At 36.0% G+C, this 57,717-nt stretch overlaps 3 protein-coding genes across 3 annotated transcripts in view; 1 reads left to right on the forward strand and 2 right to left on the reverse strand.

Annotated features, from left to right (window-relative positions):
- The window catches only part of LOC146145223 (tyrosine-protein kinase HTK16-like), a 17,172-nt gene extending 16,529 nt beyond the window's left edge, over positions 1-643 (reverse strand). Inside the window, exons 1-3 of the mRNA XM_083389478.1 lie at positions 518-643; positions 266-337; positions 1-20 (exon numbers count right to left, since the gene is read on the reverse strand). The exon at positions 1-20 is cut by the window's left edge and continues 153 nt beyond it. Of these exons, the coding sequence (XP_083245604.1) occupies positions 1-20; positions 266-337; positions 518-637 (212 nt within the window). The 5' untranslated portion in view covers positions 638-643. The remainder of the gene's footprint in view (positions 21-265; positions 338-517) is intronic.
- A 22,799-nt stretch (positions 644-23,442) lies between these two features.
- Positions 23,443-27,292, forward strand: LOC146145224 (uncharacterized). The gene is made up of 5 exons (XM_083389864.1): positions 23,443-23,618; positions 23,931-24,043; positions 24,494-24,602; positions 24,957-25,026; positions 26,002-27,292. Exons 1-5 carry the CDS (start codon positions 23,505-23,507, stop codon positions 26,082-26,084), a joined length of 489 nt encoding a protein of 162 aa, XP_083245990.1. The 5' UTR covers positions 23,443-23,504; the 3' UTR covers positions 26,085-27,292.
- A 3,662-nt stretch (positions 27,293-30,954) lies between these two features.
- LOC146145225 (uncharacterized) lies at positions 30,955-42,611 on the reverse strand. Its single transcript, XM_083390511.1, has 8 exons — positions 42,415-42,611; positions 38,170-38,297; positions 36,230-36,398; positions 35,089-35,317; positions 33,993-34,036; positions 33,629-33,672; positions 32,060-32,124; positions 30,955-31,416 (listed from the first exon to the last, which is right to left on the reverse strand). Exons 1-8 carry the CDS (start codon positions 42,609-42,611, stop codon positions 30,955-30,957), a joined length of 1,338 nt encoding a protein of 445 aa, XP_083246637.1.
- Between the last annotated feature and the right edge of the window lie 15,106 nt (positions 42,612-57,717).

Consider the following 57,717-nt stretch of genomic DNA (forward strand, 5'->3'; position numbering starts at 1 on the left):
TCTCGCACCAAAAAAGCTCCCTAAAAAGAAGTGAAACATGACACAAAAACATTTTATAGCCATAAAACACGTGATCAGTGTTAAAACATTTATGTCTTAATCAAACAGCTATCTTAGCAACTTTAAACATTTTATCAGATTTAAATGAAATATATTTTGCAATATTTTATGTACATGAGGATGTGAGCCTCCCTTGAAAAGTTCCATTTTTGTATGAAATGAATAGCACTAATATTATAAAAAAAATAAAAAGTAGGTAAAATACCTGTGTGTGACCACACTTTTTTAAATTGTGTACAGCATTGCCTCGGGTCAACCGCTGGTGGAACCACAAATCCTAACATATAAAAAACACTTTTTTTCAAATACAGGTAGTTATATGTCAGCATTTAAGATACCCAATTTGGATTGTACAATATTCCAATTTAAAAAATTTTAAATCAATTTGAACTCAAACAAACAGTTAAAACGTAAATAGATTTTAAACAATAAACAACATTTAGCAATATGTATTTACATCTTGCTTTTGGCTGGCATTTTTAGAATTGTTGTCGTCATAGTCTTTAATAATTGCTCCAAGACTCTGGCCGCTTTTTAACCGCTGGGCAATCGTCCTTCCACCCAATGGCTTGCTCATCTTAAAATTTAACTGTTTTGCTATTTTTAGTTTTTTAATTAAAACTGGTAAAAAAGCTAAATATCAAGCTGTAAATAAATATAATTGCATTGCATTGAATACATAGGGAAAAAGATGAGCTATGCAGCAGTTAAAGTAGCTTAACCTGACTAACAAACTCCGATTGCATATTTAAATACTTGGTTAAGGAACAAAAAACTATAGGTTGATCGATTCTGTCTGGTTTGAGTTCAATTTTGCAACAAAGCAGAATACACAGTCCAGTATAAACTTCCTAATTTATTGATGAAAATCTTTCTGAATAATAAGTTGGATAGTGCCAATGTTTTAGAGTTAACCTAATTTTTGGCAGAATGGAAAAGAAAAGTATCATAGTTTTACACAAATGACAATCTTAAATTTCTTCACTGCTGAAAGATCTTCACAGCTACAATGTAGCAGGCTTGCAGAATCTTTCTAGCTTTCAGGTAACAAGTTTTTTTGCCTAAATTCTTGATTTTTTTGGTTGTGTCCCGTACTCGCCCAAGGAAATGTATCAACCTTGCCATGTTTAGTTGATAGGCTATTACCAAGAAAATTCGTTAACAAAAAGTTGCCCAGAAGGCGGAAACTTTTGTGACATAAACAAATACATATTTGGGAATTCTAGAGTACAGCCTGGGGGTGCCTATGTCTGTTTTTTTACTTTAACACTGTTACATAGATAAGCTGTTTTGGGGCGAACTTCTGTGCAAACATGCAGCCTAAAATCAGACTGAAAAGCGCGAAAAACAATTCTTTGGTTAAAATGTAACAAATTTTAAATTATATTGCTTGAAATAAGCATATTTACATTCCAATTTAATATAAATTGTTTGCCGAGGTTAGAGCAACATGCCATCATATGCATAGTTCCTTTGGGCTGAATATATTTGCTTGAAACAAAGACACATTCATAGCAAAACTAGGACAAAGTTGGCGTAAATCGCAGAAAAATTTTGTGTCTTAGCAACTAAAACGTAGCAAAAAAAATGGCACAACAAATTAATTCCTGTCAATTGAAGTGTGTTATTTTTAAACATATTCTGCTTTTCAAAAATATATGTGATTGAATATGTGTGTAAATAACCACAAGTTTTTTTTTGATAAAAAAATTTTTTGCATCAATTTCTTTGTTTTTTCTTGGTCATTCTTCATAACCGACAAAGCCACCAAGTCGCCAGTATTCTTCCATACTACAATGCAGATCTCTGAAAGAACATTAAATTGTTCCCATTTTAAATATATTATAGTTATTGTGTCCACAAAACCAACTGTCAAACATACTTACAAGCATTTTGGCATAAAATACTGTTTATAAAACAGTAATAAGAATGTTTAAATAAACATCAACTTGTTATGTTTAAATATTTTTCGGAGAACAGTCAGTCAAATATGGAAGGACAATAGACCACAGTTATATATATATAGCCATAGTTTTAACCATAGAGTGCAATAAAAGGACACAACGCAGTAAAACCACAACCAACTTAATGAGGTTTCACACAAACTGCAATTGAGTATAAAAAAGAAGGAACATAATGGTTCCCTGGTGTTACAAAAAGGTTAAAAGTAGTTTGTCAGCCAGTTGCCACAGCCAATACAAGAATACAACCTAAAAGTTATTTAGTCTAATTTAAATTTTTTTTTTGTATTTTTGATTTGTTGAACATGTACCCCCCTGTTGGGTACAATTACTAAGAAATTTAGTTTTAGTTATAATCATAACATGTAAAAAAAACAGTACCTGTTTACCATTGTCCTACCATAATGTGATACTGCAACTTTAAAAGGGCACAATATCTACTGTTTGTGCTGTTCTACAAATAAGGTACTGTCACAAATTTAATTATTGTAACCCTTTGAAGCATAACTAATGTGTTAGGCTACAGGAATCGCTGTTCGGGTCGGCTACCCGCCACGGTTTCCCTCAGGGATAGAACTTTGTGTGAGTGTCGCAGCCTCTGTTTTCTCGTCACTGCATGATATCTTTGTGTCGATTTTGTTTGCTATTGCGTGGTGTCGTTTTTAGTATTGTTCGTCGAGTGGATACCAAGAGAATCGGATGCATTTTGAGCACAGTTTGCAATCTCGTTGGTTATGTAGCCTTATGCGAGCACTTGGTGTGCAATGGTTATTTGCCGTATACTGATTATCGTTCTGTCCAATAACGTCTTGCTCGAGAAAGTAAAGTCATTCCTATCCTTAGCAGCTACTTTGGGGATTGTGTCCCGATCTAGTCTGCGACAGGTACCTCAATTTGACACCTATATGTAGATCACGGTTGGTTGCAAATTATTTTGTGGTGATCAAACTGTATTTGTAGTAACTGAAAAAATAAAATCATAATATACATATATGCTTGCACCAAAATCTGAAATAAATACTTTCTAAAAAAAACTTTGAGATGCCAAAACCATTTTGCATAAAATTTAGGTTGGCAAAATTGTAGTCTTAGTGATACATGAACTGTCTTAGTAAAACTCAACACCTCATATAAACAGTAATAATGTGTGTTGACTTAATAGTGGAAGAATTATACAACTAATATGTAATTTGCCTTAAGGTGCAATCTCTGGGTTCAGTTTGTAATTGTTTTTTGTAGACCGGACCAGAAAACCATATACACACATATTGGCTTATTTAGAACATAATACATATGCTAAAAAACACAAAATTGAGGCCTATAAAATGTTCTAAAATTTTTTTTTCAGTTAAAACCAGTTTTTAAACTAAATAAATATGACTAAACATAAAGATAAATATATGAATGGCGAATAAAGATATTAGTGCCCAGAAAGTACACTACTAACATTACAACCCATTCACATAAAGAAAAAAAATACAAGAAAAAAACGGATCTACATTCTATAAATAAGATTGATATTATTCCTTGTAAACACACATACTATGAAGAAAATAAACCAGCAATTTTATTCATTATTGTTCAAAAGAAAGTTTTATATTTTTAAAGAGAAAAATCATGAAAACCTATGTGAAACCAAATAACCCAAAAAGCCAGAAGTATTTTATATTTTGTAGCCGCCAAAGGTTACCTTTAAATTTTTTTGGGCTAAAATGTTTTCACAATATTCTGCCACATATACACCATGGAGGCTGATTTTTATTGTAAAAATCAATGCGCCTGTAACGAATATCGTTGGGCAAGCATTTTCCATGAAAGAACTTTGGCAGCGGAAATGCAGTAATCACAAAACAAAACATATTCTTAATCAGAGTTTTATACCCTTGTATATTTATAGGAAGTTTGTGCTGGTGGAGATATTTGGGTTATCTTATGGGTAAAGCAGAAAAGTCTAAAACGTCAATTCTTTTCTGAAAAAATATCACGTTTAGTTATTAGATATTACAATTGCTTTTTTGTAAGCTGACACCACAATACAATAAACCAAACGAGTGCTGAATGTTCCATGCAAGTAAACTACATAAAATGACTTTGTTTGAACCTGTCTTGAGTATAGGCCTTGGCTAGACATGTTAACCAACAGTACGGGTTTGTAATTTGCCTATTATCGCTGTATTTTTATAACGGATATAATACGCATTCTAGAAAAAAACACACCTTCCCTAAGATGCACTCTTTAAAACATGCCTCGTAATTCATAATAAAAAAACACAAATCCCGTCATAAACTCGACAGTTAAACTCCTTCCCTGTTCTAGGTTGTAAATAAATCAAAGCATTTCCTCAGTCTTTGCGGAAGTTTAGCGAAGCGTAACGCCGAGATTTCCGGGAGGCAGATATATACTGTAGTTTGAATTAAATGAAGCTATGCTCTAGCGCCATAAAAAAGACTATAGGCCTACAGTACCAATTTCACTCAAAACATACCAGACAGCATTTTGAGGATTTCTTTTTTTATAGCTTTAAAATAATGTACTGTTATTGACGACGACTACTGTGCAGTGTAGTGGAAAAATAATTCATTTGCACACCTTACAACACAACAAGATGCTTGCTTTGCACTTATTTCACCTGACAGCTGACACTATCTGTTTCTTTAGTGAATACTAATAGTAATATGTGGCAAGTGGATTAATAAATATATTAATCATATATGTTTTGCTAGTAAAATCGGGATAAATTGTATTTAACGTTTGTTTGTGTGTAAAGTAGAAAAGCAAGGATGCCGAATTAAACAACGTCCGGATTTAGTTTTAGGGTTAATATGCCGCTTACGGACCTGCACCAGGGACGTTTCCAGCAATTTTGTTTGGGGATGCATGAAAAACATCAGAGATGACGTCATAAAGTTACGTCAAAACGTAATGAAGCTTCGTAAAAATGGCGTGTTTTTATTTAAAATATATAGAAAGCACTATCGCGTAGCGTAAAAAAATCCTTAATATAGTTTAAGTTGTCACAACCTTCATTTTAGGGGATAGGATGAGACGCACGGCGCCTTTTGGCGGAAGCGATTTCATCTAAACATCCTTAAAAATATTAGCTTACACAGTGGTTCTCAAAAGGAGCCACTTGGCTCCCTTAAAGAGAAAAACGTTTAAAAAAGAAGTTATTTAATCGGATATATGAAAGGAAAAGTTTATTTAACTGTAATGAAAATACACCAAATACTGTCCTTGGCCCAAGTTAAAATCGTTTGACTTGTTTTTGTCCTTTTGGAAGTTTATTTAAAATTTAAATTAGTAACTAAAACTGCTTAGCCTATTTAAAACATGGCATTAATTTGTTAATTGTTGCGTTATTGTACATTATACATTATACTAACTTAGTCAATTATTCTTATTTGGTCAGGTAAAAAATATAATTTTAATTAAAATGGCATCAGGTGAAGTACGTTAACACTTTACTGCTCAAATGAGTAGCTGGACATAATGGACAATAGTAGGCTAGACCTATAAGGCTCTAGCTATAGGCCAGGGGCGGGCAACATACGCGACCCGCGGGCCGGGTCCGGCAAAAAAAAACGTCGAGTTATACGCAGTATGCTCCTCGCTGTTCGGTCTCTGCGCTAATATCCGATGTTGGTGTAACATCGACATTTGTTTAACTGAAGCAGATTCTTAAAAGGAGGTATAATGGTGACTGTCGTGCCCGTTCCAAAGTCTCCATTTTTAAGTAATGATGGTCAACGCAAAATTATGCTCTTTAAGCATACTCTAAGACAGGGATGTCCAACATTTTATTATAGTGGGCCGCATTGACACTTGAAATATTTTAATGGGCTGCAGAACCTATTAAGTTTCAAGATTAAGTATTGCTCTTTAGAGTTATAAAGGGCCTTTATAACTGTATATATATATATATTTTTACCCATATTATACTATTAGTGCACCCCTAAAAGCTGACAGGTACATTTTAATTGGGCTAATATTGAACGTTTAAAATACTACTTGGGAGTGAAAATGACTAGCGGGCCGCAGGTTGGACAACCCTGCTCCAAGACAACGTGCTAAGTATGCAATGGACACAACTTATTTCCCCTAAACCGCAGCTTGTAATTTAGCTGACTTGGCACACTGCTCGGCGCAGATGTTGCGCTAATCGTGGCATAATAACACCCGGAAAAAACGATCTTCGTTTAGTATAACAGGTGGTGAAAGACGTGCTTGTAATTTGGCGCTCGTTCCGTTCATGGAACTTGAAAACTGCGCTGCAATTATGTGTGAATCTACCACAATTAATCACACATATTTCACGGTCTTGGTTTGTTTTTTTTGCCTGAAGTTAACGATTGCACACCGTGATTTCGCAGCTGCATGGCGCTTGACAGGATTGTCGACGACGAACGTGGTCGCTTTTGCTGGACGCCATCGGCTGTTTCTGATGAATTTTTTTATCACGTCTTGCAATCACCATGCTATGACGTCATACTGTCACTGTTTTATGACGTCATTATTCATTAACGTCAGACGATAGGGGAATTCCCTAAGTTGAAAATTTAGGACCCCCCTGTTTTATTTTCTGGTTACGCCCCTGATTTTCCCCCCCTGGAAAATTTTCTGCGGGCGCCCCTGTACCAGACCCATGGCCCCCGATCGTCCGATAACCTCTTTCTACAGTTTCATGTGTTATTTTGACCATTTAGGCCCGATTCCGAACAATTCAGGACTTATTCCCACAGATGTATGTCTTATTTAGACGATAAGTTCTTATTCTGTCGTGGGTATAACTGCATATTTTGGTTTATTATGTCGTTGGTGGTAATACTAAGCTGTTATTTATTTTCTGCTTTAGGTATTGTTGCTTTTTAGGTCTTATTGTTTGTTCCCAAATCAGATTTAAAATTTACAATTAATATTTTCCCTTGGATTTTGTCAAGAAAAGTAAAGTTGCAAATTTAACAAGGATTGGATGCCGAAGTAGCCTACTTTTTCATTTAAGTCGGCAAGAAAGCAATATGTTTGCTGTGCAATGAAAGCAGTGTTTAAAAACTACAACATTACCCGCCATTATGCGACAAAACATATAGGCTATGGCAGTACAATTAATATATCGATCAGAAATCCGACCCGTACTTCATTTACCATATCAGGCCCGCAGACTGGAGAAGTTGCCCGCCCTTGCTATAAGCTATTTTTCCCAGGGTGGTCCAAACCCAGGCCCGTGGGCCACATGCAGGGGCGCCCGCAGAAAATTTTCCAGGGGGGGGGCAATCAAGGGCGTAACCAGAAAATCAAAAAGGGGGATCCTGAATTTTCAACAGGGAATTCCCCTATTTTTCGTCTGACGTTAATGAATAATGACGTCATAAAACAGTGACAGTATAACGTCATAGAATGGTGATTGCAAGACGTGATAAAAAAACTAATCAGAAACAGCCAAATACGACCAGCAAAAGCGACCACGTGCGTCGTCGACAATCCTGTCAGGCGCCAGCTGCGACATCACGGTGTACAATCGTTAACTTCAGGCAATAAAACAACCAAAACCGTGAAATATGTGTGATAATTGTGGTAGAATCACACATAATTCGACTATCAGCAGCGAAGGTTTCAAGTTCCATGAACGGAACGAGCGCTAAATTACAAGCACGTCTTTCACCACATGCAATACTAAACGAAGATCGTTTTTTCCGGGTGTTATTATGCCACGTTTAGCGCAACATCTGCGCCGAGCTGTGTGCCAAGTCAGCTAAATTACAAGCTGCGGTTTAGGGGAAATAAGTTGTGTCCATTGCACAGTTAGCACGTGGTCTATTAGAGTATGCTTAAAGAGCATAATTTTGCGTTAACCATCATTACTTAAAAATGGAGACTTTGAAACGCGCACGACAGTCACCATTATACCTTCTTTTAAGAATCTGCTTCAGTTAAACAAATGTCGATGTTACACCAACATCGGATATTAGCGCAGAGACCGAACAGCGAGTGCCCCCCCTTGCCCCCTCGTGCGGGCGCCCATGGCCACATGTGACATTACTGTTCGTGCCGCGAAGCAATGTTAAATTATTGTATGCGTATCGTTGAGAGTTGAAAGAACTCTTAGTGACCAATGAACAGTAAGCATACTGCAATTGTTTGGGTATGATTACATTTTTCCGGTTATACCATTAAATAAACCAGGTTTTGCGCGATTACATCTTTGTAATTTAGCGATTGTGTAGTTTGCAACATCTTTGCGCGCAACATATTTCCCAGTCTTACAACACTCGATTTCATTTGCGCACAAGTTCGACGATAGTAGCAAGTTTCTGGAGCTTATATGTATTTGACGTTGATCCGCTTCGGGTACGCATTTAGCCTAGGGCTACTATATTTTCAGCACCCAAAAAGAGGACATTTGTATAGCTTATTTTGCTTTATTGTTGTCTAAATTTAAGGAATAATAAAAAAATAAGCATCTGCTGAGAACCACCTGTTAGACCAGTGGTTCTTAACCTTTCTAAATTAGGTTTAATTGGCGCTAAACTGTAAATTCAGGAGGCTTTTAGCATTGGACACACAATAAAATGCTCGTGCACGAGTTGATTTTGACAAACGTCTTGTGAGGGCATTTACTGCACAGTTTTAAGGCTGCTATGTCGAGCGCAATTAAAAACGTAAGCGCAAATATTAAACTTTGCGTTATCGTGTTTCAAAAGATGTGATGACACACAATACAACGACAATATTGCAAAAACATTATCGATTCTCGCAAAAAGTTTGAGTCCCCCTATTGCTAGCCTGTTATCTAATTATATAAAACATGGATAAAAAATAGTTCGAACGTTGGATGAATTTTATCGTTTATCTATAACAGGGGTAGGCAAAAGTATTTTAGGATTGCAAAACTAGAATGGCATACGAAAATATTGTAGTTGTAAGATTAAATTACTTGTCCCAACGTCTTGTCCCTAATTATTGTAAACTTCAAAAGCAGTAATTTTCGCTGGAGGCAACTGTCTTCGTGCCTTGATAGAGTGCTGTCACAAACACAATAATGTGCCCGCTTCTTTGGAAATACTTCGACGCTTTTCAGTCTGCATACCCAGAAGTGTTAACTATTAGTTTCGGTTTCAACTTGGTTTCCCAGTCTTACAAAAAAGCACTCATGTTTACCTGGCAACTTTTTTCTATCGAACGCTCTGCTTTTAGTCGTCATTATTCCAATTTATGCTGCACTCAAATTTTTGGGCGGAACACGTTCTGCAGAGGTTTAACAACTGGTGCATGTTAACGACGTGTTTGTCTAAATCTGTAAATGGTTGGACTACATATAACTTATACCTAATGTTGGTTTGACCCACTACTTGAGTTGTTCTGGTTCACGCGAACTAAAATAATACCAACAACACGCCACTTTTGAGGCATTGTGACGTAATACGAACGGTTAGTCCACGTTTCCTAACATTGACAATTTGTTACGCATTTGTCTACGTATGATATTGCAACTAATTGTAGTTAAGAGAGATCATTTTTTAAATTGAAGTTGATTAAAAACTATCTGTGAAACACAAATGGGGAAGGACCAGTGGTTTCAACCTTTGTTATCATCTAAAATTTGAACAGTGGACTTCAAAAAGAGCCGCAAAGATATCAAGCAGTTTAATAAAAACCAAATTTTATTTATAGCAACCAACTACACAAAAGATGACAATGCGTCTTTTATTCTATTTTATTTTGGAAATGTTTCTCTTCCCATAAACTCTGAAATGTCCTATTTTCGTGCTAAAAAAGGCTTTCTTCGAGGGTTGTTTTGGCATCGCGTTATGTTAGGAGCAGGGGCTGATCCACTATTTTTGTTTAGGGCTTATGAGAAGTTTTAGGGTTGGCCTTACAAAGTTACGTCATCAAACAATTAATCTTAAAACACCCCCTGTTGTTGAGCGAACTCGTGTGCAAATATGCTTCTGATAAAATATTTTATTTTGTTAAACCGCCGCGGTTGAGAACCACTGGGCTACACTATTTAACTCTCTTGAATATTGAAAATGACTCTCTGAAGTCACTGAACTTATCTGAAATAATTGCAAAGTCGAAAAGAATGAATAATATTGCTGAAGTTTCAATTTGTCCTTGCAAATAAAACATTAATTAGACTTGTGTTTTTGGAGTAGATCACATCTATAAACTATTAAATTAGCTTACTTTCCGGTCATGAGTTGTAAATCAAATCAATCTGCTACAGGCCCGGCACTTAGTTAATCTGGCACTGGATGTACAACCCAGCGAAACCATTGGAATCATTGCAAAAAAATTAAATATATTAACTTAGAGCTAGCCCCCCCACCCCCCCCCCCCACCCCCCACAATTGCTTGGAGACCCCGTAGGGCGCGCCCCCAGTTAAGAACGGCTGCTATAGACTAACTAGACAAGCTTCTGCAAGAAATAAGAAGATAGCCTACCATACAGTAACACTTATAGTACGCTAGGCCAACAAAACTCACACATTTGCTTTATTAATCGGTCTTTTTTAAATGTGAGGTTCTGTTGCCATTTTTCGGGCGCAATGTTTGCTGTAACAATCAAGGAGGTAGGGCTGCTAGAGCAATTTGTTGGAAAACCTGTTTTAAAACATCAATTCAGCATGTTTCGATGCTACAGTATTTTTTGGAAATAAATACTACGTCTACGTCTCGCCTAGAAGTCCTGTTAAAGGTATAAGCAACTAACACGGAATGCGAAAAAAGAGGACATTTGGACATTTTTGAGCGTCCTCGGAGGACCAATCTTTTTTCTTGAGAAAAGAAGACAAATCCTCCAAAAAGAGGACATATGGTAGGCCTAATTTAGCCTAAAATATATTCAAGAAATATTGTGGCCCGCGATGCTGTCAACCGTTGTCCACCCTGGGCTACACAATGCAAAAATTTCCACAGCACGCTTTTAGCATGTAAACAAAGGTAATTCGTTTGTCATTTTAATACATATATGTACCCCTACTAGCCATCTTTGAGGTAATTTATAGTTTAGGGATTTTTCATGCCATCTAGGGATTTTTTGACATAGCTTTAAGGATTTTCTGGTTTTCATTTGTGAAAGCCCTGGGTTTAAGTCAACTTTAGGACCAGTTGTATGTAAAAAGAACTTCATCAAAAAAACACGTATATTATAAAAAAGACAGCAGCAAATTTCTCATTAAATTAAGTTTCAAGTCTTTGCTTTTAAGTTGCATATTTTTGTCGTAATTACATTTTGGGTTGATTTTAATTTTTGAAGGTCCACCGGTCCGCAAAATTTGTTTTGAAATTTTACCGGTCCGTGATAGCTAAAAAGGTTGAGAACCACTGGTTTAGAGCTTTTTTTTTGGCTCGCGAAAGTGGGTTTCGCAGGCCACAACAGAAGTTTTGAGAACATGGTAACAAATATAAAATATTGGATATTTTTAGCAGACTGTAATTTTTAAATTCGTTGTAACAGCCGAAAATCATTTTGAATTGATTTTTTGCAGCAGCACAAGGCAACTTACTGATTTGCGCGTTTCGAAGAAAAAATATTTCTGTTTTGTCACAATGAACTACGTTAATAAGTTTAATTGTGGTACACTGTTGGGCATGAGTTTAATAGTTGAACTCCTGACTCAATTTTAAGTTGACCTGAAGGTTGCGTGCGTATAACTCGTTAGCCAACCACAATGCTTCTGGTGATTAATAATTGTGTTATCTGATAAGCGAACACCCAGATGAAACTATAAGGCGGACAAGTAAGCATATAGGAGATGCTACTTGCAAATATCAAAGTTGCAAACAGCAAGTCGTTAACAAAGAAGAAGTTCGTTTACAAGCGGAAAGCGGGCTTAAATGCACAAAACCCTGCCTTGACCGCATGAGAAAATGCAAGCCATTAAGCACTTTACACTTTAGTGCGAGTAGACAATAAATCTGAGGCACGAGCCGATACAGCGTAAATTGCACCGTAAACACCAAAAGCTCTTAGTCGGTAATTATAGTCGTGCGCTCTACAACACCACCGCTTTAAGTCATTGACATAGGTCATTACAACACTGGTAGTATAGTTAGTATTATTGGCCACACTGTCTTCAACTTTCCCCGATTGTTGCACGTAGCAATTTCATTTAGCAGCTAAATGCTAAATTTTAGCTCTTTGTGGTGATATCAGCCATATTTTGATAGCCTACTTACAAATTTGAAGCTGGTAGCTATACCTGGGTAAAATGTAAAACGGGTTTGAATATAAATTGTCTTCATGCAACGTGCGATACCTGCATATTTCGCAAGCTATTTCTATTATTATACATTGTTTTTGTACTGAAGGGTGAGTGTCACAAAATACGCGAAAAGGCGTTTTACAAATATTTGTGTGTTACTCAACAAAAATAGAGATATATTGGGTAGGGGAAAGCGGGGCAAAACAGACCCCCGGGGAAAAACGGATCCCTCACTTTTCTCCCCAACGAAAATCGCCTGCTTCAATATTTGTTTGCTGAACAGTGACTACCGTCGAAAAAACTTTTGTGGCCAAAAATTAGGCAGATTCGATTTTGCACGAACCAGGGAAGGGAGAAAATGTGTTTGGATATTGATATAGCGCAGTAAAATTATGCGTTTGTTACTAAAGTTCAAGTAAAAGCGACGTTACTTTTTTGCTAAATACTTTGTAGGTAGGGGTCTGTTAATTAATCCGAAACAGTTGGCTTTTTACGTTGAAAGATTTTAAAGAAATCAGGTTTTCATGCGATAGATGAGTTTTGGGGCAAAACAGACCCCTAAGCGGGACAAAACGGACCATACACAAGTTAATCCGTTTTTAATCTCGTATAACTGAACTGCACTGTTTGCTTTTTTTATTAGCCTTTCAGTAAGAAATTTTAAAACTGGAATAAAATTAAACAATATATCATTATTTTATATGTTCAGATCAGTTTTGCAGGATGGCCAAACAATCTGAAATGTTATCAAGATCTGTTGTAAAAACGCTAATTTTTTTTTTTTTAATACAAGGCAGTTTACGTACGGCCTAATTATAACCATGTAACTTTTATATTATTACAGTGCTACTTCGTATAGTGCTATGTTGGTATTCTTGTATGTTGTGGCCTACTTTTGTCAAATATTCTTAGTCTATAAGGCGCCATGTAAACCACTCCTTAAATTATGACGTCACTTTGTGACGTAACTTATGACAATATCTCTAAAGTTTTTATGCGCCCCTTCAGTAGTATTTGTTTAGCATAGGAGTAACTTTCAGTATGACCTTTCAGTTGATATCCTACTCATAATATTTTGTTGAACTCGAAATATAGTATTTATCCCTTACTTAAGGGGTCCGTTTTGTCCCGCCTTCCCCTAATTGTCACCAAATTTGTTTCTTTTTAAATCAATGTGGCCTACGACAATATTTTATATTGGAATTCGATCCTTTATTAAAAACAGTTGCATCGATCGCGTATTTTTGTTATTCATTTTTTCCCGATTCAAAAAGAGAAAAGTTAGGTTTCCTATAACCGGGTTAAGACTGACTCCCGTTGAAATGTAATTCCCTTATAATGGGGACTAAAGACGAACTAACCTTTTTTGCCCAGTCTAATTGGTATAGCGTATATAGGCTTGCCATACGCTTTGCTTTAGCCGAAACTGTTCCGGTATTTTTAGATTAATATATATTCTAGTTTATATTCTAACGTTTATACGTAGTCTACTGTGTTCTAAAAAGTTTATTGCACGACAAAACATATGTCTTGCCTATTCAATATGTATTTTTTATAACTTTCACATAAAAAAGCAATGGCCAATATGATATGAAAACACGATGCTTTGGGGGATGCGTTTTCAAACTATGTGCAATGTACCACAAGTTAAAAAAATGATAACCAATGGTTCAGGGTTTTTGAACACAATACAAAACAACTAATACCACAAAAATCCTCTTAAAAATAAACATACATGTGTTTCTACTTGTGTTTCATTACGTTTATCCAATTTGTCAAACTGGCACAAAACCTATGACATAATCGACAGAGTCACGTCGTTTTTCTCAATTGCCAGGAAACTCCTCGAAAATCGATCAAGCGTGCTTTGCGGGTGCCGTAAAACGGTTTATCACCGCTATTGTGCTGTAACAGCTTCATAACATTCAGTTAAAGCTGTTAAATCGAGCAGGTGAATTAAGAATTTCCAGGCACTGTTTTACGATTTTTAAGAAGCGTTTCTTTATTTGTATAATCACCCAGGCGAAGGCTGTTTTTCGGAAAGTGTGTTTTGGGCCTCAGTATGAGGCACGTGAAATGCTGATACACCATGATGGTTATTTTACAATAACGGCTCAGCAGTAGTAAGTTTTCACCACATAGGAAAGCGTTGTTTAGCATACTGGTTTGAGAATGACTAGCTATTTATGGTTTGGCAAGAGTTCAACAGCATTTTGAAGTATAGGCAATACGAAACAACGGTTGTCCAGCGTATGCTTATAATTGATCATAAATAAGGGAAACATCAGCATCTATATTGTTAGTCAAACATCAAATGTTGTCGAATCCAAAATTCAAAACGACCACAATTTGTTCAGTGGTTTTTATTTATGTTCCATTTTTGCCTATTTTTCTTCCAATCGAAACTTACGATGCAATAAATTTAGTTCTTGCCAGGGCCACTTGTCGCAGCACTTGCATTGTCCGCAAGGTCGACCTAAAAAAATCAACCGACGCTGTTTGAATACTTCACCCGCAACGAAATTCCGTATTTGCTTTCGGCCAACGTCAATTCGGGTTAACTGTGTTTGAAAACGACGCGGCCGCATTGGTTGTTTGCCCAAGTTCAACACTCCTAATTGGCGGCCGTGTGGTTTTTAGCTCTCACATACGGACTCACCAAGAAGGTTTATATGCACAGACAAATCGTAGAGAAAATCCGCAAAGTAGTTAACAAGTTTTATGCCCAAAGGCAAACCATTCTAACGTCTCTAGTGCAACGTAAAACCTCAGTAAATCATGTAATAAAACGATTCGGTAAATGGAACCAAGACAAGACGTTGCGCCACAAGCGCTAAAAGCGGCGGGAAAGTTAAAACTCGAGTTTACGTTGCGAAGGGACGCTATTAAAACAACTTGACTACTAATGTCACTAAATGGGATGCTAAATTGTTTAAAACGACTGTCATTTAAGCAGTTCTACATCACTGTGTCCAGCCCCCAAAGTAGTATAACTCTTCTACAGTAGCAATTGTTGAGAGTAACAATCTTATGACCATAAGCGAAGGCATTGGTTAGGACTAAAGCAGTGATCGGTAAATTTTGTCGCGGCCGAAAATAAATACTCTTTCAAGAGGTATTTGAATCCCACTACGGCAACAGGGCGCGGACTCAAGATTTTTTTGGAGTTGGCACTACGGTTTTTAAGAATTACGTTACAATTTACGTTATAACGTGACGTCATAAAACAATTAATCTATTACTTCTCTCTGCCCGAAATAATCGCACTTATATAGTCTATATCATTGGTTTTCAACCTTTTTTTGCTCATGGCCCACTAAATTAGTAAAAAAATGTCGTTGGCCCATTATTAACTTTTAATGAAAAGCACCAAGTTTCAACAACAAAATAAATGATGATTAAAGCTTGTACATTATTTCAAATGTGTTACGTCCCCAATACTTAAATGGCGAGCCCCATGCGAGTAGATCTATACATGAAGTGGGGAAGCAAATATCAAGGGCAGCCATTAGAAAAGGAGCAGACCACAATGAAATGCGCCGAAGGCGCCGAAAATTTTACGTATTACATTCCTTTATCTTCTGATTTTGCGGTTTTACAGATTTTCTGAAAACTTTTGAAGCCAGTCAAAGTCCTAAAAATTGTACATTTCTCGCGTTAATTCGACTGATTAAAAAGTAAACTTTGAAACACAAGTAACACGGCACACCGGTTGCGGAGCAGTGGGAGCGCAAACAAAACAATAAACGTAATAAAGAATAATATGTAAGCAAGGCGCTTGCTACGTTTGAACAACCTTCCCGGCATCCGTACCACACGTTGGGTGGCGAGAAATCTAACATATTGCAAAAAGAAATGATGTCAAAAAGATAATAATAGGTCGAGGTGTTTGGTATTTATCTTTTGGACTCTTTTGTGTTCATAGCGACATGATTTCTGGTAACGCTTTATGCCAAGTTCTGTGGCCCACTGAAAACAGCGCCATGGCCCACTACTGGGCCATGGCCCATAGATTGAAAACCTCCGGTCTATATTAACAGAGATAGATCACACATTTTACTGTAGAGTCTATGAGTAACACTGCACAACATGCAATGTAGTATACATAGCGCCTTTGGGCTAAATAGATTTAATTAGAACGAATAAGCCTAGTAGCCCGATGTAACAATTAGCCAATTTGGGAACTGTTAGACACAATAACTTTTGAAATACAGTACAACTAGTATGCGGCCCAGAACTACATAATAAAACTGAAATAATAATGAATAGCTCGCGGCCCACTATAAAAACTGCTGAAAGGCCTACATTTGGGCCGCGGCCCACAGTTTGCCGACCACTATGGACTAAAGTAGTTTTTACACAATGAGTTTTAGCAGTATGTTTACAGTGTTATCAACGCCTATATATAGATAGGAGTTGGTGTTATGTCACTTTTAAACAACTTTTGTTGTTTTAATTATGATTTTCCTGCTTCTAATTTAAAACCAATACTTATTTCAAATGATGCACCGAAAGGGGTAATAAAATACGTTTCACCCAACTACACGTACTTTTGTTAAACTTATTTACGCATTTTATCACGCTTTATGAGGAATATATTTTCGGATAAGGGGTTGTTCTTGGCTAGCTACCCTTTATGCAAAACAAATGCGTGGGCGCTTTTGAATGTTTAGCCTAGTTGCGCAAATGGCATTTCAAAAATGCGACCAACTATTGTGTTATGCTAAGTTCAATTTCTCCCCGGAGATAAACTATTCAAAACAAAGATATTCTCCTTTTACAAGGACATTTAAGGCAACCGGCAGGCCCAAATAAGTGCAATTAGGCAGTTATCATTAACAGCGTGACGATTTAAACGTGACTATAAACGTGACGTTTTATAAACATGTAAATTGTTTTTTTTTGCAAAGCAAATACGAGTTCAAGGTTGGCATATTTAACGACTGTTGCTTACACGTTTCGTGTAACTATAGGCTTATGTGAAAAAAATCCCTCCGTTTATGTGAAAATCCCCCAGATTTGTGCTAGGAAACTATCATTCAAAAACCACGAAAAGTGAAAACCGTTTTTTAACAAGACATGTGAACGTTTCAAATGTGCTAATTTTCATTTACGAAGTACATTAACACAAATCCGAGTCGGAATAACTATATTGGACCAGCAGGGCTCACAAAGCATCAATCCGTTTCTCCAGTCTATTGCTTGTGCGCCGCTGCTGCGTATCTGCCGTCGTTGAAGCTCCAAAATCCAATAGCTCCATATAAGCGCTCGAATGGCGCAGGCGTAGACCGACGCCGGCCCCGGCCCCGGCACGAATTGTGAGAGCATGCACCGGATGGAGAGGCGCTCGAAAGCCTATGATTGCCCTAACTTCGCATCGCAGTATTCAAGAGGATTTGCCTAATGCCGGCAGCAGGCAGCAAATTTAGCCCATCTTTTACACAGTTTCGTGTATTTCAGAGGGCGGTTGAATTGCGATGACCTTTGTTGCAAAGTGCATATGGCACCTTCTTCGTATGTCAGTGTTAGACATAAACGCTGAAGTTTTTAGGAAGGCTTGTGCCGTAAAGAAATGCCGGTAAAGCTAAAGAATTGCACTTTAGTAGCGTAATAATAGAATTTGGCCTTCCATGTGGGTTACGTTTGAACTGTTCAATTTCATTGCTAAGTGGCGTTAACAGAATTCTTTCAAAACAGTTTACTTTATACTTGAAATTTGTAATAACCTGTCATTTTGCCTGCAGTGTGTTGTTATTGATGTTAACTTGCTGCTCTGGTCTGCATTCTCTTAGTACCAGATTAGGCTTTTTCTATGACGTCACAGTTTCAAGGCGTGACGGAATTTTACCTTTTTTTATTTTCGGTTTGTAGCATAACAGCACCTTTAATAAGGTTATCATTTGAGCAGTACCGTATAAGGTTAAAAAATCCAGCACATATATAATATTATATATTAAAAATGCACAATCCGCGACAAACAGGATTATTTTAATAAGGGATTAAAAAGGCCGGAGATAACCTCATAACGTGTTTAATTTTTTAAGAAACCTGTTTGGTCGTTTTTTTGCACAAACAAGCAGTTTATGTTAACCATCATCACTCAAAGCGCGAAAAACAATTTCTAAATGCAAACATTCTCAATTTATTTTAGAAAGATACAGATAGGGCATAACTGTATTAATTTAGCCAAAATTTTATTACGTGAAGTGTGCGATTTCACTGGGCGCTAGCAGAGAAACGGCATTTGGGAAGTGGAATTATTTTCTATTACTTATCAGTTTATGTTAACCATCATCACTCAAAGCGCGAAAAACAATTTCTAAATGCAAACATTCTCAATTTATTTTAGAAAGATACAGATAGGGCATAACTGTATTAATTTAGCCAAAATTTTATTACGTGAAGTGTGCGATTTCACTGGGCGCTAGCAGAGAAACGGCATTTGGGAAGTGGAATTATTTTCTATTACTTATCTGTTTTAAGTTGGCCAAAAAATTTAATTCACATCGGTCTATTATATTTTGCATGCTAATATTTGAAAGAGGAAATATTATGCTATGGTAATGGCGAACATTCTATTTTGAGTAAAGTTATTTCCCCAACTGCGGTTTAGACACACTAGAATAGTAAAGCAGGAAAAGCGTAACACACTAATTTTTGCGTTTACATAGTAAATAATAGTCGCTATAAATATAGTGTTGCGGGTTCGTGATGTGACCTGTTATTGCAACCAAAGCTTTTCTTGTAAAAGAAGGAAAACACCAAACAATCCAAGTAGGCTATAGGACAGGTGGACATTTATAAATGTTTAGATGGCTTTATCATAAAAAGCACATAAATCATTTCTTAGAATAAAAATCACACAACATTGACAGCAATAAAGTTAAACTATAAAACGTAAGAAATCCGGCTGGTAAATTGATAAGTTTGGTATAGCGAGGTTTCATAACAGTAGCTTAGCCAGGTCAAAATTTAGATTGGGCTAATTATTTTAATATCAAACAGTAATATTTTTGTATTGTGGTTGGAATTCTTGACATTCGGTAACAAAAACACAGCTGATTTAAGGGCGAAAACCCAATCACTATAGAGATATTTGCAAATATTTTGGAATTTGATATTTGCCATTATTGGTAAGCCTTTAGAATAGATACAACTCTTTGTGTATTATTTGAGTACAATAAATCAAAATACAATTTTCCACATTGTTTAGAACTGATTATTGTTTCAGTTTCATTTATGGTGACAATTTTTTAATACAAATTAGCGTTTCTCCCTGACATTTTAGGGAAAGTCCTACGTATGGCAATCCTAATATGTAATCTCCCTACCTCAAATAACCTGCCAAATCATAGCATTTATTGAGCTTTAATTTTCTTCCTTATTACCCAGCCACGGGCTCTTTTTTTCGTAAAGCGTTGATGTGTACATTATAGGCCATAAACTAGGCATTCCATTCCAAACGTCGTTAGTCCACGTTAACCAAACATAAGTTAAACAAACAGTCGTAAACCCCGCTTGGTCAGGCAAAACCATACTGAAAGCACCGTGAATGGCCAAGAAAAAAATGTAATCCAGCAAATCAGAAATGAGGTATTTTTCGAATAATTTTGTCTCGTATGATTTTCGTTTTGATTTTTGTAAATGTGACTCATAATTTTAAACTTTTCCTAAAATAATTTTGCGCGTTAAAGTTGTGTATTTGTGACATCAATATTCATACTGTCAACTTTGGTCAAACTACGCGTTACGTCATCGTACTATTTCCGTTGTCACAACCCAATTCAGAATACCTACGAGTCAAATTCAGAAATGTGACCACTGTAATAACACAGCGTCCTTGGGTAACTGTAGAAATTTAACCTTGTGTGCCGGCCGCGGTCGAAACGGATAAAAACGACAGAAAAGGCCAGATTTGGGTGCAGCAAGTAGGAAACGAGTCGAAAACAGTCGATAAGATGCTTTTTGGCGGAAACAGCTCGCTTCAGCTTGGTGCTTGGCTCGCTCGCTTAAAGCCTGTAACCGGCGAGCCGCAGACGCTAAAGAATTCGGCCAAGTCCTTATTTGGTGCGGCTCACCGATCGAGAGTGCTTTTACTGCCGCTGACGTCACGGGTGGTTTATAAGACTGAAGATCGGGGCGCAACCTTGCCCTGTCTCATGTATGCCTGAATGGCGTTATCCCGGCGCTTTGCAATGCCAAGGCTGCCCGAGGAAGGTAGCTGTCCTGCTATTCAGGTGCGTTAAGAATTGTGTTTGAGGATAGAAGGAAGTTGCTCTGCTTGTTAGTTTCAAATCTTACAAGACGGCCTACGCGACTTTAAAGAAGACTAACTTGCCGTATCGCGTGCTCTAAAAAACGTTGAGATCGCAAAAACGCATGCTACGGCTGCCTACGCCTATTTTTTAGCGTAGATCGTGGGAAGAGTTGGTAAGAGTTGCGAAACCCATTTATTGTATCAGTATTGCCGACTATGCAGGCCTCAATAGTTGGGCGATTTTGTGCAATTATGTGAACCTGCCTTAAATTAAAACGAAGATACTTTTTCAACATAAATTGTTGAATTCTTATTCAGAGCAAAATTTTAGTCCAAATGTCGGAAAATCAGCATGTTACAGTTAATATTTCCATATGATATGTGGTTTAATACCATTCTAAAGTTTACCAATAATATTCTGTTCCTAAGGAAGAAGTTGTGTATGAATGATTTACAGCACGGATGCGCGTAGGTTCCGTTCTCAACCTTCTTTTTACAAAGCGGAAACTTTGTTTGGTTTTACCTCCGCATTGGCACAATTAGATTTCTACCGAAAGCAATCAGGCGTCAAATCGTTGCGTTCGTGAGCTTTACCTTTCTATACAACAGAGCGCGGTCAATTTATTGGTATACAAGGTAGTAGCTGTATATGCGATGGGAAAAATATAGGCTAATCAGCCAAACATTGTTTTTAATTTTTAACGAAAAAGACTGGATTTTTGTTTTGAATAGTATTACAACTGTATCCCGAATTAAAAGGTTGTGTTTCTTACTATAATCTGCTGTAGAAACACATAGCATCACGGCCTAAATCCTTTTTAATGCTTGAACTAGCTAAATATTTTGTTATCCTATGCGCTCGCCCTGCATGGAGCGGTCTTGCGGGGGAAAAGGCATGTATTGTTTTAGGTTTAGTCATACAGACTCAAATATGTTCTTTTCTTATAACTTTAGTGGCCACCTAGTGACGTTTCGTGAATAGTATTTCCAAAACGCGATAAATGGAGCCACAAAGTGATGAAAGCTTCTTGAAAGGGCCACGACTCATGAAAGGTTGAGAACCATTGGTTTTAAAATAAGGGTTGGATTTTGTTTTTAAATATGGGTTACGATTTGTTTTAGCATCTATTTGCGTTGTGACACAAAACCGTTAAAAGTCGTGCTTTCTGTTTTTATTTGCGACCTACATATCTTGTTTACTCGCGAGGTCTGATTAGTCGCCGGTCTTAGTGTTTTGGCATTCCAATGGCGCAAGAATGTCTTCAGCTATTTGCATTAGCTCTTAACTGCGTTCCTCGCCACACTTGACCCGGCGTAACGCTATTTCACTGTGCTACAAGGATCGCCATGTCCGCTGCAAGTTGTTGTTACACTAAGGTGGTACATGGGCAGCAAACAAATAGATAGCTGGCCCATTTTCGTGCTTTAATCGGCGGCGTTATGTTTGTTTTCCCATCACTACGCCGGAGACTTTTATTGCTTCGGCAAATATAGGCGTGGCACTTTTGAAAGTCGACGCCAGTTGAAGTGGACTCGTCCCTGTGCCGCTGCTTTGACTCATTGCGATAAATAGTTGCGGGAGTAGTAAAGGCGCGTAAATAATATATTTAAATCCATACGTAGGTCATGTTTGAAGCTTAACGACAAATTGTGCTGATAGTAACTTTGATGTTTGATAAACGTTCTGCTAAAATGTTTTTTGGTTTGAGAGCAGCGTTAGAAAGAATAACTTTAAGTCAGTCGTAGAGATCTTGAGGGGCTTCAGACTAACAAAGCAAAGCAGATTCAAGCTGATTAAAACGTGTTGATTGATTTTTAAGATATAGATGTTTACTGATTTTTAAGATATATATTGTAAACTTGTTTTAAAGTGGTTAATACCCAATGGTGTTAACTTCAACTACTTTGTTTCGGGCAAATGGTAATTAGGTATTAAGCGAAAGTTTTTTTCCTTGTATGCCTAAATAATAGTACAGGTTTGGATAGAACGCCAAAGAACCATATAGACGTACCTAATTTGTGTAAAATAAACTAACAAATTCTTGACCACTCGCAATACAGCATTTTAGAAGCAAAGCAATGAGCTCATGTGCGGCACTTTGCCCTGCTTTTTATACAACAGCGTTGATCTCGCAGCACTTAGTTTACGAGCTCATGGGCGTTGCAGACAAGATAGAAGACAAACAAAGAGGCATTGTGTTATCCGTCAATGTAGGCCCTTGTAGGGTTTGCCTTGCGCTCTACAAAATGTTTCTAATAGCCCATAGTAAAACACGATGAAATGTCGGCTAATAAAAAGTCTAAAATGTAGCGATACACTTGCAGTTCTGCGGTTAGAAGGTCTATAAAACTTAGTGGTCGACTATCAGAAGCGTGTTTTAAGCAAATACGGGCGTTGTGGATTTGATATTACTTTTATTCAATATCGTATCGGCCAAATTTGTCAACAGAGTGTCAAATAAGCGGCTTTGCTGGGCCCGCATAGGTGGTCAAGTCAAACAGGGGTCAATGGCGATAAACGTGACGCATGTGAAACCTTCCGTGAAAGCAGGGCTGTTTCTTCCAATCTCACGTTCTCGCCGGAATGCAGGTCAAAATTAAGCGGTAAGTGGCCGTCATTAGCCCGGGAGCGCCGACCGCGCAATGTGCCTCGAAGCTATGCGCTTCTAAACGCGGCGCGAAGAAGCCGTTCGCGAAATGTCAGTTCGGCAATTGTCTTTTGCGGCGCTTGACAAAAGGCCGAGACCTCTTTGTGGTGCTCCGCAATTTCAGTTCGCCACTTGCATCGCGATTTGGTTAAAACGGAAAATTTTAAAAGGCCAGTGGTCACATCGAGACAGTGAATAGTGGTTGCCAAAGAGTAATCCCAGGAAATAAATGGTACAAGAGATTTGAGAATTTATGTATACTGTTTAAACGTAATAGACATTTATCCTTAACCTTATCAAAGTTTATTTATACAAAGAGCGAATTAGGAGCCTTTAACGTTTCACCTGTCAATCAAATATCCAAACCCTAAAATGGAAACCGTAAGGAAGAAGGTTGCTGACCTGAGAAACCAAGTCGATGAAAAGGAGGAAAGGATTGCTGAACTTTTAAAAGAACTAGAAATACAAAAGCAAGAACGGGACGATGTAAGTTACTATACGCAAGAAAATATTTGTTAAGTTAATTGTGGTTGTTATACGACGCACGTGATGAATTTTTATTTTCAAAACACTACGAACAGAACCGTTTAACATTTTGCTATAACACAAAAATTGTTAATGCCTTATTTCCTAAGGAACCGTCACGAGGGATTGTAAGTATCCACGAGTCACAATAAGTAGTCGAAACGTATTACATATGTCACTACTAAAAAAAATTTTACTGACAAGCGGCCAATAGTTTATGTAAGGCAAAATGACCATGTGTCTGACAACTCTCTGCTTTGCTTTTTCTGTCAGTTTGAACAAAAAAACAAAAGCCTTGAATACAAACTGAACAAGACAACAGAGGATCTCGATTGCGTTGAAGAACGATTGATAACAGCCGAGAAGACAAAGGCCTCACTGGAAACGTAAGGGTTTTTATGTTTTTTGAAGTCTTTTACCTCAAAAATGCCAAGCCTACGTTGTTTTTAAAAACATTTGTGAGTGCGGCGCTATAAATGTAAGTTTTCAACATTGTGCAATTAATCTACCTTTTATAAGATCGGAATGTAACACTTATTTTCACACATTTTTCTCAAGGTGTATTTCGTTCACACGCGTATACAAAGTAAGTGTTTAACTGTCATCCAAGTAACACTTTTCACTCACGTTATTGCAAAGAATTTACGAATATATTGTTTTGGGGTCAACAAGTTAATAGCGAGGGCACAATTCCCTGAAAAAGTTATGGCGATTAAACGTACAACATTTGGTTGCTGTAATGCAGTGGTCTTATTATTTCTACTATATTAGTTTAATTCTAAAATAAAACCTGATGTGAATTATCTCGTTTTTTACTTTTAAATAATTCTGTTTAGCGATTACTCCGACACGACAGCCTACACCAAGAACCAGGTGGAAACTCTAGAACGCGATTTGGAAATTGCTCAGGAGGGCTTTGAAAGATACAAAAAAACATCGATTGAGGTGCATTTTTATAAATATCGTTAGGGCCTAAAATAAAATGCTAGGGTTTAGTACTATAAATTCCTAATTTTGGTTAATTTATTGTAATATACTTTATATGTTTTTGTGCATTTAGATTTCGCTTTATAATTTTTTTGCTGAAGTTAAACATTTAGACAACAGCCCCCCCCCGTGATGTAAATAACAAACTGCTGAAGTGTTGTTATTTACATCACGCTCCACCGTGATGTAAATAACAACACTTCAGCAGTTTAGCTATTCTGTCTTAAAACTATTTAAAAAACAACAATAATTTTCGTTGTGCACCGTATGGTATAAAAACATTTTTTTATCAATAGTTTTTTGCCTTTTTAGGTCGAACAAAAATATGAGGAAGCAGCCAGAGAGGTGAAAGTTCTATGTGCTAAGGTCGAATCACTAGAATGTAAGTCCCAGTAATCAGTTATAACATACGTTAAAGCAACTTTAACGCCGTAGTTAATTCCACCAGTTAAATTTTATTCAATGGTTTATTTTTACGTTGTTCTTGTTTGCTGTTGAGCTTTAACACGAAGTGCATCACGCAATTCTTTTGTAAGTTTCAACGGAGAATAAATACGCCGGTGGCGAACAGCATTTGTTGATTTGTCGCTCTTTACAGGGGAAATAACTCCCTTTTTCTAACCAAAAAAATATTTTTTTTTAACTTATATAAAACGAACTCAATAATAAGACCGAAATTAGAAAAACACCATCGTCGGAGTAAAACTCAGTTCGGAAGACCAAAATTGACTATTATATGCTATAGTTTTGTCCGACTATATATTATAATAGGATATAATAGTCGGACAAAACATGTTTTGAATAATATAATAGTCGGATAAAACACATTTGAATAATATAAACCGACAATGGAAGATCTAAAAAAAAAACTTTTACCTAACACCAAACCCCACCCTAATTTATCACAAAGTCCCCTATTCATTTCAACCCTAGCCCAAATTCAAACCCCACCCATTACCCACCCCTAACACCAAACAAAAGCAAAACAGCCCGGTGCCAATACTGCGGCGCCCAAGATTGGGACGCCGTATAAACGTTTCAAGACCGATGGCCACCAATCGCCCAATACTCACCCTACAGTTTTGGTGTTACTTAAGTCTTATTCCGATAGCTTTAGGATTTATTCCATTAAGTTTTTAGGTTTCATTCTGTCGGGGTTATTTCTGTCGTTGGTCTCCATTCTCTGGTATTCATAATTCCGCCTTAAATGTTGTTCAGTTTGTTTGTGTGTTCCTGTAATAACGATATTTCACCAGTAACCATAAAATATTTAGATATATTTTGGTCAATGGTTTCACATTAATTACGATATAAACGGAATGCCTTACCAACCGGTTATATCTTGCTTACTTTACAGGCTCACTCGAAGAATCAGACAAGAAGTATGAAGAAAAAAAGAAAGAATTAGATAATGTGATGGCGGATCTAAATGAAATCTAAGCCTTAAACAATTTTTCAAGCACCCATGACAGACGTTCAACACGACCGAATGCTATTTAGACTAAAAGTACTAAAGCAGGCATGTCCATTTGCCCCAAAGTCGTAGCAATACCGACTCAGTGTATTTTTTTATTATATGCCTTTTTTCTTTTGGGTAAAATTCATAACGTGCACTTTGCAAGTCTTTTCAAAATGCAGTCTTCCGTGAATAATCGTTTGCCACTCTTATAAATTGTTGTAACCCAATGGACAGTATTTCGTTTAAACTTTAAAGCACTCTTTGCATTGTCATAAAATTGACGACAAGAACTACGGTATCTAATTTGATAAATTTGCAATTTATAAACTGCACTGATCTTTTAACGAGCGAGCCTTTTTTGTAAATATTTATGATCATGTATGCATATATTCACGCTTTGTGTCGCAGTGTTGTGTGTTGTGGTTTGTAGATGTCGGTCCAATAGCACCCACGGTGCCTTTGATGACCCCCGGCCCCCAAAGTTTCATTCCTCTACCCATCGGGTAATTTTCTGTTGCCTTATGGCTGTCTAATCGTCGTGTTTGTGCTTTATTGTGTGTTTGTCAGTAAGATCATTGTGCCTTTTACAAGACAAAGCTCGGCTTTAGCAAAATCGAAAAACAAAGTTAACACCGTAACGGTTTAAGAACAGTATTACGCCCTGGTCCGTTAACTAAAGCAGAATTTGCTTTGTTGCACGCCTCCAGCACGGTATCTTGGTTTACTTCGGTTATGCTCGTAGCCTACGGCTGTTTGGTGGTTTATTCACCTGGTCAGCTTACAAGCATTGAGTAGAGCACCCTTTAAACATTTGAACCTCATGAAACGTTTGGCAGGGATATGCCTTATAACCAGCATAAATAATGTCCCGTTTACGCAAATTTTCTTTCAGACACACCTACGAAATGGTAATGATGTTTTATCGTTGATTTATTTTATTACTTTAGTGAACGGCAAACTTCTATATGCATCTTGAATTCCATACACAAAGATCAAACGAATGCTATTCGACGTTTGTTGGTGGCCATATGCATATTTAAGTCGTGATTCGCAACTTCCATCGACGAGTTTTCGTGTTTTTCTCAGTATTATACACGATTTAAAGTGCATGCCATTTGATTTACGCTTATATTATGCGCGCCATGCTAATAATGTCCTTTTGTAAATTAAAAATTTATGCTTGTATTGACCACTTGGTCTTTTTGATGACTGAAGGATTTTTTTTAGTTTACAGATTTTTTAGAAGGCAAAACACTTGAACGCTTAATAATATGTCTTCTCCAAAAAAGGTTATATTATGTTGTGTTTAACGAAATATCCGACGTGTTGTGTTTAACGAAATATCCGAGCTGAAATAAGACATCAGGGACGGATGGCCACTTTTGTGATGTCATATTCATTTTTGTTTTAAATTAAAAACACACTCCTTGACCGATGGTTTAAAAATGATTACCAGCATTGAACGTATAACTGAAAATAAATTACGTACAGGGCTATACACTGGGTAAAGTGTTAAACAATCCTCGTCAGTCGCCCGGCTTGATATCAAAATCAACAGTTCGCTATAGGGCAGTGCTCCGCAACCTTTTCCCACTTCGAAACACATGTCTACAAACAATAGACAACATCAGCAAATATCCTCGGCAGCCAAGAGAAAAAGGGGCGATTTATGACAAAACGCACAGAAAGCGCCAAAAATTTTACGTATAGTACATTTCCTTTATAATATTTTCTGCTTTTGCGGTTTTGTAAAAAAAAATTCCATATATTCATGGGTTTTTTGAAAAGATTTCAGAAACCAGTTGAAGTCCTGTAAATTGAACTCCTTGTAAAAGCTGATAAGAGAAGAGAAGTCCTTTAATAGCATTTGGAAAATAAAAACTGACATTGGTAATTTGTACTTTTTAGCTTAATTCATTTTTTGAAACAGCTCCCAAAGACTACAATCACAAAATGCCAATAGTATATTTAAAATGATATTTTATGGATTTCGTGCGTGTAGTTAATTCCCCTTTCCAGTTTAGTGTAAAGTTTAAAAAACATTGTTATATGTTTGTATTTCTGGTATAGTTCCTGGTAATTGGTTCACTTTAAAAAACTTTTTGTATATTCGAATTTTGGTGATAAAGGTAACATTACATCTTTTCAGACAACAGATTTTGCCGTCAGTGCAGGTTTGTCACTCAACAGCTAAATTAAAGGTACAACGCAAAGATAATCCTAAAGCATACTGCAACAAACTTACTGATATTACCTTTACAGTCAGTACAAACGTCAGCCTGGTTATTACAAAATCCTAAAGCATAGTAGTTTCGAATAAAAAAAATGCTGGATAAAGTAAGCAGTGCGTAAAATTACCAAGACATTTTATTTAAAAGGATGAAAAAAAAGATTCGCATATTTCCCGCATCCAGAACAGTTGCACTTTGAGTCACATGCTGCAACATACCACAGCATTCATATAGCGCTTTTGGGTTAAATAGATTTTCTTAAGGCTTAAATCATATAAATACATATAAAAAATGAAAATAAGTGAAAAAGATAGTATTTATTTTATATAGTAAAGTTACATAGTAAAAGTATTTTTTTTATATAAATATGGGTGGCATGGCCTGGTTAACTTTACAAACTTACTGTGTTGTTTAGCCCACACAATGGACTTATCCGCGCAGTGTGCCGTGACAAACATTCTCCACTCGTTAATCTTTCTCATGCAACTTTTAATCGATCTGCTTAATTTGGAATGCGACTAGCGAGCTGAAAAGTGTACTCACCCCTGAATTGAAATTGTTGTACGCTCACACCTTACAGTCACTTCAACTTTAATACCCTTGAATTAACAATGCGCTTTGTTGTTTCATGCCAATCATGTAAAACAGATGTACTGAAGTAAACCGAACAATGGTATTGCATAGTGGGCCGTAGGTCTATGTTGTCCAGGCCAGGACTGTCGCAAAACTGAAGCTCGCTTGCGCTGTCATCTTGTCTCTTGCAATGAACAAAATGCCTGTCAAAGAGACCGACAGTCGTATACCCAAACAAATACAAATATCGTATATATCAGGAGAACCTTTTCCGCTAAGGGAGACAAATAATACAAATTTTCTTGGTTGTATTTTCATGAGAGCGATATACTATTTTCGTCAATCTAGTTAAAGGATGGCAAAAAATGGTAAGAAGAGCAGGGCCTTTCATTTTGTTTTTATTTCAAAGGACAGAACATGCTATGCAGTAAAAATATATTAGTTAAGTTTGCGCAACTTCGATTACGGAGTTCAGTTGAAAGAATAGGGCCTTCTGGACATTAATAGATTCCTTCAAGCGGGATAACAGTTACGAAAAACAAATAGGATTCGCGCGAACCGCGGATAATTTGCTATTATGCGTGTTAAAAAAGAAAAAACAAGTTAGAAAAGCGGTCGTGACCCTGTGCAGTTTTATTTGGGATCATGCTGAGAAATGATAGTTTATATTATTCTGCAAGCAAGATCATTTTATCAAAAGAGCCATATGGCGTCACAAAAAGAGCCTCGCGAGCCATAGGTTCCCAAACCCTGATTAATATCACATGTTTAAATGTCATTTATAAAACCCTCCTAGCACATTTATATCGAAATAATACTTCCATTACCTTGACGTTGAATAATGCTTCAAGCTAAGTTAACTGCTTTACTGAAAAACATATAACATTCACAAACATATAATAATGAAACAGAGCTGAAATCTTTTTAAAAAATTAATAAAGAGTTGTTTAAACGTTTAAAATCTTACCTTCTTATAATTTATTTTTTGTTAACTTCGCAATGAGAACTTTTTTGTTTTTTCTTAATCATTGGCGAGCTGCCACAAATACAACTAAACCTTTTTGAAGAAAGTTCGCAATAACAAAAAGAAAAAAACAGCAATTTGTGGATAAATCACACTGAATTACGCTGTACACAAATGATACGGATATATCTGTAATCGTCCAATAACACAGCCTCATTTAAGGATGTGCATGACATTGAATAAAAAGTTGATTACCGTTAGATATAACTAATGTTTAAAAAAATGGTCTTGCAACGTAACCTTTAGTTAATTCAATAATTTAGGTTTCAACCAGAAGGGTGTAGCATTCTGTCCTAGAGCTAAAGTCCGACCCACGGCATTTTCTTGGTCAAGTACCATTTTTATACTTTTACCGTATGTTTTTGTGTACTATCGGCATTCTAGAGTTAGTGGTCACAGTACATTACCATAAACTATGACAACCATTGTTACATCTTGGCTGGTATTTAGCATTTTGTGTGAAAACAGTTTATGCTTACCGGAAAAAGGACGTCTAATCACTGTGTTAAAATTAGAAAAGTGACTTTTTAAATTGACCAGTCAATAAAAAAAAACTGTTGCGTGCCTCTGGGTTAAATCAAGAAAATGGTCATTTCGATGTTAACTAGGTAAAGAGAAGTCTTGTTTCTTTATTGACCAGAGGTAACTAGTTTCTCTTTGTAAGTTAACCTGATTTTTGTTTAAAAGCGGGCGTGGCAAGTTATTTTAATATGACTTAACATTGTCTATTGGTTTTAAAATAAGTGAGCCATGCTGATAAAGAATGTTAAATATAAAGTATCTTAACCAACAAATACCAATAGAAACAAATAAAAAAATAGATAAAAAACATAACGAGCATAACAACACCTGTGAATTTGTCGCAACCGTCAACCGCTATTTAAAGCCAACACTTCGCGAACTACGTCGCCGCCTGATTTTTTTTAGCATCAGACGCAGTATAATGGATTACAATCCACTAAGATTGGCTGTATTCAAGTATTCTTAGCGGAGAGCTTTCCAGTGCCATGCAAGCCTTATGCTTTACGGCGGTGCCACGTAGCTGCGTGATGCGCCGCGCTTCCAGAAGCAGAGCAGTCGCGCCGTCTCGATGAAGTGAGCATTCGTGATGTAAGCCAACGAACTGTGCACGCACGAAGCCTTGGCGAAGAGGTAACAGACGATCGCGATACTGGGCGAGACGACGTTGCCGAAAGAGTTGTACACCGACACGACGGTGAAGGGAAGCCAGGACGACACGAACAGAGTAAGCAGGATCAGCGCTGAACGCAGGATCGTCATTTCCAGGGCGGTGGATTGATCGCACGATGATACCGACTGCTGCGGTGTCAAAATGCGCTTCAAGAGCCGTTCCTTTCTTGGAGTGTCATTAGTCAGCTGCTGCGTCGCAGTGTTAAGCGCTGGCTTTGCAACGGGCGATTCGCCAGCCGTCGACTTGTGGAAGGAGAGCTGGCGTCTGGGTGCAAGGATGTCTTCTTCTTCTTTCTGCGATTCACACAACGTAATCAAGAACAGCAATCGTAAGGTTTGGTGTTCGAGCGCCGATTGTGGCGAAGCCTAACCAAAAGAGCTGCGGCATCACACCGAGCGCATGTTTCCAACGCAGAGTTCGCAAAATATTGCATTCAATGCGGCGGTTTTAATAGTTACTTATTTTCAGTTTCAAACGAGATTTTTTTACGTTAGACGCAGTATGGTACCGGGATTACGTATTTACTTGAATATCACGCAATGCCAACAATGGCTGCTACAACTTAGCGTTTTACGTTTGCGAGTGGTTCCCTGTCGATAAACGTCACGTGTTTTCGTGACGTAAAATACGTTTGACGTGCCAAACCGGTGGACATTTAGTCCATCAATTTCAATAAGCACGCAATATTGCAATTTGGCTACATATTACTGTGTTTGCAAAATGTAAAATTTTAGTTTACGAAGAGGAACAATTAAACGTTTTACAGTGACGCAAATACACAGGCTAAAAGGTGTGACTCCCAATGGTTTGATCAAACGGCTGAAACCTTTGTGATAGACGTGTATCGCGCTTATTGCAAAAGGTATATCGCGCATATTGTAAACAGTTTAAACCTACGCAACGCCGGGTATTTCGTCCAGTATACTATAAGTGTACCTCAGCCGGTGGTCGCAGTTTCGCCATTTTGTATTCCACTTGTGGTGAAGGAGGTGAAGTTATACCTTAAACACAGTAGAAATCGTTTGCAAGTTGAATAAAAGCTGATTTTTGAAATAATTGTATTACGGGTGCATTAGGAAAAGCTTTAGGCTAGTTAATTAGTAAGTATAGATGACGTAAGGTAAAATGTCACCACAGGCTCGTGGTCAATAAAAGCTAGCCAACACACAAAATTTTCCGGCGGTATTTTAACGACAAAATAAACATATTTGTCTTAAAATTTTTTGAAAAAAGTTTCACCTCAACATCGAGAATGGTCTGTATTTTCCCAATTAATATAAAATTAGATAACCGATACTAATATTCATAAGCGATCGAGAATAATTTTTAACGCCTGTCAGTTACCCAAATTAGAATTGCAATCGACTAAATTTAATCAAGACACTTCTACCAACCTTTCAATGCCATCGAAAGAAAAAATAAAACATTAAAAAAGATCAATTTTGAAAATATTTTATATTCAGAATTGAATAAGTGTAATATCGCGAATTTTCATACCACCAACATCCGCCCAAAATAGGCCCAAATATCAATTTACACATCAAGAGACCAAAAAATTCGAGTAGCGCTTGATCAAACCTTTCCAACATGCAACACATGACTCGGTGAATATTGAGGCCATGCACTTTTATTGTCGATAACCGATACTAATATTTATCTCTTGGTGCGTAAATGAATTTTTCTTCAATATTAATATTAAATAATGATATTAATGAGATTTTTTTAGTTTAAAACTATTTTTAATGGGAAAATATAGACCACTCTTGTCGTTGTGGTGGAATTTATTTTCAAAAATACAAGACATGTGTTTATTTTGCCGTTAAAATTCCTCCGGAAATGTTGTGTGCTGGCTAGCTTCTGGTCTCGATCAAAGTCTATAGCCTTATTGCAAGCACGGAAACGGCAAATACATTGTCTGAAAACCAACTGTACTTTTACTTGAAAATAGGGTGCCATTATCGTTGGTCAGTACAGGTGATGTACAAAACTTTAAGAAGGGACATTGTTTCAATATTTTACAAAATTTCACAAATATATGTCGCTAACTAATTGTTTACTCGTTACAAATAATAAATTCGTTGTTATAAATTGTGTTGTCATGGAGTATTAATATCTGAAATTGCAGAGTACTACGGTGTTTTTACATTCAATCGTTGAAAAAATAACTAATTTATCGGTTATGCCAATCAGTAAACAAAAGTCTTACTTTAAATTTTCTCTTTCTACTTCCTTTTACACACAGAACAACAAATTCAAAGATTACTTATATAAAAACCGACCGAAAAAAACACATATATTTCGTATTGTAATTCTTTGTACATGCTTTTTTCCTTTTTTTTTTTTTTTTTTTTGTATTATCAATGGTTAACACATCTACGTGTTTTTTAACATAGGTTTTCTATTAAACTTTAGAGAAAAACATTGAGTTTTATATACTAAATGTAAGTTTTAGTCGAAATAATAAAAGAGGATTAGTTAAAGTTAAAGAGTGGGTATTATACTTACCGCTGCCATTATGGATTTCTCTAACTGTATCAGTAAATGAATAACTGCAACACAAATGACGTTGATAAGTTTTCTACAATAGTCTGGGCCTCAACAACATCAAATTTGGCAAATCACTGTAAAAAGTTAACAGTATTGTAAAACCCAAAATAGCTATATGCACCTCTACAAAAGTAAATAATGTGTATTTTTTTAAACAAATTGTATCTTTTGTATCTTTGTATTAATTTGAGCTTCTATAACAAAAGCTCCATTAAGAATTAACAAACTTTTCAGGCTTCTTTTATTTAAGTTTATTCAAATAAAATAAAAGTTTTGTAATTATTTAATAGTTGTAAATTTTAAGTTAGATAGATGTTCTTACGGTGGTTGCCGAGGTGACTTTTTTGCAATCAAGATTCTTTTTCCCTAAAATAATAAAACAGTTAGTTTTTCCTTCTATGTCGACAACAAAACACTGGTCAACAAAAAAATTGTTTTTTTAGGATAATACAGGAACCTTGTTTCTTAAAATGCACTTAGTTTTTTCGAATTGGCTGTACTGTTTGATATATTGCAAAATTATTGTTTTTTCATTTTTTCTCCATACGTGTGTCTCTAAACAACTTTTCATTTTTATTAAGGCAATAGTTCGTTGTAAAAAATACGGTTTCAATTTATTTATTTGTCAAAAGTGTATTAAATCACGAAGACAGTAAACCTTCCGCAGATGGTTTAAAATGCAACAAGGATATATGCGGTAATTGTTTTCTGTACTACTGTACCTTATAACATAGATGGCAAACCTTTTTCATCGCGCGGGTCACAAACACGACCTTAATCCTTACAAAATGCACATGTGGGTCATATATTTAATTATTTGCTAATTTTATGCGAAACTTTGCTGGTGCGTCGTTTTAAAATGTTATTATCTGGGTTGGTATTTGTAAAGTTTTTTGGTCGATTTTCAAATTGGTATTCTCTCGAATATTAAGAACATTAATAGTTCAGTAGAAAGCTTTTCAGCATGGTTTAACCAGGAATTTTTGGTTTGGTAGCGCTTAATTTCCCTTAAAAAATCGTCAAGCTTTACGTTTCACAGCGATAAATAGAATGCTTACAGTTGTATTCTGTTCTGCACACAGCTGTTGAAGTGCAGTTAACGTAGGCCTAATCATCAACCCCTGAAACACTTTTGCACGACCCGCAGATCAGGCAGCCCTGATTTAAACAGTATAGCGCTATCTAACGAAAAATTCTTTTTTTTTTACATTTATCCTATTCTGAAAATGATTAATAACATTTCGGTATTTCTAGGAAGACAAGTGGGTCATTCAAAATCTGTGGTGCGGGTCAGTGGTTCGCCATCCCTGCCTTACAACAACAGTTTAGAATCTGTCAATCTCAATTTTTAAGCTACTATAATCGCAATCAGCAATCACCAGCGACTGTCTTTAGCATGAGCGACGCGGCCCACTTACCGCGTGCTGCGCCAGCATGTTTGAGCTCGTGCGCACATAGAAGAAGATGCGCACCAAGCAGTAGCCCATGGCCAGAAGCGGCAAGAAGAAGACCGAGGTGCACATCGAAAAGATGTAAAGGCGGTTGGCCAGGACGTTGCTGAAGCGGTCAAACACACAGCAGGGCATCACCTCCTCTGGCATGTAGCTGGGAACGTACGGCGTCAGTGGGGGAATGCTCCACAGTGCGCTGGAATGTGGTTATATTAAAGCACAAATTGTAAGGCTACAACTGAGTTAAATATTGGTAGCCTGTTTAGATAACAAACGTTTCGCTTTTTAATACTTTTGAAAAAAACATTTTTAGCGGATTTTTCGTTTTGACATTCCGTTTTCGTCTGAATTGCAGTTATTTAGAAGCGTGGTAACGACATAAGAACCAAGCAAGATTTTTTTCCCCTCCATATCGTATTGCTTCTAATAACTGCGAAGATATATTTCGTGGCGAAAAAAGACCACTTTTAAAACAAAGTGAAAACGCTGCTCTAACTTTGTAAAAAAAAGTCGCTTAAAGTTGTCTAGTTTAGTTTGCAAGAAAGACCCAAACAGTTTATAAAGTTACCACTATTTACCCCTCTACAGATTACTTGCATAGGGTATTTTCCAGATAACGGATTTTATTTTTACCTATATATCAGGGGTTCTTAAACTGGGGTCCATGGACCCCTTGGGGGTCCGTGAACTAGTTTTAGGGGGTCCATGAAAACCTAATTAAAAAACTAGTGTATACTTAAAGTAATTGATGTTTAAAAGAAAACACTTTCATTAAAAATTAAACGGTTTTGCACTGAATGTATAGTTAGACTCCATTTAACTTTCACATTTTTCGGACCGAAATAACAGAGTCATTGTGTCAATGTGTGACGTCATTTTTGAGCATTTCTTGTCTACGGTCCATGCAAAGCAAAAAAAAATTTTAGGGGTTCGCGATAAAAAAAGTTTAAAAACCCCTGCTATATATAGTATTTTTATTAATTATAATGCATCTATGAACATTTGATATGCAATTAGTTTTCCAAACACGCTGGCTCGGTTCATCTTAGTAACGTACCAGATGGACATTTGCAAATAAATAACCCTTAGTACAAGTTACAACCCATACCTGTATAACCAAATAAAGACGACCGTTAGGTTTGGATGGAGATGAAATATCTCAAGCTTGTTTTTTCGGCGACATATCACGAGAAAGCGATCGACGATCATGGCGGTAATTGTCGTAATCACAGAAATGTGGACAGCGGACACGATGAATCCGTTTATGTCGCAATTTTCTAAAATTTAGTTTAAAGCAAATTAGACAACTGTCTGCTAGGCCAAGTGTTCTCAAAAGTGGGTGCGCTTACCCCTAGCAGGGGAATGTGAACCAGTTAATTTTGACGATTTTACAAACAGTAATTAAAATAAATTATTGTTAACGTTTTTCACATACCTATTTAAACAGTAGTAAAAGAAAGCAACTCTATTGTACAGTGCTAACAAACTCGAAAGAAAGAAAGAATTAAAATTTTATGCCCCTTCAAGTGAAAGGTTTTTTTTCGAAGTTTGAAATCATTATGAAATATTTAAACAAATGGACGAAACCATTATTAAGAAAAATTTGCTTGTTTTAAAAGGTGTTTAAAATTTGGTAAAAATATTTAATGAGTAAAGGAACAAATGTGGCCAATTCAAAGTGTTTTGATCAAATTTTCTATTTGAAGTCGTTTCTGGAATATTCTTGCATAAATGATCAAGAATTTACTGCAGGATCTTGACATAAGAAATGGTGCAGGTATTTTGTACAGTCAAAACAAAGAATGACTCTCGTAATTGCTAAATGCGGATTTTTCTATAACGCAAATTTCGAGCAGGTGTTTTCACTGATGCACAGTCAGTGATCAAAGAAAGAAATAAGATGAATTTTGACACGATGAAGGAACTTCAGCACTTCAGTTCAACTTAAAAGCATGTTATTGTGTTGCGAGTTTTTTTTTGAGTTTTTAAAGTCAAACACGAGCTTGGTAAAGAAGATTAGATCTGGGTAAAAGGATATATACAGTGAAAATTAATTAACAATTGTTAAATACATAAATTACTTGTAATTTTTCGTGTTTATCCCCCTAACAGAAAAAAACTTTGACGGTGATGTATAATAAGCTCATTCGGAAGTGAAATGGAGTGGGGCGGATTCCCCCTCGAACCGCATTTTTGACAATTTTGCTATGTGTATAAAATTTAAATTATGTTTCTAGTTTGTCTAGCACGTTTTGTTGCATCCGGGTTATCCATGCGTCGTGAGTCTCATAGCATCCTCGAAAATAAAAATTTGGGCAACTTTTAAACTATATAGAAAAGCATTTTTCACGCTGCACGCCAATGTTTTCCGTCTTTTAATATAAAAACGCCATGTTTTGACGTAACTTGGAACTTAACGTTTTGACATAACTTTGTGACGTCATCCCTGATTTTTTTCAAGACCCCTAAACTGGAGTTGGTCAATTTAACCGCTGTAAATTTGACACGGATTTCGCTCTTCAAAATAACGCAACCCTATAGTTTAGGTGGGATGTACACGTTTTAACAAGCTATTCCAATTAATGTTAGGCAAATAAATGATATATGACCAGTCCAAGTATACAAATTTATTTTAATTAATTCAGTTTTTATAAAACACGTTTGCGTTTAGGCACCTGTATTTCTTCCCGGATTATTTTCTTGTTAAACTATAGGCAGAATGTGCTATGTAATTCATCAGCAAAATATTAGAAACTCAGGTTTAGGTACTTTAAATGTCATCTTTAATGGTCGTCCATCTGAATTGTTAAATAATAAAGCCATTAATTTATTGGTCCCTTTTAACACGGTTGTCTTCTACCTTGTTAGCAGGCGTGGCTTCCTAAAAAAAAGGCAAGGCATCGAACAATACGAATATGAATAAGCCATTTATATATTTACCCGAAAAGGTAAATAAACAAGACACTTATTTTTTGTAAAAGATGTTTTGAGTAAGTGCTTTTTCTGTTTATGTAGAACGTAAATCAATCATGTTGGTTGCGTTAGTACCTGTAGCAATAAATTTCCCGCGAAGAATGTCAATCGCAATCCTTCCGGCGACAATACCGAGCAAAAAATTCCCAACCGCCAGGTTGATTGTGTAGACATTGGCCGCCTTTTTTCGAAGTCTTTGAATTCTGTTAAAATTATATGCAAAGCTCTTAATATATTAAATATAAAACTACAAATGTATGTGTTATCGTAGAAAATCGATAACGAAACCTAAGTTTTTAGGGGATTCACATTATACCAATAGAAAACACAAAACTGTGCAAAATGAAACTTGTAATTTGTTGTACATCGAGACCGACTGCCAATTAAAGACATACGAAAAATGGTTAACATTTTTCAAATAATTAAAGTAAAGGGTAATTTGTGATAACGGGAATTTTATTGAGGTTTACCATAGTATGCTTTGGTAAACGATATCTCAGGAATTTGACTTTTCTTCGTATCGTTTAGGTTTTGTTGACTTGTATACATGGGCGGCCGCACAGGGGCAAGGGGGGTGGGGGGGCACTCCCCCCCTGGAATTAATTTAAAAATGCGATTATTAGTATTATTTAAGTGTAATATGTATTACTTAAGAAGGTTAAAAATATTATACCTTATCCATTGGCGTATCCAGGGGCGGGAGTTCTTACCCCCCTTTTTGTAAGTAATATTATCGTTTTTTGTTCGTTTTTGTCATGGCTTAACAAACTGTTCGAAGCGGTGTGCTTTTTAAGTCATTGGGTCACGCGTCTTAATCTAACGCGAAACCAAAATCGAGTGCAAAACGCCGTTTTTCGTCGTTTGTTTGGTCGACCATAAATGCTGGAAGATTTTCTCTTTCGTTATTTGTTTAATTTAGGTTGACTGATTAGCAAGTGTGTTTCGACAATTGACAACGTTAAGTCAAACCTTCTTTCTTTTTTTCTCGCAAAAAAACGTCGAGTTATACGCAGTATGTTCCTCGCTGTTTGGTCTCTGCGCTAATATCCGATGTTGGTGTAACATCGACATTTGTTTAACTGAAGCAGATTCTTAAAAGGAGGTATAATGGTGACTGTTGTGCGCGTTTCAAAGTCTCCATTTTTAAGTAATGATGTTTAACGCCAAATTATGCTCTTTAAACATACCTCTAAAAGACCACGTGCTAACTGTGCAATGGACACAACTTATTTCCCCTCAACCGCAGCTTGTAATTTAGCTGACTTGGCACACAGCTCGGCGCAGATGTTGCGCTAATCTAATAACACCCGGGAAAAACGTTCTTTGTTTAGTATTGCAGGTTAACGATTGTACACCGTGATTTCGCGTGGTCGCTTTTGCTGGACGTATTTGGCTGTTTGTGATTAGTTTTTGTCTCACGTCTTGCAATCACCATTCTATGACGTCATACTGTCACTGTTTTATGACGTCATTATTCATTGACGTCAGACGAAAAATAGGGGAATTCCTTAAGTTGAAAATTCAGGACCACCCCCTTTTTGATTTTCTGGTTACGCCCCTAATTGCCCCCCTGGAAAATGTTCTGCGGGCGCCCCTGCTTGTATTGTTTATAGTTTAAACAGGTCTTATCACCTTTCATGTGTCCCCGATCGTCTTTTCTCTTATCATACAACATCCCCTTAAAGCAGTGGTTCTCAAACTTTTGTTAAAATTTACGCAACGGTCCCCCAGCAATTTTTTAATTGCTCACTCACGGTCCTTAAAATATACCCTAATAAACTTAAAATAACACGTTGTTTTTAATTGTATCAATGGGACGGGTGCACTTGCTTCTTTGCTATCAGTTATGTTAATCTCTAATTAGCGATTCACTTTATTTGAGTCAATCACGAAACAGTTTTAAAACCGCGACAGTGGCAGCGCAGCCAGCTGTAAAAACGTAATTCTCACTAGCACAACGCAACACTATGACGTCACAATGGAGAATTCAACTTCAAGCGTGCAATAACGTTAATGAACAACTATAATGAGCTTGGTTTGGAAAAGTAAGTTGCCTGAAAATTTTATTGCACAAAAATTTTTCTTCTTCAGGAGCGTCGTGCTGTTTTTTTGTTAGGTGCTTTGCGGTCCCAGAAAATTGTTTCGCAGACCCCAAAAGGACCACGGACCCCAGTTTGAGAACCACTGCCTTAAAGTGACATGTTTATTGTTTGACAAAACTACCCGATCCGTTAGAAAAGCCTTGTTTATGTCGATCCAAAATTTTCTAAACATTTCTTCCAATTATTAGGCATCGTAAAAGGTGAGCACCTGGTCAGATCCTACTACCTTAGCCTTGCTCTTTTTGTTAAAATAAGCTTATTGTTGCATTACACAGGTGGTCTTTTCTTTGTGTTGAGTTTGTATGGCCGCAGGTGCAAGCCATTCATTTTAGTGTAAAGCAAGAAAACGACCCGCAAATCAAAGGCATTATTTTGCCTTCCATTCAAGGCATGTCTATTATTTATTTGACGCTTGCTTCTGTCCGTGCTATGTTTTGTCACCCGATCCGTTAGAAATTAGTGCATTTTTAAGCAAAAAGGTCTACGACAACTAGGGCATCCAATGGCAAAAAAGTCTAGACTTTTAGACCTTGAGGTCGTGGCAATGCACTAAATTGGACCTTTAGGTAAACTCCCGGCGTAGATAAATTGAAAATATTCGTTGAAAATTGACAAAAGATTACAAAAAGTGAGAGATGGCATTAATAACACTTGACCCATCCTAACCCAAACGCTAACCCGAACCCTAACCCAAATAAAGTGCTTAATGTAATCATTATTCGAATGCTGGGGAATAAACAAACTTTCGGTGGGCATAAGATAGTTTCTTGTCCATGTTATATAGGATTGTTACGTCACAAAGTGAGATATTGGGGCCTAAAGCGTTTATATAATTAATAATTCAACGCACATTAGTTGGGTGCTGGCTAGCGTTTGGGTTTACTTGGATTAAGTATTATTAAACCTATTAAGTCAAATTAGTGCATTGTCTGAGACCTCAAAGTCTAAAAGTCGGACTTTTTGATCCTTTGGATGCACTAATTGTCGTAGACCTTTTTGCTTAAAAATGCACTAATTTCTAACGGATCGGGTGACAAAACGCAGTATAGCACGGACAGAAGCAAGCGTCAAATAAATAATAGACACGCCTTGAATGGAAGGCAAAATAATGCCTTTGATTTGCGGGTCTTTTTCTTGCTTTACACTGAAATGAATGGCTTGCACCTGCGGCCATACAAACTCAACACAAAGAAAAGACCACCTGTGTAATGCAACAATAAGCTTATTTTAAACAAAGACAGCAAGGCTAAGGTAATAGGATCTGACCAGGTGCTCACCTTTTACGATGCCTAATAATTGAAAGAAATGTTTAGAAAATTTTGGATCGACATAAACAAGGCTTAAAAACAAGAAGGTCCACCATTATAATCCCAACCACAAGTTTTGAAACCGTTGTTTATTAAATCGTCTAAACTCTACCGAGAAACACAAATCAAAGCGACAAAGCTTAGGCCACCTTATTTAAGAACAAGATTATAATTATAAACAAAAGAAAGGCTAGAAATGTTTCTTATTTTTGCGGCGAATTTATTTCTTTGGGATTGTTTTTTGATTTAGGTCTACTACACCAGAGCTCTTAAACCGGTGTGCACCAAAATATCCATGGGGTGCACCAGTACGAAAAGGTATACAAGGCCAAGGGTGTACCACAAACTTTTAAAGAACCATTTATATTTTTAATAGTCTGTTTGCTATTTAATAGAATGTTCGCTATTCTATTAAGTTTGTTTGAAAACATGCAATAGTACTCGCAAGCAACCTGCAGTTTTAATCAAACTCCCACCGACAGTGTGTAAAACTTCGGCAGCTCCGCTCGGTTTAATTAAAATAACGATATTGATATGCATAATGATTTTCCATATCGCTTCAAGTAAACAGGGTGCATGAGTAAACAGGGTCGTCACAACAACTTTTGGGGTTCACCAAACCAAAAAAGGTTGAAAAGCACAGTACTATACACAATTCCGGACACCCATTTCTGGCACCCTGATGACGAAATCGCTGTCGTATCGCAAACAAATAAATAAATTGGTTCTGCAGAGAAACAAAATTTACCATGTTAAATCGTCAGAAACGTTAATCAACAAGTTAAATACCAGCCCAGATTTTCGGCTGGTGTTTTACGGCCGCCTATACTGTGAGATAAACTCAAGTAAGCAGACGCTATACACACACATTTAACAGGTAATAACTAAAACAAATAAATAAACACTCGTACCTGCAGAAGCTAATAACGACTAAGACGTTTCCGGTGATAGCTACGATGCTTGTGACAAGCAGTAGAGCTGCAAAAACGCGCATAAATTCATCGGAAATGGGGTGTTGATAAACTTTGATTGCAGCGTTGGTAGTTCTCGTTACGAAGGTGGCGTTCGAATGATTAAAGTTGGGTACAGCAGTGCTGAAGGTTTCCATTTGGGGAAAGGTGAAACCGATCAATTTCCCGGCTACACACTTAGGAAATGAAACTCTGGTGTTTTCCTGAATTGGAAACTCAATTACACGGGCGGCTCGTGCGGACTCTGACAATAGATTTTAAACGGTATTAAACGGTCTGTCACAGATTTCATCGGGAACAGTACTCGGCGATTTTTTTGACTGTTTAGCTAAGTTTATCAGCCAAGTGTCTTAACCAAATAGTTACATTTACCTAGCTATATCCAAATAACTACATATATGTAAATCGACGATCCTCAAAAATGTTTGGTCCCAAGAGGGAGGAAACCAGCTAATCTTTGTAACTGAAGGACCGAATCATCTTAACACGGTTTTGTGATTATTATCAATCAATAGTTTTCTTGAAAGCCGAGTTTCGCCTCTTTCATGCGAGCTCTATCCGACCTTGTGTAGGCTAAACTTCCTTATACATATTTGTAATAGAGTTAAATTGGTAGCCGACTAGCCTTAATGCGCGTTTTGTGTCTAATGAAAGTCAAGAAAAGGATTATTTAAATCAGGTATTTTACTGTTAAGTACTTATTTAACGACAAATGCGAATAATAAGATAGCCTACATCTATTTCTCTTGTTGACGTACGGCAACAACAACTACAACAGCAAACGCATCGATACGACATGCAAACTCGATTGGTTTATCAGCAAGCGCACTAATGTCTTTTGAGGTAAGTCATTTTTTCTTCATTTGTAACGGCTAAGCCCAACACAGAAAATCGAAATGAAAAGCTTCTTATCTCGAAGGCTTTAAAAAAATCTGTTCATGTTTCGCACAGTAATACAGTGCTTTACCACACAGCAAAGCCACATATCACGTTTAACCTACCTGCTTTAATGAGTGGGTTATAGCGCAGCTATAGCGTGATGGTATTTAGTAGAGAAATCGAGTTTCCCGCAGTATGGCAAACGGACGACTGTTACCTTGTTTAAAAATGGTAAACATTTAACCATAGCATATGCCTTGTATAATGAATCTTTACAAAACTTTCATTGCAACAGGTTTCTCTGTCACACGTTCTTTGAAAAAATTTTGCCGCTACAACCTGTATCAAAAGGTCATTGCCTTTTTTACTAACTAAAAAGCAATCAATAGTGGTTAGTCATGTGGAAGTTTTTCATCACAATCAATACTCCAGTAAAGCGTTTGACTCATTTCAGCATACATACACCTTGTTAGTATGGCTTAAAGATAAGAGGGGTGTTCCATTATATATGGGTGTTAAAGGATCTGCAGGACAGCCGGTCAAAGCCTTTCGAACTTGGGTGACTCAAAAAATAATCGGGTTAAAACAGATTAGTTTTGCAGGCTACACGTAAATGTAATATAATCGCGATACATCATTCAGCACTTAAGGGACACAGTTGTTCAAAAATGTCAGTAAGTTATATACGTTCAAATATATATATGTTCGGATATTAAATAACGATATCTAAACTGGTGACAGTAACGCCAAGATGGTGTAATCATAAAACGATTATGACGTTATTTTGTAAACAAAATCATAATTGCTGAATTGTAATTGCGTGTTTGAAAGACGTGCTTCGTTCAGATAAAGTTAACGTCGTTGTTTTTAAAATCTGTGTGAAAGTGCGTTATACTGTTTCTTATCTCCCTTCTCGGGAATCGTCCCGTGGTCTATCGTAGTCATGCTACAACATTGCTAGCATTTGTTAATATCTTATTTGATGTCTTATTACGTTTAAAATAAATGTTCAAAATACAAAAAAAAACATTTTGTTGCCGTCTTGATAACTTAACTACTGAGTTTAAAACTAGCTAAGCCATCAACGTACTCTTAACTATATAGATTTACGTTTTCAACGTTTTCCCCGTTACTCCGAAAGCCATTTATCTAACATATTATTTACTACCATCTTTAACTACCGCATTATAACGATTATGTAGAAATCGACTGCTATAGACTGGAATCCAGCCCTAAGACCGAAATATAAGAACAACATCAACATCAGAAGAAAACACAGTTTGGAATAAGACCAAAATAGGCCCAAATGCCTGCCCTATAGTCGTAATCTCATCTAAATCGGATTAAGACCAAAATGGCCAGAATCAGGCCTATACAACATTTTACCTAACTTAAAACAACAACCCTAAGTAAAATATGAACTCACCTAATAATTTCAAACCTAACCCATTTTCTAACCCCCATTACCCACCAATAACCCTAAACAGGGCAAAAACTCCGGTGCCAAAACAGCGGCGCCCTAACGGCACCGGTCAAACTATGGCACTAAACTTCGACACCAAAACGACCAATTCCAGACCGACGGCCCCCGATCGTCCCATACCTCTCCCTGCACTACACTTTCAGGCGTTACATTTAGCCTTATTTGGGTGTATTTAGGACTTATTCCGACAAATTTATGTCTTATTCAGAGTTCAGACGATCAATTTCTTATTCTGCGCTTTTGGCCTTATTAGGTCGTTGGTCGTAATACTATGGTTTTATGGATTTTTCTGCTTTAGGTATAGTTGCTTTTTAGGTTTTATTGTTATTTGTTTCCCAACGTTTAGACATGTTGTAATAATTCGACGCTGCAATCTGTAGAAAACATTAAGACATTGGAACTCCGTGGCACCAAAACTTGCAAAAAAATACCGATGCATTTACACGATATGGTTGCAAAGACGTTTTTTGTTTTCTTTCTATACATTTTTATCCCTTGGTAATAAAACCGATTTGATAGTTTTAAGGTAGTATTAGTTATTATCTACGTAAGTTAAATATCGGGAAAAATAATTTATCATTATAATAATGACTGTTTTATATGGTGGATATGGATGCTCTCTTGTTTAATAACAACCGGTCAAGTTTATAAAAAGATGTCGTTTAAAAAGAATGCCGGATTTAATACCAACCCTGAAATTTAAAGTTATCACGAAACTCTTTTTGAATCGTGCGAGACGTTTAACATGTTTAAAGATTAATAATGGGTCACAAATTAAAATTATTGCCGGGCTGCTCATACTGAATAAAGCCAGTGTAGTAGGAGGTCATTACAAAATGACTGTTCATTATGAACAGGTCATTATAAAATAAAAAGTCCTAGTCCAGTCATTTGTGAAATAACTTAAGTCCAAGTCCAGTCTTTTCAAAAATTAAATCCCAGTCCAAGTAATCAGTTGCCCAAAGCAAGTCCCAGTCAAGCTATTCATATAGCAATTTATCCAGTAATACAATAGTAAAACGATAAACCATGAAAATATGTAAACTAACCGGATTATGAGCAAAAATTCAACTAAAACATAACCAAAAAACAACATATGTAGCAATATAATTATTTTACGTGCGAAACTTGAGATTAATATCTCAATAGTAAAATGTTAAATGAAAACACTTAATTTCAACCAAAGTCATTTGACTCAATGACTCAATTCCAAGTCGAGTTATTTCTTCAAAATACTTTGAAGTCAAGTCAATAGGTTGAAAACAGTGACTTACGTGCACTTATATCAAGTCATTGAAATTGATCATTTTTGACCACAAATATTAAAAACAACTCTAACCCCACCTGCTATACTTACATAAGTTTAACACTAATCTGCTTAAAACAATTTCACAGAATTTTACAACGAATTGGCTGTGGTAAGCAAAACTAAATATTTGTAGATTAACACGACAAGTGCGTGGTAAGGAGTGACTGACTGATCTGTCTTGACACATAGTTGTGTTGTGTCTATTTTGTTTTACATTATTTATTCTGCCCGTGTAGATAGCTCTCTACACACACGACGTAGGCCAAATCTGGTCTGTTTGCTTGTTTTTTGTATTGACTTTTAAACATTAATTATGTTTTAATTCGAATAGGTATGGTTTTTGAAAAGTGAAGTTTGCAAACTGCATTTGCAATATTTCGTACAAACATGTTGATACGGTGATCTATTTTAACCAGGTGTATTTCTGAACTTATTTTATGTTTAAGGAAGACATATAAAAGGCTTTACCTCATACATGAAATATTATTGTTTGTTAGTTGATAAGTTTTGAACTATAACAAAAAAATAATAGCTTTTTTTAAAAAGGTAATGACTCGTACCATTTTTGACTGCACCGGTTGGCTGCAGGGCTAAGCCTATATAGCTCGAGCCCAGCATGTCTCCTTGTTATTATTTTGTATTCTGTTTGTTTAAGTAATATCCTGTAAAACCCCTTGAATCTTTAGGTTTTATTCCAGGTTCCCAACATTTTCCCAGTTAAGTATAGCTCCCATTACAAAATTAAACCAACTTCAATATGTTGTGTTGACACCAATTAATGGCTTTTAATGTAACTAAAAGCTAATCACCAATGCTAACTGACTTTGCTAATAAGCCGTGTTAATAATATTAACAAATAGCAATACATAAAAATCCAACTGCCATAAATTGAGCCCTAGAAAATTTTTCGGAGAACTCCTGGGAATTTGGGAAAACAAGGTTAAGAACCACTGCTAAAAAGAGTAACAAATAACTCATTAGATAAGTAGCCCTCGTCACAATAGCCCAAAATGAACTTACAACAAATTGTTCCTCAGATGGACTGTCCAATCTTACGCATGCCTACAATAAGTAAGCCTTGTAAATTACCCATATATTAGTAAAACATAAATTTCCTATTTTGTTTAGAAATTTAGATTGATATGTTGTAAAAACGCCGACCGCGTACTGAAATGTTGTTGTGCTAAAATGTTACCATGGGTGCTTTTAAAGAATAATTAGGGATTTGCGTACCATATGTCACGTCGACGTAATCGCGATGTCCTGACTCGGGCAACGTTCCATCTATTCTAAGGAAACCTTCCCCTACCCTAATAATAAAATAATTATAAAAATAATTAAAAAAAAATATTATCGATCTTACATCGTTTTCCATAGGTCAGGATTCCAGGCATACATAGCATTTCCAAAAATTTCAGGACGAAAACTATAGGTTTCGCAATATTAGTTGTTTCAGAATTCCCCTTATGACGTAGTTTGTGACGTCATGTCTAAAAATTTGTATGCGTTCCGGGAAGAAAATGATTGTACTTTAACCCCTGGTGGTGGACCGTAAATGTAAATCGGTACACACTTGGGTATACAGTGTATTTAGTTGAACTGCACTGGTTTATGGAGAACGTGGATCGTGTTTTGTTGGTTAACTATAATGAAATATGCGGAAGGAAATATATAACCATTGTGTTCGTAATGCGTTTTATTCAACCCACGCATTAAATTACCGGTTCGAAAAACATCTTGGATATTACGTCTACATTGGTTGCTTGTCGCTGTTTTGCACTGGCGTGTTTTTTATGCAGCCGCAGTCAAGGGCGCCCGCAGAAAATTTTCCAGGGGGCGGCAATCAGGGGCGTAACCAGAAAATCAAAAAGGGGCCTGAATTTTCAACTTAGGGAATTCCCATATTTTTCGTCTGACGTTAATGAATAATGACGTCATAAAACAGTGACACTATGACGTCATAGAATGGTGATTGCAAGACGTGATAAAAAAAACTGTGTGCAATCGATAACTTCAGGCAAAAAAACCAAGACCGTAAAATATGTGTGATTAATTGTGGTAGGCCTAGAATCATACATAATTCGACTATCAGCAGCGCAGTTTTCAAGTTACATGAACAGAACTAGGGCTAAATTACAAGCACGCCTTTCACCACGTGCAAAACTAAACGAAGATCGTTTTTACCGGGTGTTATTATGCCAGGATTAGCGCAACATCTGCGCCGACTTGTGTGCCAAGTCAGCTAAATTACAAGCAGCGATTGAGGAGAAATAAGTTGTGTCCATTGCACACTTAGCACGTTGTCTTAGAGTATGCTTAAAGAGCATAATTTTGCGTTAATTACCATTACTTAAAAATGGAGGCTTTAAAACGCGCACGACAGTCACCATTATACCTCCTTTTAAGAATCTGCTTCAGTTAAACAAATGTCGATGTTACACCAACATCGGATATTAGCGCAGAGACCGAACAGCGAGGAACATATACTGCGAATAACTCGACGTTTTTAGCAAGAAAAAAAGAAAGAAGGTTTGACTTGAGTTGTCAATTGTCAAATACACCATTGCTAATTAGTCAACCTAAAGTCCTAAACAAATAACGAAAGAGAAAAACTATCCAGCGTTTACGGTCGACCAAACAAAAGACAAAAAACGGCGTTTTGCGCTCGATTTTGGTTTCGCTTTAGATCAAGACGCGTGAACCAATTACTTAAAAAGCACGCCGCTTCGAACAGTTTGCTAAACCATGACAAAAACGAACCAAAAACGATAATATCACTTACAAAAAGGGGTGGTAAGGACTCCCGCCCCCACTGGATACGCCACTGGGGGCAACGGATAGTGTATATTATATTTTTAACCTTCATAAGTAATACATATTACACTTACAAATAATACTAATAAAGTGCCCCTTGCCCCCCCTGCGGGCGCCCATGGTGATACATAACAGTTAATATACTTACAAATAATACTAATAATCGTGTTTTGAAATTCCAGGGGGGGGGGACAAATGCCCCCCGTGCGGGTGACCAACGCCTATCTGGCATTGTTGCGAAGGCTATTGCGCTCAGCGTTTTATTCGGGTCGACATATTCACAGCGTCCCAAACAACCGTCTCACCAGACGACACGGAATACTTTATTAAAAAAAATTTAACTCTCATATTAACCTACCATTTTAGATATTTTGATAGTGTTAAGTAAAAATGATTTACAAATAGCATAAAATACAACGTGTATTACTACAGGTTATCTATAATGTATGTATTAATTTGAGGAAATAAATATGGTATAAAACAGTGAAATATTAAAATCAAAAAGGGAAGAGTTTAGTAAAAATACCACTTCATGATGTGCACTGATCTCTATGAAATAGTCCCTTAAATTTTATTAAAATGTAAGATGTTTATGTAAACAAAATTTGTCTTCTGGTTTGGCGCGCTTTTACAATTTTTGTTTTAACTTAAGATTTGCGAATTTTACAGGTTTGTTGAAAAAATATAATGGCGCAGCGCAAAATCAACTCATTTTTCAACTCTAATTTTGGGTAAGGTGATTGTTTGATACTTTTAAAAACCAACAATGGTCGTTATATATTTTGTTGTTGTTTTAAGTATTAACACATAACACCGTAACCAAAATGCCTTTTTTTTAATTTTTACAAACCTAAATAAAACTAAAACGTTAGGTGGTTACACTATACTCACTAGGGATGTTCAAAGTAAAACCCAAGGAATTCTAGAATAATAGGGTTCGAATCTAGAATAACTAATCCAGAATATCGAATCCTAATGAATTTTTATGGGCGCTCTTTCACTATTGTACGTAAAAATTAATAAAAAAAAAATTTCTTCCAATGCCGCTTACCACAACGCATATTGTTTGGGTTAGGGTGCGGGTTAGCGTTTGGTTGAGGGTGGGTCAAGTTATTATTAATAATGAACAAAATATTACTTGACCCACCCTCACCCAAACGCAAACCCGCACCCTAACCAAAACAATATGCGTTGTGGTAGCGGTATTATTATTTATTATTTTTTTTTTATATAACTTTTCACGTACAATAGTGAAAGAGCGCCTTTTTATGTTATTATTTAACTTTTGTTTTCTGTGGGAAATTATTAAAAATATACCTTTTAGTGACTTAAGCGAATCGAATAAATGCAACAGTGACAAAACAGCAATTAGTCGCAAAACCATTTTGCTAACTTATGTATATTGTAATCAAAAAATAATGTTGCAAATAATTAACATGCCATTGAACGAAGTTCTTCAATTTGTAATGAATAACTACACAAAATACATGATAGCAACACCAGATTGTTGCTTAAACTTTTCTCATACAGTGACCCAGTGCAATAAAATGCACTTTTTACAAATTCAGTGCGTTTAATAAGATATTGTTGTGTTATAATTTTGCTACTATAATGCCGCCCCTGATCTGTTCTAGCAGTCAAACATTATGCAGCAAAGAATACAAAGTTACTACTGCTAGTAATGCATTACCTTGACCATTAGTTGACAATTATAAACCTCACCAACCTAAAGTTTACCTTTAGTAACCCTGTAGCGTACTTCGCGCATTTTACGATATAATGATAATGACTTTAAGGAAATTGCGAAATCTATGCACCTGGAATTACACGTTAGGCGATCACCCAATAACATTTGATCGACTCCTTATAACAAGACATAGGGTATCGGCAGTAACGGGCCGCCTAAAAAAATGCTGACGTTGCACTACATTGGATACATTTAAATCGATTACTATAATTGTTTTGCCACCGCTACAGAGTTTAATCAAAAATGTGTCGCTTGTGAATATTTTTTATAAGCAACTTTTCGCGATAAAACGAATAAATTATATCTGTTCAAATTAACTGAAATAAACAGCAAAATGGGATTCAAATCTAAGGATCCCATGTTCTACTTCGAACATCCCTACTACTCACTGCAGTTATTTTTATTATCCAACTTCCTATTGTATGCATTCTTTGTGTGTTTTATTGGCTGTTGCCGCAGCAGTTGAAGACACAATGTTTTTAATTATGTGATAGTGCCAAAGGCAACAGTTACAGCTCCCAACCAGATTCTATGCCTGCAAACCCGAAAAGAGAAATGTACTGGAACTACAAAACTTCAAACCAAACTTTGAGACTGTATCAAAGCAAAAGGGTAAATATTGACAACAAACATTTTATAATTTCTGTAGGTATAAGTTAAAGCATTTTGTCCCAAGGTATGGGCTCTAACAAAGTTGGGTCTCCTTATAATTCATCTGGGTCACTTGGATGATGAAACCAGAGTACAAAAGCACAGTTCAAAATTAGTTAACCGAGTTGAAAACAATATTAAAACTGTAATCGTCACATGTAACAATATTACCGCATTGTTTAAATTTGTTTAACAAAATATTATTCCAGTAAATATGGTTAGAGAGGCGTTTGTTTATATGTCATACACTAAAAGGCGCCGTACAATATAATTGTTTTGATTAATAGGCATTCTCAACAAAAATTGTGCTTTTAATACAAATAACATGCTCTCCTTGTTTTTAACCAAAATTTAATTTAACAGTTGTCATGTTAAGTTAAAATAACCTGAATGGGCTTGATCCTACTATTCACATGTGATTCTACTATTCGCATTTTGCATCCAAATTGCAGCGTTGTAAACAACTTATTTTAAAATAGCTTGAGTCGCAGTCAAGTCATTTATAAAATAACTCAAGTTTAAGCCAAGAGTTGTTCAATTCAAGTTCTAATTAGAAAAAAGTCAAGTCCTTGTAATAAAGGGAAAAGCACTTAACTATTAAAATTGATAAACTTATTTAATTATGAGCAATAACTTAAATAAAAAAACAAAAATGCAACAAATAGCAAGAAATTTGTGCAAAAAGTCAAGCCTTAAAAAATAGTGACTAAATTTAAGTTAGTGATTGAAGTCATTACAACACTACCAACCTTGACACATTTTTATCTCCAGATTCACTTTTGCTATTCTTAAAGCCCAAGATAGGGTAAAAAAACACAAAAAACCTTATCTTTGTACCAATATGACAGCAATTTAGTGTGCTGCTTTATTTTATTGGAGCCTCATATTGTTTTTTTACTTGGTTTTTGTATTTTGTCTATAATTGTGATTTGTCTGCAACTTAGTTCCACCCTGTTCAGACAAAAGCATCACAAAATTTATTATCAGGTTGAAGTCGTTATACAAAACATTTTACTGTATGTCTTGTACTCTACCAGAAGCAGTGGTGGATGCCCCCTAAACTATATTTTTTCTTGTTTCAAATATGAAAATGTAAAAAATGCCCTTTGTGTGGGGATTTATTCAACACTCATGAAACTGCGAAGGAAATTGTGAAAGGTTGCTTGTACCCTTGTAAATGTTTAAAGGAAGTAGTGTAAGTAATATAAGACTACACTTTTTTACAGAAAGAACAAAGAGCAAACAAAAAGGTAAATGACCAACTGGTTTGCAGTTTCGGGAGTGAATTGTCAACACCCACGGATTCACAAGTATTTGAAGATTCACAAACCTTTCCATCTTCCCAATCACAGGTTTAGTTGCCTTTTATTATAAAATATTGACCTACATTGAAGCCCACCTACAATTATGTCATATACTAAAGCAACACTCCAACTACAGTACAGTACTCAATTTTTAATGGTTTTGTTAAGATCCAGTAAAAGTAGTTGTTTGAACCTTTTCTTATCAAGTTATTAGTGGATTTTACTGTTGTTGTGTAACACCTGAGTGTAAAATGAATAAACTTGCTTCACTTCAACTTATGTTTTTTAAACAAAAAATAAATTCAAAAAACTTCCTGCGATTAGAATTTAGATTATAGTTTGGTTCAATTCCCAAACTTTGCATAAGGCCTGAAATCTCCACAATACCTCAATATAAAAGCCTTTGCTTTAATTAATACACATTTTTGTCAGGATTCAGTGAAGTAATAAAAAGCACTTACAATGTTACATGACTGCATCACATCAGGTAAATGGAAATTTAACCTTTACAATGTTTTTGGCCTGAACAGGATAGTGTGAGCTGGAATCCTAGATCTTCAAATTACTTAGCTGGAAGGCAGGCATGGGGCAGGTCTTCATTTTACGGTCAAGATGTTGATGTTAAGCCTAATGTTGATTATAGACAATACTTGGCAGAAACAGAGAAGCTGGCCAAGGAAAAGGAAGAAAAGTATGTACTTTTACAAAAATGTTTGACATAGCCCTGCAAATGAAAAAAAAACAAACAAATGATTGCCTGTTTGTATTTTGTATATCATTAATGATGTCAGGCAGATATTTTCTACAGTATAGCCTTATTTATTCCTGAAGCACTTTGTATGCCTATAATGCAGTAGCAGAAGCTAGTGGTATAAAAAAACAAGTATTTTTGAAAGGAATCAAGCACAGCTGGGATCAAATAGTGTTGTTTATTAAAAAGTGTAATGAGACAAATAAGGCTTAAGCTGTACCTTTAACAAGCTAGTGCATATTTTTTGGGGGGATTCAAGTTTTTCGAAAACAAAAGTTGGGAACCAGTGTTTTAAACTAAAAATTGATGAACTATTTTATTTCATCTCTAGTAATAATTTACATAACAACAACCAAAACAAATTACATACTAACTGTTATCCACAAGAGTCTATTCAAGTCATTTAGAGAAAAAAAGTAACACAAGTTCACTTTTACACTAGTTACTCACTTTAGCCAAACTACTATTTATCTCAATGTTGTTGTTAGAATTTACATTTTGATTTATCAATCAAATGGTTTTGTTTCTTATCAGATTTTTTTGTGTTTACAAACCTATTCAGGGAAATGCTGGAAAACTTTTTAGTTTCTGCCAAGAAATGTTGTGAGGAGGGTACTCTGATAGCAACAGAGGTCAAAGAAAAACTAGAGAGTCATGAATCAAGTTTTGAGGGAAAATGTAAGTTTTTTTTTAATTTTTAAATGCAGTGAGTTGGCAATTTTTTACAACATAACCAAAAAGTCTTTTTAAACAATAAATAAAGTTGAAAAAATTTAACAGTTTTGCCTAATAAATATATGGCCAAGCTTTATTTTTAAAACGGTGTGTACTAAAAATCCTATGTTGTGATAAAACTAATGTTGTGTTACTATCTTACTTACTAACTGTTATAATTAATACAGTACACGCTGTGCTAAAATCAGACCTGACAGAAAAGCTGCTAAATGAGAACAAAGAAAATGTAAGGTTTGTTGTTTTTAATTTATACCAGTGTTCTAAAAATTTGTTCACTTTTGCAGATTGAAAAAATTAGTTGTGAAATATTGGAACAGACTAAAACAATAAACAATGTAACATCTTTAGCCCAGGTAAATTGAAGGATAATGTTAAAACTACTTTATTTTATTCCAAACATTATTTTTTTTTATAGAAGACTTAAAGACGCTTGTACTTTTTAAATCTGCGCTGTGGTTGTTGGTCAGTGTTTTTCTTAAATTTCTAGATTACTTCTGCACAAATGTGGATAATTTTAGGAAATATTTTTATTTACTTGTTCAGAAAAATATGATTTTTTAACTTGTGCAATTTACTTTACACATAATTTCTTCATCATAAAGTTTGATTTATTCAGAATACAAGTAATTTTTAAAATTAAAACTACTAGTAATTGTAGTGTAGTTTAGTGGCCTTGTGTACAATGGTGTCAAGAGTTAAGTGCCCATTGCCTAACTTTGAAGGCTTAAATAGATTTGAATCGCATTTCAGAATTTTTATTTTTTTAGAAGAGTATTCAACAGAGTTTGGAAAAAATACTGGAAAAACTCGTACAACCAAAAGTATGCTATGCTGACATGTCAACCCAATACTCCCCAAAGATCAAAACCATTACAATGCAATGTCAGACATCACCAATCGTTCAAACCACTACAGGTACAAGCTATTTTTATAGGTTTAATTTAATTCCAATTTTTAAACTACCAATACAAAATAATTTACTTAAAGTAAACGTGGGTCTTTGTTTTTTAAACCTAAATGTTTCCATGTTAATAGGTGGTTGCATTAAATTAAACTTTCCTTTTCTCCAAGGTAAAAAGTATCCTGCGTTTAGAACTTGTTTTACATAAATTTTCGTATTTTTTTTAGCAAAACGAGTTCCAGGACTTTGCTACAATCAGCTGCACGATGACTTGTATTATGATGGTACCCGGTAAATTAACCTGCAATGTATTTTATAATATTCTTTCTTTAAAATTAACATGATCAAGGACTGTCAGCATTTTGTGCCACAATCTTATTTGTAAATTGTCTACAGGCAACATTTAATAAGCTACATAAAGTATGCTGATATTAACTATATTTAATATAGTATGTTTATTTTAGACACAATTTTAGGAAAAGGCGTTCTGCTAATACAAAAACATCAAAATATATGGTAATTTGGTAAATTAGACGTCCCAGTACATGTGACAACATGAAAAGAGTGTATTTAGCAATAAAAACAAAGTGGTTTTGTGTAATTGAAGATTAATTTCTTTCAGTGTCGTACCACAGAAGCCTTCCTACAAGACGATTTTCCAATATGGTGATGAGAGCTATCTCGAAGTAAATATTTAGGTCCATTTTTGCAGGGCAAATGTTGTTTAACATTATTCTCAACTTACACATGTATAGTATATAAACTACTAATTGAAAAAGCAGGCGGCGTTCAGGTTGAATATTATATAACTAAACTAAATGTTTTTTAACGCGGTCATTTAACGTAATTTCGGTAATGTAAGGTTACGTTATTCGTAGATTTTGTGTATAAAATTATCTCACTTTGTATGATGGAGGCAACTTATCATGTATCATTGCAAAGCAATTTTAAATACCGATCGCCAGTTGTCTCATGTAATAGCTAGAATAACAGTAGGATAACGGCCACTTGTTATCATAGACAATTCGTCACGATGTACAATTGAAACCGTCCTTTATACGCAATAAGGTTCAGCGAAGAAATAGTTTTAACTGGCTTTATCTAAACTAATACCATACCAACCAGTCGAAGGTTAACAACTGCGCAATACCCTATACACCGTAATTGAGGAAACATACAACTTTTAGGTCGTAAAAAGCTATTACAATAAAAAAGAAAAACTTAAAAAAAAAAGGTTCATCGGATTTATTAAACTGTTTTGTGTTTTTAAAAGAATGAAAATACAGCTGAAGATGCCGAAACTTCAATATTAACACCTGTTTCCAAGCCAAAAGTTGGTCGGCAACAAGGAAATAAGAGAAAGTCAAAGGTAGGCTGCGATGAACAAATAAAATGTGGAATTCTTTAACCATATAATTATAATGATATATGCATATTGCATATGTATACATGGAGTATAATTTGGAATATAAAGTATTTTCGCGGCAGAGCAGATTGCGTTTTGTTTCAATCCACCTTTTGTTAAATTAGGTGAGTACCGAAATACCACTCTCCTAAAATGTAGGTTCGCCGTCTGAGAAAGAATTGTATATTAAATAGCGTCGATTAAGTTTTATCAAACAAAATTTAAGGTAGGGTTGGGCATTTGACCGGTCAAATAAAATCCGGTCAATTGACCGGTCAAATACTCGTCAAATAGGTCAAATATTGGTCAAATACTATACACACTTTCAAAATGCAATTGAAGGTAAAAATCAACCTTGATTTTTACTTTAAATAAAATATATGAACGTTTTAGCTCAAGTACAATGGTTTTTAAAACTAAAACAATTATTTTTTAAACATTAATAATAATTTTTCCAAAACTATGACATCTTGCAAGCAACACTAGATATACCGTAGTAATTTTTACCACTACTTCAACCACTAAGTTAAGCCAACAAGTTTATTAACGAAATTTAACAAGTAAATGTATCAGTACACAAAACATTTTTACGCCTCATCAGAACTTTTGTCACTATCTGAATTTCCGAAGTCATCACCAGTATCTGAATCAGGATCCACTGGAGACAAAGGATTCGGTTCTTCAAAATTCCTAAGTAGCCTGAGATTGTGGTATACCCCAACCAGTATGCCAACCGTTGATGTTTTAAGTCTGTTGAGATTTTTTGTGTGGATATTTCCCCAGACAGACCAGTTGCGTTCAGCACAAGCAGAAGAGCTTGCAAGTGAAAGTAGTATTTCAGCTACTTTACTCAAAATACAAGAAGGGGCAAGGCCTTTCCACCATGAGCTAGGTTTAAGGCGGTTTGCTTTGACTGACGAAATTGCATTCCACAATATTTTTCTGGCAAATATGCCACTTTTAGCTCTAAAATTTCCAATTTGTGCAATTACTTCATCATTGCATGAGCTTCCTTTAAAATTTGCAATAGAGGTAAACACATCACATGCTTCATCAAACTCTTCATCTGTAAGCTCCTGGCCTTGAAATTTTGGGTCAAGTAAGTATGCCGCATTGTGTGTCGGCGTCACTACTTGATTTTTACGGAACAAAATTCTTGCCTTTACATTTTCCTCTTCTAAGCATCTTAATGGGCTGGAATGTACAGGCCCGTTAATGTGTTTTTGGATAGTTAAAACTCTTGTCTAACATCAGACAATGTAGT

The sequence above is a fragment of the Ascidiella aspersa genome, chromosome 5 (assembly GCF_963924565.1).
Source record: "Ascidiella aspersa chromosome 5, kaAscAspe10.2, whole genome shotgun sequence".
NCBI lineage: Eukaryota > Metazoa > Chordata > Ascidiacea > Phlebobranchia > Ascidiidae > Ascidiella > Ascidiella aspersa.

What these genes read in the sequence shown, in the direction of transcription:
- LOC146145224 (XM_083389864.1), top strand. Translation starts at nt 23,505, where the DNA reads ATGGAAACCGTAAGGAAGAAGGTTGCTGACCTGAGAAACCAAGTCGAT. An exon ending in ACAAAAAAACATCGATTGAG is followed by an intron (nt 24,603 to 24,956) that starts GTGCATTTTTAT and finishes TTGCCTTTTTAG; the next exon opens with GTCGAACAAAAATATGAGGA. An exon ending in TAAGGTCGAATCACTAGAAT is followed by an intron (nt 25,027 to 26,001) that starts GTAAGTCCCAGT and finishes CTTACTTTACAG; the next exon opens with GCTCACTCGAAGAATCAGAC.
- LOC146145225 (XM_083390511.1), bottom strand. Translation starts at nt 42,611, where the DNA reads ATGGAAACCTTCAGCACTGCTGTACCCAACTTTAATCATTCGAACGCC. An exon ending in ACATGCTGGCGCAGCACGCG is followed by an intron (nt 34,037 to 35,088) that starts GTAAGTGGGCCG and finishes TTATTATTTTAG; the next exon opens with GGAAAAAGAATCTTGATTGC. An exon ending in AACTGCGACCACCGGCTGAG is followed by an intron (nt 31,417 to 32,059) that starts GTACACTTATAG and finishes TGTGAATCGCAG; the next exon opens with AAAGAAGAAGAAGACATCCT.